This window comes from Lotus japonicus, chromosome 3, assembly GCF_012489685.1.
Source record: "Lotus japonicus ecotype B-129 chromosome 3, LjGifu_v1.2".
Lineage (NCBI taxonomy): Eukaryota > Viridiplantae > Streptophyta > Magnoliopsida > Fabales > Fabaceae > Lotus > Lotus japonicus.
In genome coordinates, this window is record NC_080043.1 from 41,289,963 (window position 1) to 41,360,074 (window position 70,112).

Consider the following 70,112-nt stretch of genomic DNA (forward strand, 5'->3'; position numbering starts at 1 on the left):
GAGGAATCAGATGTCCCTCTGACCAAAGGGAAGAAGGCTGGTCAAACCAAGAGAAAACATGATGAAACCAGCAAGCCGGATGATGGTGATGATGGTGATAATGAGGATGGTCCTCCATCTCCCAAGAAGAAGAAGAAGCAGGTCAGAATTGTGGTGAAGCCTACTCGGGTGGAACCAGCTGCTGAAGTGATCAGAAGGATTGAAACTCCTGTCAGAGTGACAAGATCATCAGCACAATCAAGTAAGTCTGTCGTTGCTTCTGATGATGATTTGAATTTATTTGATGCACTCCCCATCTCAGCCATGCTCAAACAATCTTCAAATCCACTCACTTCCATTCCTGAGTCCCAACCAGCTGCACAAACCATCTCTCCACCACATTCCCCAAGGTCTTCATTTTTCCAACCTTCTCCAACTGAAGCACCTCTCTGGAATTTGCTCCAGAACCAACCATCTAGGCCAGATGAACCAACCTCTCCCATTACCATCCAGTATAACCCATTAACTTCTGAACCCATAATCCCTGAGCAACCAGAGCCCAACCAAACAGAACCTGGACCCAAAACCTCTGATCACTCTGACCCAAGAGCATCAGAACGTCTGGCTCCCAGAGCCACTGATACAGACTCTTCCACAGCCTACACACCTGTATCCTTCCCAACTAATGTTGCTGACTCTTCTCCCTCCAACAACTCTGAATCCATTAGAAAATTCATGGAGGTTAGAAAAGAAAAGATGTCTACCTTAGAAGAGTATTATCTCACTTGTCCAAGCCCTAGGAGATATCCTGGCCCTAGACCTGAACGTCTAGTAGACCCAGATGAACCTATCTTGGCCAATCCTTTACATGAGGCAGACCCTTTGGCTCAACAAGCTCAACCTGCCCCTGACCAACAAGAGCCAGTTCAACCAGAACCCGAACCAGAACAATCTGTGTCTAACCACTCCTCAGTTAGATCACCCCATCCTCTGGTTGAAACTTCAGAACCTCACCTCGGAACCTCTGAACCAAATGCTCAAATGTTTAACATTGGCTCTCCACAAGGTGCCTCTGAAGCTCACAACAGCAATCACCCAGCCTCTCCTGAAACCAACCTCTCTATAATTCCTTACACTCACCTCCGACCCACATCTCCCTCTGAGTGCATCAATATTTTCCATCATGAAGCTTCATTGATGCTACGCAATGTGCAAGGTCAGACTGACCTAAGCGAGAATGCTGAATATGTGGCTGAAGAGTGGAACAGTCTGAGCACTTGGCTAGTGGCTCAAGTTCCAGTTATGATGCAGCTCCTGAATGCAGAGGGAAGTCAGAGGATCGAGGCTGCAAAGCAAAGGTATGCTAGAAGGGTGGCTCTTCATGAACAAGAACAGAGACAGAAGCTACTTGAAGCTATTGAAGAAGCCAAAAGAAAGAAAGAACAAGCAGAAGAAGCTGCACGTCAAGCAGCAGCTCAAGCTGAACAAGCCAGATTAGAGGCAGAACGACTTGAAGCTGAGGCTGAAGCTCTTAGATGCCAAGCACTTGCACCAGTAGTGTTTACTCCTGCTGCTTCTGCTTCCATTCCAGCTCCTCAAGCTGCTCAGAATGTTCCTTCCAGCTCTACTCAGTCAAGCTCGTCCAGACTCGACATCATGGAACAAAGACTTGATACTCATGAGTCTATGCTAATAGACATGAAGGAAATGATGATGGAACTTCTGCGTCGATCCGCTAAACCCTAGTCTTAGAATCTCTTCGTTCTTCTTCTTACCCTAGTTTTATTTCCTTTAAGTTTTTTTTTATGTTATTATTCTGTTATGTATTTTCGTTATTTATTTTTGCACATCATACATATATATATCTGACATTATGTTTGCAAAATTCTCTTTATTCATCACAAACTGCATTTACATCATACATATTTTTCCTTTCCCTAACAATCCTAGAATGGAGGATCCTTCCTCATTCTTCTGCACTCCTGGCGCTGCTCTGACCTTTCCTTCTCCAGCCGATCCAGTGAATACTGGATGTTGTTGAGATTGACAATCTGCTCATCTCTCTCCAGAATTTCTTCTGAAGTCTTGAGTTTCTTTTCTATATTTTCTTTCTCTTCCAGTAGCATTAGTTCAAGCTGGCTGAGTTCTTGCACTTCCTCCACGAAGGCAAGAAATTCCTGCAAGTCTTTCTTCAACTCTGGATGCAGGTCCTCCTCCAGCAGTGTCCGTGTTAGCTCTGAGATGGTTGTTGTACCCTCTGGATGCCTAATATTGAGGAACAAGTCCTCCTCAAAGGCCTTCTTTCTCAGCTCTTCTAGTGCGATCATGTATGATGCCATTTTTTTTTCTCTGTTATGATCCTGCTCGCTTTGTGAAGCTTACCCCATTCTCCATCGCATTATATAGGCTTCACTTTCTCTCTGAAAGTTAATGCTCCTGCGGTTTCTCGAGGTTAAGTTCTTGGTAACTGACCCTTATCTTTACTCCCTTGGCCGGTGGTAAACGTTCTTCTTTTGCATTAACTTCTTTCTCTCTTTCGCCTAACTCTACTTCTTGCATCGTTTTATTTATTTATTTATTTTTTTTTTCTTCAAACATAGACCTTCTCTAAGGGGGAGTACCTTGTACTTCAAGCTAAGTTTTTCACACCCTACACCTTTTGCTTATGACAAAAAGGGGGAGTACACCCAGTTTTTGATGTGTAAGATGTGTTAGTGTGATTTATTTTTTCTTTTGAAGAATTTAAGAGTTCCACCTTTATGACCATAGATGTGTCACTGGGCAAATACAAGGAATACATTTCACTTCTTCTGAAGTGATTTTAGTTTGACTCTGATACCCAAGACTCTGATACCTTGTCCGTTGACTCTGATTACTTATGCGTTCTGATTACTCTATTTTCATCTATGTCATAATATTTTTCACTCTGAACTCTTATATTATTTAGCTCAGAATCTAGACTTTACTAACGTTTTCATCAAGTATTAGATTCAGGGGGAGCTAAGCTCAGAATCAAGCAGTGACTTGAATTCAGAATGAGCAAGACAAACTATTCACATCAGGATAAGTTTTATTCTATATCCCTAAACTCTGAGTGAATTCAGTCTATTGTTTAAGAATTGTTCATCAAAAATCTTAGTTTTGTCATCATCAAAAAGGGGGAGATTGTAAGATCAAGTTTTGATCTAGTAGTACAACTCTATGTTTTGATGATTACAAGTTAACCTTTTTATATGAACAATTGTGGTACTCTAACGTGTTTTTCTGAGTGTGCCATTTACAGGCTCTGACTTCAATTCCATCTCACACAAATCAGAAGCACTGTGCATATAGAGTGGCCCAAGCAACGCTTTCGCAACATCTATGTTCAGTATGAACAGTAGAATTGCTTCAGAAGATCTGAAGTTATACAAGCTCTGATAAGGACTCAGTCACTAGAAGTTCTAAAGATCCAGAAAGTCTGATAACCAAGAAACACTGAAGGTTCAGATGTTCTGATGGTGTAGAAGACTCTGAAGATCCAGAAGCTGAATAGTGGAAACTCTGATGTCCAGAAGCTAGATACTCTGAAGACCATGTACTTCCCTCTGAGTTCAGAATCAGAAGATACAATGGTCCGAGGATCTGGGCTTTCCCTCTGACTCTGATCAACCGGCTTCACAAGTTCCAACATGAAGCTTTCTCCTGATCAGAAGTCTCCTAGGTTTAAAGGTCAAGTCGCTATCCAAGTACAAAAGCAACTGTACCTTCCTGACGACCTACCTAACAGTCTCAGACACAGCAGAAGCTGGATTTTCCAGAACTGCCCTCCAACGGTAGCATTTCCCATGCAACGTTCAACCCTAATCCTTGGAGTATAAAAAGAGGCTGAAGATTGAAAGAAGCGGCTAGAAGCATTCACATACGCGCAAGACAAATTTAAATTCTTCTAAGCTTTCTTTCATCTGAAATTCATTGTGTTTACTATAAGCTTTTTAGAAGCACTTTCTTTGTAAACAAGAACTTCATATACAGTTGTATAGTTTTCCTTTAGGAGATCAAGGTTGATCGGATCCTAGAGAAGACTAAGAGAGTGAATCTTAGTGTGAGCTAAGTCAGTGTAATTGTTAGTCACTTGTAGGTTTCAAGTGCAGTTGTAACTCTTACCTGATTAGTGGATTGCCTTCATTCTAAGAAGGAAGAAATCACCTTAACGGGTGGACTGGAGTAGCTTGAGTGATTTATCAAGTGAACCAGGATAAAATCCTTGTGTGCTTTTCTATCTCTTATCTTTAGCACTTAAGTTCTCGAAAGATTTGTCAAAATCTTTAAGGTGGAAGCTTTATCTTGAAAACGTTATTCAAACCCCCCCCCCCTTTCTACCGTTTTTCATACCTTCACATTTATGTGCTCGATTCCAATCAGATCCAAGAGAAACTCACTTAACTGTTGTTAAGAGAATTCTCAGATATCTAAAAGGTACCACTAACCTTGGCTTGATGTATAAGAAAACATCAGAGTATAAGATTTCAGGTTACTGTGATGCTGATTATGCTGGAGATAGAACTGAAAGAAAGAGTACTTCTGGAAATTGTCAATTTCTAGGAAGTAATTTAGTCTCATGGGCAAGCAAGAGGCAGTCTACTATTACACTATCCACTACAGAGGCAGAATATATCTCAGCAGCTATTTGCAGCACCTAGATGCTCTGAATGAAACATCAGTTAGAGGATTATCAAATCCTTGAGAGCAATATTCCAATTTACTGTGACAATACTGCTGCAATCTCACTCAGTAAGAATCCAATCTTACATTCAAGGGCAAAATACATTGAGGTAAAGTATCACTTTATTAGAGGTTATGTTCAGAACGGCGTACTTCTTCTGAAGTTTGTTGATACTGACCATCAATGGGCAGATATCTTTACAAAGCCCTTAGCAGAGGATAGATTTAATTTTACACTGAAAAATCTGAATATGGACTTTTGTCCAGTATGAAGATGGATCAGAACCTCTGACTATGGTGCTTCCTCATCAGAAGATGTCTAGTTCAGAAGGTAACTTTGTCAGATGCTAAGTACCCATTGGTGCTTACCCTGAGACAAGACAACAAACGTGTGTCAGTTTATTCTGATACCTCGTTTCTTGTGCCCCTTCGGACAATCTGTTGTAATGAGTGTAGATGTGTTTATTCTCCACCGTGTGTTTTGTGTTATAATCATATCTTTAATTTCTAGCCGTTGATTTTACTTCTGCTTTACAACCAACAACGGTTACTTTCTAAACCACTACGCGCACACGTTCTCCACCACTCTCTATTTTCGTTTCTCTCTCCTATTTGCAAAACCCTTATCTTCTTCGTTAAACTCTCTCTCTCTCGTTCATCCCTCTTCTACCCAAACCTTCAACCTTCTTTACAATGGCAAGATCAGAAAGGGCTGATTCCGCAGAAAGGGCTGATTCCGCTGATGGAAGAGTGTTCCCCAATCTGGTAGTAGGTCTCGTAACGGGTCAAGTTGGTCCAGTTCACCGTCCCAGTTCCGCAGAGGCCACTCAAGCGGAAAATCAAGAAACAAGGGATGTTATTCCTATAGCTCAACGAGGATGTGCAGTCACCTGTGTCTTTCCTCCAGAAGAACTTCAAGTTCTTGCTGAATGGCGTTTTGATCTCAACAACATTGCTGCAAATGGGGTTGATCTTCGTCCTGAAGTGCAGGCTCAAGGCTGGGAAAGGTACTTCCATAGACTACCCGGTCCAGTCTATGAGAAGCTGGTGAAGGAATTTTGGAAGCATGCTGATTGTGATGAGTATCAAGTGGTTTCCTATGTTCTTGGCAAGAGGATCATCATCACTGAGAAATCTATTGCCAGGCTTCTGGGTGCAGAAACCAGTAATGGTTACAGGTTTCAATTACAGGAATCAAAAGTCAAGACGAAGACCAAAGAAATGGTTAACAAGGCGCTATACTCTACCTGGAAACCAGGTAAAAATGATTGCAAGACAAAGGATCTTCACCCTGATCTGAGGATTTGGCACAAGATCTTACTGAACTATATCAATCAAAGGCCAAAGGGAAGTTCTCCAGACTACATCAACTTCACTCAGAAGGTGTTGCTGTACTTCATCAAGGAACACATCAAAGTCTGTCTTCCTTACTTTCTGTTCTCCTATCTCAAGGACTGCATCAGAAAATCAAGAACTATTGCCTCACCCAAGTCTGCTATCAAATATATTCCATTTGGAAGATTGCTATCTGATTTCTTCATTGAGAGCAAGTTGATTCAGGCTCTGACCAAGGCTGGATGCACTGAAGACCTGACAACTTTTGTTGGAGATGTCTTCACTCCTACATCAAATGAAGAGGATGGGCCTGATAGTTACAAAATTTGAAGCTGACCCTGCTACTTCAAAGTCTGATGTGAGGAAAAGAAGAGTCCCTCTGAAGGATTACCCTCTCTGGTCAAAGGCTGATGATCTAGAGGCCATCATGTACTATCTTGATGACCTGAAGAAGCAAGGTTATGAAATTGATGTGGATGAGTTCTTCAGAAGTCTACCAGAACCTCCGGACTTTGAGTCTCCCAAGAAGAAGAAGACCAAGAGGAAGCAAGAGGATACCTCTGAAACAAAGGATCCCTCTGATGGTGATGATGATGATGAACCACCACCTCAAAAGAAGACAAAGAAGGTCAGAATTGCAACCAGAGTCACTCATCTGGAACCAACTCTAGAGCCTACTCAAGCTGCAATTTCTACCAGAGTCACCAGATCTGCAACCAGAGCTTCAAGTAAGTTTGTTGTTCTTTCAGATGAAGATAATTTAAATTTGATTGATGCAATTCATGTTGTATCCAACCCTGATGCTACCACAACCTTACCTTCTCCTCTTCCTGAACCCATACCAGTTGATCAATCAACTTCTCACATCTCACCACCTAGGCCTTCATTCTTTCAACCTTCCATTGAGGAAGAACCCCTCTGCAAATTTCTCCAAACTCCCAAGTCCGTTAAACCAACCTCACCCATTATACTTCCATACAATCCACAAGCTTCTGAAACACAAGCTCTAGAGACACCAACCACTGAAAAGTCTCACTCTGAGCCTAAACCTTTGATCACTCTAATCAAGAACCCTCTGATAGAGAAATTCTCTCTCCTGCTCCTTCTGTATCCTTTCCTACCAATGTTGCCATTTCTTCTCCATCCAACAACTCTGAGACTACTTGAAAATTCTTTCAAGTTGCAAGTGAAAGGCTCTCAGAAATTCCTGAATATTACCAAACAGTTCCAAGCCCAAACCGCTATTCTGGACCCAGACCAGAACCTTTGGTTGCTCCTGATTTTCCAATCAAAGCGGTCCCTCTAACTTCAGTACCACCTCCTCTTCCTCTTTCTCCTCCACCTCAGAATGAAAAGTCTGTCTCAAACCACTCTCCAAATCCTGAGACTGAAACTTCTCATCCAAACCCTGAGACCAATACGTCTGCACCTCAAACTTTGCTAATTGGTTCTCCTCAGGCTGTCTCTGAAGCTACTAGTAGCAATCATCCTTCCTCACCTGAAACCAATCTCTCACTCGTTCCCTATACCCACCTTGGACCAAACACCCTGCTTGATTGCATCAACTTATTTAATCATGAAGCATCTATAAGGGTTCACAACGTGCATGGTCGCACTGACCTCAGTGAGAAACCAGACATGGTTGCTGGAGACTGGGATCGTCTATGCACTTGGATGCTTGACCAAGTTGCAGTGATGATGGGTTTCCTTACTTCTGTAAGGGATCAAAGAATTGAAGCTGCTAGTCAGCGTTTCAGAAGAAGAGAAGCACTAAATGAACAAAAGTTAAGAGACCAGCTCTATGCTGCTATTGAAGAAGCAAGCAAGAAGAAAGAACAAGAAGAAGCGGCAGCAAGGTTTGAAGCTGAACAACGTGAAGTTGCAAGGTTGGAAGCTCTGGAACAAGCTGCTAGACTACAAGCTGAAGCTGATGCTCTTAGAAATCAAGAACTTGTGAACATTCCAATTACTGATATAGCCTCCACCTCTGCTCAAGTTCCTCACTCTGAACAAGGCTCTGCAATTCCATCCTATGATTCAAATCAGCCAGAATCTTCCAGACTTGATAATATTGAAAGACGTCTTGAAACTCAAGAAGCTCTGGTCAAAGAAATGGCAGATATGCTTGCTGAGCTTCTCCGCAGAACTCCCAAGCCTTAGTTTAGGAACTCTCTTTCTTTTCATTTTATTTTACTTTTACTCTGATTTTACTATCTTAGTAATCTCTCTTTCTTTCTTTTAGGTTGTGTTTATCGTATGACATTTTGCATTATGTGTTTCCTGCCTTCATATGTTATTTGCTTATTTGTTTTATCTATGCTTTCTGCATTCTTAACACAACATATAATTGAAAATGATTTTTATCAATAATTCAAACTGGCATTACATCATTTAAAAAGGAGGATTTTTCCTCAATCTTCTACATTGCCTACACAGCTCTGTCCTATCTAGTTCCAGATGATGCTGCCTATGTTTAAAGTGGACCAAGCTCTGGCGCAGCTCCTGCCTCTCCGGACCCTCCGCCATAGTCTGCAGAGTCGCCTCTGCTGCTCTGATCTCTTCATAAAGGTCCAGCTCCTTCTGGAAGAGTTCTTGCATTTCCTCCACGAACCTGAGGAAACCTATGAGGATGTTGTCCATCTCCGGACTCAGACTCATCCCCAGCAGCTGATTGGTCAGCTGGTAGATGCTAGGATCCTCTGGATGCCTAACATTGATGAACAAGTCATCATCAAACGCTTTCTTCCTGAGCTCTTCTAAACAAGCTATGTATGAAGCCATTGCTACTTGAATTCTGAAGCAGATGAGTTGTGAAGATTGTTATGGATTTACCTGCCTTTTAAAAGCTGAGTTACGTCTCCAGATGTTAATGCTAAAGCAGTTTCTCGAGATATCTTCATTGAAAACCGATGCAAGCATTGAACCTTTTGGCCGGTGGTAAACGTTCTTTTCCTCTTTGGCCGGTGTTCTTCACTTCATTTAATTTTCTTCATCTGCATTAATTAACTATTTTCTTAAATAATTATATTATTATCCTTTTCTCCATTTTTTTAACTTAGACATTCCCTAAGGGGGAGTACCTTGTACTTCAAGCTAAGTTTTTCACACCCCATACTTTTTGCTTATGACAAAAACGGGGAGTACAACCAGTTTTTGATGTGTAAGCTGTGTTAGTGTGATTTCCTTTTCTTTTGGAGAATTTAAGAGTTCCACTCTTTATGACCATAGATCTATCAGTGGGCATTTGCAAGGAATACATTTTCACTTCTTCTGAAGTGATCGTATGCTAAATTGGTTGACTCTGATACTTTTACCTTGCTCTTGACTCTGAATATTTATGCGCTCTGATATTCACATATTATCTATGTCATAAATTCTCACTCTGAACTCTTTTATTATTTATCTCAGAATCTAGATATTACTAATGTTTTCATTAATTCTTAGATTCAGGGGGAGCTAAGCTCAAAATCAAGCTGTGACTTGGATTCAAAATGAGCAACATAAACCATTCACCTCAGGATAAGTTTATCTTTATTCTCTAAACTCTGAGTGAATTTAGTTTATTGTTTAAGAATTGTTCATCAAAATACTTGGTTTTGTCATCATCAAAAAGGGGGAGATTGTAAGATCAAGTTTTGATCAAGTAGTACAACTCTATGTTTTGATGATTACATGTTAACTATTGTGTATGAACAATTATGGTACTCTAACGTTGTTTTCTGAGTGTTTTAATGACAGGCTCTGACTCTGATCTAATTACACACAAATCAGAAGCACTATGCTCTAAGAGTAACCTACGCAACGCTTTCGCACTCACTGTGTTCAATCTGAACAGTAGAATAAGCTTCAGAAGATCTGAAGATAGTTAAAGCTCTGATATGGATTCAGATCACTTGAAGTTCTGAAGACCAGAAGCTCTAAAGATCCAGAAGCTCTGAAGGATCAGAAGCTCCGAAGGTCCAGAGGCTCTGAAGGTCCAGAGGCTCTAAAGGTCGAGAAACTCTGAAGGTCCAGAAGCTGAGAAGTGAAGACTCTGAAGTCCAAGAGTAAGCTGGCTCTGAAGACCAAGTACTTCTTCTCTAAGTCCAGAAGCAGAAGTTACAAAGGTCAGAGGATCCAAGCTTCCCTCTGACTTTGATCACCAAGCTTCACAAGTTCCAACATGAAGCGTTACTCTGATCAAAAGTCATCTAGGTTAAAGGTCAAGATAAAGCGTTATTCCTGACGACCTTACCAAACTTATTCAGCCACAGCAGAACCTCGAAATCCCAGATCTGCCCTCCAACGGTAGCATTCCATGCAAACGTCCAAACCCTAATCCTTGGAGTATATAAAGAGGCTGAAGATGAAAGATGCCGCCTAAGAAACTTTGTTCAAGCTCACGCAATATTCAAATATTCTCTTAGGAATCTTTCTTCAAACTGTACTTATTGTGTTTACTTAAGCTTTCTGAGAAGCAATTCTTTGTAAACCCAAACTTTCAAACAGTTGTTTGTTTTTCCTTAAGGAGACCAAGGTTGGTCAGATCCTTGAGAAGACTAAGAGAGTGAATCTTAGTGATAGCTAAGTCATTGTATTGTTAGTCACTTTGCAGGTTGCAAGTGCAGTTGTAACAAACTCTGATTAGTGGATTGTCTTCATTCTAAGAAGGAAGAAATCACCTTAACGGGCGGACTGGATTAGCTTGAGGGATTTATCAAGTGAACCAGGATAAAATCATTGTGTGCTTTCCTCAACTCTTATCTTAGCACTTTTATCTTCGGTGTTTGAAGAGATTTGTTAAAATCTCAAGTGGGAAAAGTTTTAGATTGAAAACGCTATTCAAACCCCCCTTCCCCCTTCTATCGTTTTTCATACCTTCACATAGTGTGAAATCTGAAAGATTACTGCCTAATAAAAACATAGTACATCAAAAGAAAACATGATCATTTTTCAGACGCAAAAAACATTGAAAGCCTCGTATACCACTGAGTCAAGTACATTGTTTGTGTATGTACAACTCTCGAGGTAATTTCTGTCGAAGAGACTAAGTACTTGAAGAAAAGGAACCAAGGAAGAATATCCCTAGCAAATGATATAAGATATCAACTATGTACAAACCAAAGAAATTAAATCCTCTATGAATAATTGATTATTTTGTGAAGCCAGAAAGAATTGAAGTTGAAATGCAAAGTCTATGCCAGCTAGAAGAAGTCAATAACGTTACTTTATTGGGAAAGCTTCGTGTCTCAAGCCATCATCAGTCACATCCACGGACACACAACAGAAAGCTTTACCAAAAGGTCAAGCTCATGAATTGCACTCCAACATAAGACCTTGCATGGTGAAGAAGAATCCTACGAGAGAAAGTCTCTCTCTTAGAGTAAACCTCATCTTCAATTAAAGCAATGATTTTTTGAATGTAAAAGTAAGAGTCGTTGAGACATGCGCCCTAAAGAGAAATATATTCAAAACCTAAAGAGAAATATATTCAAAGTATCCGTTAGGACTACCAACGATTATTTCATCTATCCCAAGCATATAATAGAACAACATTGGAAAAATCCGAGTAATCTTTAGCCATGGAAGTATAGTGAGAGAAGAGAGAGAAAGGAAGAACAACTGAAGCATGTGAAGAAAAAGAAGAAATCACGTAGAGCTTTAGACAAGAGAAGAATGCAGAAGTGCTAAGTGTACTAGAGCGTGAAGATACGTCATTATGCATAACAACATGAAGAAGACCAGCACAAGCAGAATTAGAGCACCAAGAGGTTATTGATCATCATGTGATATTTAAAACACCTCTAACAGAAGAGAAAGGCTCAACTAAAGTTTACTTCCCTACTAAATTTGATTAGCGTCAGCTAAGCCAAGTTAGGTTACTAGAATCGACTAGAACCATTGGACGACCCTACGTTATTTTTTCATGTAGCTAGCGTCTGCTTTAGGCTTTAAAGTTGATGCTTACGAAATGGCCATAATCTTATGATCATAACTTAGTGTCAGCTAAGACAACGCTAAATTTAAATGTAATTCACCGCGTAGAAAGGAGGGGCTCACTCTTTCTTTTTCGACTAATCGCAAACACTGATCATCTTTCACCCTTCTCTTCTTTGCGGTGCTTTCCCCCTCTTTTATCACCCTCCTTTGTCGTCCCACTATTCACACCTTCTTCGTCAAGCCTTGTCAAGCCTCGTCAAGGCTCGTCAATCTTTTGGTAGCAGGTGGTGATGATAATGTCCATTTTCTATATGTTGGATTAAATAATACATTATTTTAATGTCTAGAGTGTATTGATAAATAAGTTTATACAATACAATATTAACACCAAACAATAGATAAACTCATAATGTATTGTATAATTTTATACTATTAAGTCTAATACGACATACCAAACAAGCCCTCAAAGAAAAAAAACTTGAGTATCCAAGTAATTAAGTCATGTCCTAAATAATAAGTTTTTTAGTCAAATTTCTAAGATATGTTTTGACAACATTCTGTTGTTAAAAAAATTGATATATTCACACCATATTTTCTTTTTTATTTTATTTCAACTTAATTTATTTTCTTATACTACATCATCAACCTTATCTCATTTTTGTTCTTATCTCTCTTGAAGTGTGACTGAGTCAGCATACATAATTATTATTAAAAAACATTAATAATACGTATACCACCAATCAATACACTTTGAAACACCCATATTGGTTCCAATTATATTATATATCACATCTATATTAACTTATCTCTTTTCTGTAATCCAATATTTCTAGTGGTCTAAGATCATTTTTTTTACAAAGTCTAAGATCATTAGGGTAAAAAATATTGACATATGAACCCACTTTATCGCAATCGCAGCAACTTTACCCTGTCTCATAGGTAGTGCCCAAACATGGAGTAACTCATCTTTTTGTCAGTACAAAATGTCAAATAACCATGAAGTGCATACAATAATGAATAAACCGCACCCCTTTACCCTAGCCCCTGGTATTATTGATAACACACGAAAATTTTCATTCTTCTTCTTGTGATAATAATACAGTATATTTTCTCATTAAAGGACTTTATACATGAAGAATAACAAAACAAAAACAAAAGAAAGAAGTAGTAAGAAGTAGACAGAGAAACGGATTTAACTGAATTGAAAGGACTTGTACTAATTCCAATTGCCAGTTACAAAATCAGACTTAATTATAATAATAATTATCTCACTACAGAATCAGCCACAACCCCATTATTCTCCATATTCAAAGAAAAAGAAAATATAAAACACATAACCGCCAGAAAGAACACAAAATTGGGCAATTGGTGATTGATGTTGATTTAATTAATTAAAGTCGGTGCCACTCTCCATCAATGAAGTCATGGTGAACCCTCATGCAAGAGCAGTGGAATGGAAGGGTCTCATTGTAGGTGCTGAAGTGCACGGTGTATCCCTTGGCATGGTAGCCAAGGATCCTTCCGTTGACCCTCCCGTACCACCACCCATCGTCGTAAAATGCGTTAACGACCTGGTTCAGCTTGTACTCGCCACGGACATTGATACCTGGTGGCGCAGGGTGGAGGTTCGTCGGAAGGATTGCCTCCTTCAGAGGAATTTTGGTCTCCTCATCCTCGGTCAGCGTCTTGTACTCGACCCAATAGCGGCCGCCATCGAGAAGGGAGATGATGGTGGCCTCAAAGTACGAGTCGAAGAAGCCATCCTCATGGCCGATCACTTCGACTTTGTCGCCGATGTCGTAAGTCACCATTGTCTGTGGCGGAGGAGGAGGAGGAGGCACTTCCATCGACGATAACTTTTGAGAGAGGAAAAGAGAATTGCGGTTGTTTTGGTTTGTGATTTTGGACAAGGAGTGTGGTCATTTTATACTAGTTTCGTTAGGGTAGGGTGTGTATTATTTTTTTATGGTTTTTTTGGGATTGGGAGTAAAAAATGGTAGTATGTGTTTTTTTATTTGAAAATTAAAATGGTAGTAAATGTTACGTTGTGACCGTTTGGAATTTTCTATAATTGAATGATTTTGACCTTATCTTTTCGCTAACCAGTTGTGGCTGATGGTGCAGATGAAATAGCTGAAGGTGACTCCACTAGGAAGGTTCTAGAAGCTTCTAAGAAGACTATATCGCCGTTGAGCATTGTAAGCAATGCAACTCATTCAACACGAGAGCTCTTCTGGTTAGGAAAGGACTAGAGAAGAGTTCTTCGCTTAAGTTAAGTTAGGTAAATTGTTCTAATGGTAGAAATCCAACAATACAAATCTATTTCAAATGTATCAACCAGTTGCCTTTATGGTTGTTAATTAGCTTGAATTGCTGCAACTTGAGAGTTGGAGTCATTTTGGATATATATATTATTTGTCTCAACCATGGATTTGGTTTTATTATAATTAAATTCAGGTTTCATTTGAAAAAAAAAAAAGAGTTATGTGTACTTTCAGTTTATTCTTATAAAAAAGAAACATATCATGAAGCAAAAAAAAAATTGAATTTATAAAATGGGGAAAAGTATGTATTTAAGGTTGAATTTTTATGATCCAGAAATTGGTTTTGACTGTTCAATACGTGTAACCAGGTTATAAGACAAGCTCTGTTTTATTATTAATTTATTTTAAAGTCTGTTTCATTAATAAATAATATATTGTTTTTGAAACAATTTTTTTTTAATCAGGAATCTTCTTTTCTCTTTCAATGAGCACATTTTATTTTTTTATACATATGAAACAGTTGTTATCAATCAACCCTCATGTTTTCCGATGTACCCAAAAAAGAAATTGTTAGAAATCACATGGATAGGATCCCAAACATAGCAGATAGTAGATAGGAGAATTGGAAAATTGATTCCATTCATTCATATTGAAAAAGATTGTGAAATATGACAATGAGTTTCCTACTTATAGCATATCTGCCTAACTAACTATTTCAGTTCTAACAAACTACTAGCACTAACTATTAATTATTTACTATGTGATCCTTGTATTTCTAATACTATTAGAAATTGGGAGGCCTATACTCAACTACAAAAACTAGCTCAAAAGTTGAGGTTTGCACTACTCTTATAAATTAAAGGCTATCTATGCTCTATCTCTAGCAAATATGAGACTTCTAACAAAAATCAACCCTCACAATCCCATTCAACAAAAAAAACGAATCCTCTTAATAAGTGATTACGTACTACACTCCCTACGTCCTCTGTGATAACGACCTATTCAGACAATTAACTTACAAAAAAAATGTAATAAAATTGTTTTACATTTTAGTTTTAAAAAATGTTATTAAAACTTCCATATTTACCGCTTATTTAAAATTAATCATTTATTTTTATTTTATTCCACTAAAATAGGAAAATTCAAAAATTCTAGTTTAAAGATACAAGAGTGTCATTTATCTTTCCAATGTAAAAAAAAGCAAAACCGGTTGAATAAAGTATATATCAATGAAAAATTAATTCAAAAAAAAAATAATATAAAAAAATTATTCTTATAGGTAAAGTTTAATGATAAAATTAGAAAGAAATATGTCTATTTATTTAATATTAACTAATGGAAGAAATTTAAATATTGATTGACTAAGTAATTATTTAGTCAATTGAGTATACATAATAAGTAATTACTTTATAAAATGAATATATTAAATTAATTAGTATTAATAATTTAAATGATTAAATTTATGAGAAAGTAACTTTTTTTTGAAATCGAGAAAGTAACTTAATATAAGAAATTATTAAGTACTTATTGTTAAATTAATTAACTCAATATAGAATATATTAAGAAAGTAATTATTAATTAATGTTAATAATTACTAATAATTAATTTCTTTATAAACGTAATACTTATTTTCTTTATAAATATGTATTGATGGACTTGAGAAAGTAATTAGTGTTAATAATTAATAATTTAAAATTTTAAAAAAATTTATGATATTGTTTGATTGAATATTAATGCAAAATATTATTCAAAATTATTTTGATTTTATTTAATATGGAGTCCATCTCACGTGGTTTCATGAGAATATTTTTTTTGAAAATGTATTTTCATAAAATTCAAGATCAAGGGCTCAAATTTAACTAGTATTTTCTCTCATGCAGAGCATGGAAAATATTTTAAAAATATTTATTAGTGAAATATAAATTTATAATAAAGTATTCTCTTATTCACAAAAAATAATAAATTATTATTTTTGAATATAATTTATATCGTAAATATAATATAAATATAATTATATTGTAGATACTTAAGTATAGTTAAACTGATAATATAAATAAAAAATATTGTTATGTTTCAATTAGGAATTTTATTAATTTTCTTATAAATTTATTTTTTTAAAAATTCTCAAATACAAATATTACTACTAAGGGAATTCAATTCATTATTTTTTGGTTACATAGGAAAATAAGGAAATCTCATTCTGACACAAATAAGTGAAATTTACAATTTAATATGAGAAGAGTGAGAATAGTAACTACAGTAGCATTTGCGGCCGAATTGAATATACATAATGGAAAAAAAAACATTATTTGCTCTTTGTCTTGTGTATTCATTTTTTCATTCACTTTATAATAAATTTGTAGGAGCTGAGAGAAGAAATGAAAGTACTAAGAACAATGGATCACTAGAAGCCTATTGAAGCTATGGGAACATTCTACAAAGTACATATTATGGAACAACTTCAAAGTCAAAGATTAATTCAAAGAAGATATAAGGTTTGCCAAATAATATTGTCCTCTCTTCAATAACAGAATGCTCATAATTCTAAGCTCTGAAGTACACAAGCTTACAAGGAGAACCAAACCCCACATAGAAAGGTCTCCATTTAAATTTGTAAAAAAATGTTAACAAGTACTTATCAAAAGCAGCAAGGAACCTGCCCAAACAGAGACCTAACCCAAAAACCTAACCCACCCAAGGACCTAGAACATACATCAAACCACTGCTGCGAGGACGACAGGCAGAGAACAATTAAAAATATGGATATAAGCACCTAAAAACAAAGGAACAACTTCAAAGAGAACGAGAAGTAAACATGAGCCTGGACGAACCAACAAGATTTTTTTTAGGTAAGAAAAATTACAATAATAGAAGTACAAGGGGGGTACTTCAACCCATAATAAAGGGTACAAGATTTGAGAGGGAAAAGGAAAAGAAACAAAGGGGAAAAAGTATAAAAGCCTAAAGCTTAGTTACCAACACATAACCTATCTGGTAAAGAACAGAGCAAAACAAAGCCGATAGAGTTTCCAAAAGCAGCTTGGCGAGAAGGTTGCTCAAAAGAAAGATGCAGGTTGAGCTTCCAAAAGGTACGCATTCCAACGCTGTTATAGGAGAGAAATAAATATTGATGGGTGAACTTGCCAATCATACAATGAACATTGAAATCCTTTCAACCTTTCCTTTAGCCAAGACCACGATTTGAACTGAACCAAGTCCAGAATTGTGTCAAAAATTGGAATCTCCGCTTTGAAGAGTGTACACCTATCCAAATGGACCAAACGGTTGCAGTCCAAACAATCCACATCCCTTTCCTTTGATTTTGGTTCCAGCAAGATTGGGTATGTTGGAGAGAATGCATCTTTACCTCCCCTGGAATAACAGTCGAAATCTCAAACCAATTGTACAGAGCCATCCACAGGTGCCATGCGAATGGACAAGAGAGCAGAAGATGAGAGCTCGATTGCTCTGCTTGTGAACAAAGTGGACAAATGCACTCCTCCACGGATCTTAGCACCTGTCTCTTCAACAAATTCAGTCTTGTTTGGGGGTGCTGGTATATGCCACAGAATTTTAAAAGCTTCCAAGTCATTAGATGCCTGAGTCGTTCCAAGAAAGGATGAATAGCAGAGCAAACAGAAAACGAGCCATCCACACTTGCCAACCAAATCCAACCATCAGTCCCTGTTTCAAGTGGTTTAAATGAATGGAGAAGAGTAAAAAACGACTGCAAAGAAGTCAAATCAGTATCTCTAAGGTTCTCTTCTCCATCCAAACTCCCACGATCAAGCTCCCTCCGCTGACCACCTACCCATATGCGAAATCACTCCATTCTTTTTTGTTGACAGATGAAAAAGCCGTGGAAAGTTACCCTTTCAGGTCCAGCCATTTAGTCAGGTCTCTTTCCCGGAACAATACCTCATTACCACTCCTCAACCTCCTCCATAAATTTGACTCAAACCAAACACCACCTTCTTCCTGGAAACATATCTTCCTCAAGTCTTGCCAACATATGGAACCCTTGGATGGGTTACTTTGATTATATTTCATCATAATCACCTTTGCCCAAAGACTACCTCTCTCGTTAAGAAGACACCAACGCCACTTACTCAAGAAAGCTACATTGAATCTCCCCCAATCCTGCACCCCCAAACCACCTTCTTCCTTTGGTCGGCAAATCTTCTCCCAACTTACCCAAGCAATTTGCTATTCTCCCCACTCCATCCCCAAAGGAAGTTCATCATAGTTTGATGGCACCTCTTGATGACCCCTACTGGTTCTCTATAGAAAGATAAATAATAGAGAGGGATTGATGAGAGAACACTCTTGATCAAGCAAACTCTACCTCCGAAGGAAATGCATTTGTTCTTCCATAAAGATAAACGTTTTCTCACCCTTTTATCACATCATCCCAAAAAGAAATCCTCTGAGGGTTGCCACCCACCATCAAACCCAAAAATTTGAAAGGCGTGGAAGAGGTCCTACAGTGAAGAGAAGAAGCAAATCTTGAAAGATCACCATCCTCCACCTTTACTCCTATTAATTTGCTCTTGTGGAAGTTGACTTTAAGGCCTGACACCAACTCAAAGCACCGAAGAATGCACTTGAGAGTCTCCACATTTTGATAGGATGCTTCTCCTATAAATAATGTATCATCCGCGAATTGGACCATGGAAACCGTCACTCCATCTCCCCGACCAAAAGAGAACCCTCGAAATCTATCGAGTTCCACCGCCCTTCTAAGGAGACCATTCAAACCTTCCGCTATGATGAGAAAAAGAAAAGGTGCCATAGGATCCCCTTCACGGAGACCTCTACCCATCTTGAATTCCGAAGTCGGGCTACAATTGACTAAAATACAAACTAAATTGGATTCTAAGCAACCTCGGATCCAAACAATCCACTTGTGGCAAAAGTTCATTTTGTGAAGCATGTAGTAAAGGAATTCCAAACTCACCGATTCATAAGCCATCTCATAGTCAACATTGAACACAACTGTTGGTTTCTTCTTGAGTTTTGCTTCCGAAATTACCTCATTGACTATCAACACTATATAACATGTTCCTTCCCCCTAAGAAAGCAAACTTATTCTCAACTATCAACTTCGGGAGTACCAATTTGAGACGTTTGGCCAGAATCTTGGATACCACCTTATACATACACCCCACCAAAGAAATCGGGCGGAAGTCATTAAGTCCTGTGGGAGTCTCAATCTTAGGAATGAGAAATATAAAAGATGCATTGCTTCCTCTAGGCCAAGCGCCATGTCTGTAGAAGTCCTCCAAAAGCCTCTTGAAGTCATGTTGAAGAAAAGGCCAAAAGGTTTTAATAAATTAAAAGTTAAAACCATTTGGACCCGAGCTCTTATCTCCATCACAATCCCAAGTTCTCCTTTCTTCCTTCTGCAGACGATTGCTTTTTCTCCATAAGAAGATCTTGCTCTTCTACTAGAAGGTCTTCTGATCTTTTGTTGACAGTTCTTCTTTCTAATGTGTGTTGTCTTGTCTTCTTTTCAGCTCTGATCAGAATCATCTCATTGAAGAGTCGTACTTCCTGATTTCTCCTCTTGAGACGATCTTCAACTTTCTTCCTAAGCTCTTTATCATCGTAGAGTCAGACGATGATATCCCTTCTTGAGCTTTGTCTTTTCCTTGTATAGACGATCCTTGCAGATATGACTTTTCCTTAAAGGGATCTTCTGAGCAACAAACTAATTACTTAGACTGTCCTTGTTTATCCCAAATTTCAATTCATATGAAATCTAAGACAAACGAGTATATCATAAGTTCTTAGTCTTTTACTATGCTTGTTTGTCCTGAAATTCAATTGATCATATGTGAAGGTATGAAAAACGGTAGAAAGGGGGGGGGTTTGAATAACGTTTTCAAGATAAAGCTTCCACCTTAAAGATTTTGACAAATCTTTCGAGAATTTAAGTGCTAAAGATAAGAGATAGAAAAGCACACAAGGATTTTATCCTGGTTCACTTGATAAATCACTCAAGCTACTCCAGTCCACCCGTTAAGGTGATTTCTTCCTTCTTAGAATGTAGGCAATCCACTAATCAGGTAAGAGTTACAACTGCACTTGAAACCTACAAGTGACTAACAATTACACTGACTTAGCTCACACTAAGATTCACTCTCTTAGTCTTCTCTAGGATCCGATCAACCTTGATCTCCTAAAGGAACTAAACAAACTGTTTATCAAAGAATTGTTTACAAGAGATTTGCTTCTAAAAAGCTAATAGTAAACTCAATGAATTTCAGATGAAAGAAAGCTTAGAAGAATTTGAATTTGTCTTGCGCGTATGTGAATGCTTCTAGCCGCTTCTTTCAGTCTTCAGCCTCTTTTTATACTCCAAGGATTAGGGTTGAACGTTGCATGGGAAATGCTACCGTTGGAGGGCAGTTCTGGAAAATCCAGCTTCTGCTGTGTCTGAGACTGTTAGGTAGGTTGTCAGGAAGGTACAGTTGCTTTTGTACTTGGATAGTGACTTGACCTTTAAACCTAGGAGAATTCTGATCAGGGGAATGCTTCATGTTGGAACTTGTGAAGCCGGTTGATCAGAGTCAGAGGGAAAGCCCAGATCCTCTGACCATTGTATCTTCTGATTCTGAACTCAGAGGGAAGTACATGGTCTTTAGAGTATCTTGCTTCTGGACATCAGAGTTTCCACTATTCAGCTTCTGGATCTTCAGAGTCTTCTACACCATCAGAACATCTGAGCCTTCAGTGTTTCTTGGTTATCAGACTTTCTGGATCTTCAGAACTTCTAGTGACTGAGTCCACATCAGAGTTTGTATAACTTCAGAACTTCTGAAGCTTTTCCACTGTTCATACTGAACATGGTGAATGCGAAAGCGTTGCTTGGGACACTCTTTAAGCACAGTGCTTCTTATTTGTGTGAGATTGAATAGAGGGCAGAGCCTGTAAATAGCACACTCAGAAAAACACGTTAGAGTACCACAATTGTTCATATCAAAAGGTTAACTTGTAATCATCAAAACATAGAGTTGTACTACTAGATCAAAACATGATCTTACAATATGAAGTTCCAAGATGTAACAAGTAAGTCACAGTAGATTTGCTCATGAAAAGTAAACAACAAGTGTAACACCCCGATTTCGGCGGCGTCACTTTAGTAACCAAAAAGAAACTTAAAGCGGAAAAACGTGCATATTTTTTTTTCGATAATAAAATTAAAGACTAAAAGAAATAAAACTCTACAACAAAAGATAACATAACTACTATACGATAGATAATTACAGCCCCCGCTGTAAGTAACAAACCACGTCACGAGTATCCTCCAGTGACGGAAAGTAGTAGAAAGTAGCGCCCGTAGGCAAAAGGTACAATCCAAAAGAAAGGTCAAGTGTCCGCAACACTATCCCTAAAAAATGAGAATAAGGCAGCCCAAACGGCCTAAAACAAGACCCCCTAGTCCAACCAACTCTATGTGATTTCCGTAGAGAAATCACAAAAAAAGCTATCGGCAGGAAACTACCCTGTTCCCAAAAGAAACAATGTCGGTCAGAGCTAAGACTCTACTCCTACACTAATCCTATCTCGAGGAGCTCACACCAGCACTCAAAACTACATGCTAGCGTGATCGTCGTTCGAATCTGAATCCAGAACGACCAAGTCTATATACACCATCCTTAGCACTCCTTCCGTCAATTGTCCTAAGCTGTCGACACGATCCTCCATGATCCCCCCCGAGTACGTCGTTCGATGGCCAGCGGGGTCGACCACCCATGCGCCGGGGTCATCCTGATCTATCATCTCGTATCTAGTCCCCCCCGAAGGGTGAACCATCGTGAATCAGTCCGCCATGGACATCTGACAAAGGGCGTAGTCCACCAAAGCACACACAGAAGACGCGAGGGTCAACTCCAAAGAATTATGTAAATAATAATTCCAATAGATACAGATAAGATATAGCCACTTAGGCTTATAAGTTAAAGATAGCATCCTAGGGTTGTATACTTCACAATGAATATAAAAGACGATAATAACAATTAGCATGCATCAAATAGGATTAACAAGTATCAAACACACTCAGCAACTAAGTCAGTATGCGTGTTGCATGAAATGCAATGCTGGTTGACAAGATGCAGTTCCGGAACGGATGGGCATCAACGAGTCAGCCCTAGCACCAGCAACGGTGGGACCATTTCCGCTCGCGTGTCTCTTACACCACACAAAGTGTAGTCAGATCAGCAGTGAACCCGAAGGTCTGCCATTTCCGTCTGCTACTAAGAATCACCGCAGTGTTCTTATATGGAAATCCGGGTCTTATGACCATTTTGGAATCCACCGAGGTCCGGTATCACGCCGTGTATTAACCTCAAAATGTGTGCATGAATGCAAAGTGATTAGCCAAACAACGTCTCCGACCTCACTCGACACGTCGCCACGTGTTCTAACTAACTTATTGTCTCTAAAAAGAATACCCTAAGGTAAAAGTCGATTCTGCGACAAAATACAATTAATCATAAAAAGAGTGCAATCACTCACGATAACTCTTCGAGTCATCAATGCTCTCACGAAGTCTCACGCTTCAGTGAAGTCTTATACAATCACGAAGTCTCACGCTTCAGTGAAGTTTTATGCTTTCACGAGGTCTCACGCCTCAGTGAATTTACACACTTGCACGAAGTCTCACGCTTCAGTGAAGTTTCATGCTGTTCACGAGGTCTCACGCCTCAGTGAAGATCCATGCTTTTCACGAGGTCTCACGCCTCAGTGAAAGATTCACGCTTTCACAAGGTCTCACGCCTTAGTGAAGCTTATCGGCTCATCCCTTGGATGGCTAAACAAACTGCTCCAAGAGCGAAGGAGTATCAACATACTCAGAACTTACAGTTTTCCTAAAACTTGGACTCGACGACACTTCTCATTTTTCAAAGTTAAGATTCAATCCTAAGCTTGCATCCGAGATGGTTATCATTATTTAAAGGTTTAGAGGTTGTTTAATGTCTTATGAGTTTTCTTTGTAAAAATAGTTTCCATTTAGTCTTCTCGTATTTTCCTATGAGTTTCAAAGATCCCATAATCCCAAGTAATTCCCAGAGAATGTCTCGATCCACTAAACCATAACAAGGCCCGAACTCCGTTCGTCCCGTCAAACTTTCTCAAACTCTTATAAAAATTCGACATGACTTGCCTGTTATTCTCACTCCTCAGTACCACAGATATATGTGAAATGACATAGTTAAATCAGCACAGTCAACAAACATGTCACATATATCAACACATCCTAGAATAACCACGTAGCACTTAGCATATAAAGCAAATATCACACATCCTAGATTAACCATTTAGCACATAGCATGTGAATCAATCTCAAAAACAATTCAAGCGATAAATGATTATCAATTGTCAGCCGTAGCCTCAGAAAACATTTTTCCCAGTCAAACACAATCAAGTGCATAAATAGTAAATCAAGTCGAATTTGTCGACACCTAAAGCATTATCTAGTATTCAGTGAGTAGCCCTCACCTGTAGATTCTCCAGGGTTCTCTTCAAACGCTCCTTCACAATCAACGCCTTGTTCTTCGGGAAATTCCTCAAAAGAACCTTTAGAGCAAAAACCACAGAATTCCACCAAAATCTATCAGAAACTCAGCAATCAATACTCACTAAGGTTACACGAAGTAGCATATACTCCGAGGTACGATAATCTAGCGCCAAAGGACAAGTTTTCGAAAAAGAATTTTCTTCCTCCTCCTAGGGTAGCTCTCGGCCACACATGGTAATTGTGTGTGTCGATTTTTCTTCGATCAAACTTGGTTCCTAGGTTATTATCAGCCGTAACTAAGGTTAATCTAAACTCGGAAAAATTATCGGATCGAAAACTGTCGCAGGGGTATTTTGGTCAATATTTTTAGCTCAGAATTTCAAAATTGGAATTTCGAAAAGCAAATTGGATGAGGACGTCACCAACGATGTTTATGACGACTAATCTTACTAACGCTTAGCTCAGTCGAGGGTTTTAAGCCCAAAGGTTGGAACTTTAGCCAAAAATGGGTATTATGAGCAGAATTGAAACTCGGCGGCAATTCGGCGAGAATCGGCAAAATGTAATCCGCTAAACATGCTCAGGGGCACGCAGGGAATAAGTTTAGATAGAAAGATGAAGTTATTTGGATAGTTTTGTAAAAAGCTCAAAACTTAGAGCACAGAAAAGCATAGAGAAAAGCGGCAGAATTTACGATCAGAAATAAGGATTAGCATCAGTACCTTGAGGCCTACGCGTAGCAACGAACTGTGGAACGATCAAGCAAGAATCGGCGAAAAACTCTTCTCCTCCTTCTCCTCTTGTGGCCGCGGGTTTGGGTGGGTTTTTGGGTGAGATTTTTGTTTTCTTTTCATTCTTCAAGCTACACATATATATAGTGAATGAAATGGAAGATATTTATCAAAGATCGGATAAGGATGAGTAGATATTTATCAAAGATCGGATAAGGATGAATAGATATTTATCAAAGATCGGATAAGGATGAATAGATATTTTGTAAACCGGTACAGATTAGTTTAGATATCGGAGGATTTAACTCATAGAGTTAAGATAAAAAATATAAGAGCGATTCCGATTTTTCCTACTGATTCCAACGTATTTTAGACACGATATTCTTCCCGCTGAATCTTCTAATTCTTCAAAGAGATATCAGTACGATTTTTGGTTTTCGAGGCTTGTTTTTAATGTTTACCGGCTTAAAATGCACTTTATGGTTTTGACCTCGGATGCAGAAACTTCCTTCTGAAGAAAGATTTGGAACGTCGATTAGAGTGGGTGTCCGCGGATGAAATCTTTATTTGAAGCTCCGAATAGAAAAAGTCTTCATCAACCGTTCATTTTAGGTTTCTTGAACTATCAGGGTTTTAGTTTCGGCAAACCTCCGAGGATTGGAATCGGACGTTCGTACAACCTAGAGTTTCGTATTGAAATGCTTGTCTATAGACGAATAAGAGAAGTTCTAACATTTCTCTGAAGATTTTTGGAATTAGTTTCCATCGTGTCTTAAAGTGTAAATTAGCTATTTACTAGCGTTTTTGCCCTAGTTTTTAGCGAATATTGATCGTGCTATAACTTTTATCGACTTTGATGAAATCCTTAGACTTCTCCTGAACTTTCTCCTTCATAAATTTATTCCATTCGATAAACTCTTTGTTCAGGTTTTTCCTTCACGATACATCAAGCCTAATCGTAAATGTAAATCTCTTCCACTTATTCTAAGCTTAAAAACTTGGGTCTTACAACAAGGATTCATTAGATTATATTTAAAGACTCTTAAAAATTGTTATCATTCAAAATAAGATAGACGATGAAGGCGTTTGAACTTAACACTTTGTACTATATGGGTCCCCTTAGTGACGCGATAGCCCCCATTTTTTGTCTTCTTCTTTGGTTTTATAACTGCACTCATAGCCAGCATAAACGTTCGCATTTTGGTGGTTGTAGTTTCCTAATCCTCATTTCTAGCCCTTGTACCCCAATGTTATGCTTGCCACCGTTAAAAGTGTTTACCTGACGACCAAGCTTCCCCTTACTCAGAGAGGACATTTCAAGACCTTTTGAGCCTACTCCCTTCTAATTCTGATGGTATCTCCTCCTCCACTAGCCTCCGATCTCCCCACCCATTAATTTATTCAAGAGTATATTTTAATTTATTGAGGAAGATTTCATATTGCTTACTCTTTTATGATATAATGCAATATTATACTACATGATTATAATATTCAAAATTTATCAAAATATATTGCATGAATGCATATCTTATAACTCGTCACAACATTATTACATCTAAGGAAAAACAATAAATTAAGAAATAACTTGATCAGTATTAGTATTTAACTCATGTCCAAAAATCATAAATATTATATTTTTTTCTTCCATTATTTTTCACTCAATTTTTTTTTTATCTCTTTTATTTTTTCTTATCACATTTTTTATAAGAAAATGTTAGTTATTAGAAATGTTAGTAAATCAGTTCTTTAACGAGGTCTTAAACCCTGACCCCTTCACCATTTTTATCTCATAATCACCTACCTTATCTCTCACATTCTATCTCTTTTAAAGTGTGTGTGGAATAATTATCGTTAAAAAGAATAATATGTATACCATCAAATAATGCATTTAATTTCAGACATCCTATATATATTTATTTCATACTCTTTCTTTCATTCGTATGATATTATATATAATTATGTCTCATATTAGATATTATCTCTCTAATGGTCTATCCTACCAATCTTTAGAAAAAAAATTGACATATGAACCCAATTTTTGGCAGCTACTTTACCATGTACCCCATTGGTGGTGCTCAAACGTAGAGTAACTCATCTTTTTGTGAATACAAATGGTCATATAAGCATAACTGCATACAATGATGAATAACCGCACCCCTTTAACTTACCTCAGCCCCTGGTATTGATAACACCCTCACTAAACACACCAAGCTTTCAATCCAGTTCTTGTAATAAAAATTTTCTCACTGAAATTGAGTTATCTGTATAAGTGGATGATTTTTCCTTCCAACACGCGCAAAATCAAACATAAACCGAGAAAGGAAACCAAAAAAAAAAAAGAAATAACCAAGAAAATCAAAAGAAAGCAGAAAGTAAGAGACAGAGAGAAAGAAACTGAATTGAAATTAAAAGACTTGTATTTCCAATTGACAATGTTACAAAATCACAGACGTACTAACTTAATAATCGCAATTTCAAAAAAAAAAGAACATAATAATCTCACTATAGAAACAGAACAACCATAACCCCCATTATCCAAATTCCAAGATATTGAAAACCCATAATAGCAAGAATACATAATTGGGCAATTGATGATTGATCGATGAAATAATGAATTATAGTACTAATTAATGTTTTCACTAACTAATACTCCGTGCAATTAAATCAAACTTGAGCGAAAAGTATCCGTGCAATTAATACACAATATTTGGTAATTTAAAAAAAAAACTTGAATCCTGTCCTTTCCACATGAACCAACACATGCTTGGCTCATTAATCATTGGTTTATAAAAAAAAATGTCCGGTGGACTGGGCGAGACCATAGAGTCCCTCGCCTAGGGGCGCTGGCCTAAGGCAAGGAGTGCATCAAGGACTTGGACCTTTGTCCTAGAGGCCTAACCGACCCATTAGGATGATTTAGAGGCGCTAGGCTCAACTCCTCCAACTATAAATAGGGGAGGAGTACCAATTGTAAAGGACTCTTAGCTCATTGGAGAAATAACAAGCTCGAAATTCAGTTACTTTCTATCTCTAAGCGGTTACGCTCTCATTCTCTCTAGGAATCTCACATCATGTTCCTTGCACCTTAGGTACTATACCTCCTCTCAATGTTCATGATGGAACATTTGGCGCTGTCTGTGGGGAACGCTAGATTTTGATTCCCGGACTACGTGGATTGCAATTGAAATTGGAGAATTCCGATTCTCTGTGTGAATTTCTTAAGTTTTCAGTTTTTCACTTGAAGTTCTTCGGTTCACCAATCAGGATCGATGGAAACAAGTCGTCGACGACGCGACGAAGATCAGGAACGGCGGCGCGATTCGCCTCCACGCCTGCCTCTTACGCGAGCAAGTTCGCCGTGAAGAAACCGATCAGTTAACTCCTCCTCCACCGCCACCTCTACCTCCTTCTCCACCGACTTCACCGGAGCAGCAGAGATCACCAGCACACTCACCCGGAGCTTCGGGAGAGGAGAATGCGACACCTCAGGCACCGATTTCTGGCCAAGACTGGAGGCATTTGATCCGTAGTGTTGATGATATACGACAGCGGAACGATTACTTGCAAGAACAACTAGAGTATTATCGTTCCGAGCAGCAAGATGAAGGGGAACGCGAGGCGGAAGTCGTGGTTGAATTCGAACCGTTCTCAACGGCAGTAAGGGAGGTTGCCATTCCAGATAACATGAAGAATATTGTCCTTGAGACATACAGCGGGAAAGCTGATCCCAAATAGCACCTGCTATAATTTCAACACAAAAATGGTTATCAGTGCCGCTTCCGACGCTGTGAAGTGCAGGATGTTCCCAGCTACGTTCAAAGGCAAAGCCATGGCGTGGTTTACCACGCTACCCCGAGGATCCATCACTTATTTCCGTGACTTCTCATCAAAATTCCTCGTCCAGTTTTCCGCCAGTAAAACCAAGCAGGTGACAATTGAGGATCTCTACAATGTCCACCAATCTTAGGGCGAGACTCTGAAGCAGTATGTAAAACGATTCAGCGCAACATCAGTCAAAATTGAGGAGTCAGAGCCGCACGCCTGTGCGACGGCTTTCAAGAACGGGTTGTAGCCGGGGAAGCTGAACAGAAAGCTGAACCGCAAGCCGGCTCGGTCCATGGCGGAGATCCGGACGCGAGTAAACACCTACATCCTGGACTAGGAAGATGATGTTTTCAAGCGAAGGCGCGCGAAAAAGGAGAAAGACAGCGAACCAGGGGACGCTTCGCCGGAAGAAAAGCGGAATAAGGAGAGGGGAGAGGGCAGCAGAAAGCGGGACAGGAAGGTGAGGACAGGAGAAAAGGCTGTGAAGGAGCCGTTGTACCCCAAGAGGGAAAATTTTGAGCGCTGCAGACCACAGGATCGCTGTGAAGGAAGCTGATCCTCGCCGGCGAGAGGAGTCAGGTAGAGTCTTATTGCACATCTGACGGAGTTGATTCGGGAGGTCAAAGCAACTTACGCGGTTGAGGAAGGCGAGAAAGAGGCCGATCCGCCCCGAGTGACGTTGGATAAAACAAAATGGTGCGAGTACCACCGCTCGGCAGGCCACGACACGGGAGATTGCTTTACCTTGAAGAACGAGATTGAGAGGCTCATTCGAGCGGGACTATCGCAGATGAACGACCGTGGCGATTGGTGGAATGGAGAGCGGCGGCAAGGGAACCGGTATAAAGGGGGTCGTCAGCAGGATGACCGCAGGCGGGACGACCGCTGACGCACGCCAACCGCTGACAAGTAGGAAACACTGGCAACAAGGTAGAAGGGGGCGGAGGAAACCTTTAATAAAGACCTTGAGTCGCCAGTTGGGACAATAAACACAATCGCGGGTGGCTTTGGCGGGGGCGGGGATACAACGTCGGCGAGGCGAAGGCACGTGAGAGCAGTGACAGCAGTGCAACAGTACGAAACTCCATTCGGTTTCCAGCATCCAGATATTGTGATATCGTCGGCATATTTCGAAGGAATCAGGACACACAAAGACGATCCTGTGGTTGTGATGATAAGTATCAACAGTTTTAACGTGCGGCAGGTTCTTTTGGACCAAGGGAGCTCCGCTGACATCATCTGCGGGGATGCTTTTGATCAATTAGGATTGACGGACAAAGATCTGATGCCCTATACAGGAACGTTGGTAGGCTTCTCGGATGAGCAAGTTTGGGTGCGCGGATATGCAGATCGGGACACAGTCTTTGGTATCGACGATAATGCCAAGCTACTCCGTGTAAGTTATCTTGTATTGCAGGTTGTGGCATCCTACAACGTCATCATTGGAAGGAACACACTCAATCGCCTCTGCGCAGTAATTTCGACGGCACACATGGCGGTGAAATATCCGCTGATAAGCGGAAAAGTGGGAAAGATTGTAGTTGATCAAAGGAGGGCGAGAGAATGTTACAACAATTGTCTCAGCCTGTATGGAAAGAAAGGAGCTGGTGAGGGACACATGTGCATGAGGTTGAGGTCATCCAAGGTAATCAGGGCAGGCCGGGGGGATCGAAGCAGGAGGTTGACAGGAAGATAGCAAGATCAAGGAGCAATGCAGGACAGGTCGAGGTAGATGGCAGAACGGGTAAGGATGGACAGTTCACGAACGCTCATGCAGAGGAGCGTTGGGCAAATGTGATCGCAGACTTAGAAGCATATAAATTTAGCAGGGGGGGTGTTGGCGATCGAGCCCAGGCTTACGGTTAATCAGGAGAGACGCTTGGAGAAGCTGGTAGAGGACAACTTTGACCTATTCAGCTGGAGCTCAAAAGACCCAGAATTTTGGGAACTGCCGATGTTCAGGAAACCGAATCTCTTGAGTTCAAAGCGAGACGAGGAGAAGGGAAAGGGAATTGCGATTCAAGGAATGGGCCAGCGGATCGTCCAGCAGGGCAGGGGCGAGAAAAGAGATGATAAGGCGCGCGAGTGGTCTAAGGACAGAAAGAAGGCGAGGAGAGGGAAACGAGTGAGTCGTCGCCCGGGTAAAGCAAAAAGAGAGTCAAAATATTGGAAGCATGTGGGTTCGGTAGTTTTTAAGCTAGGGACGTCCAAGTACGACAGGAAGAAGGGCAAAATGGGAGAAGTTCCTCACCACCACGAGGCGGGCATGGAAGGAAGCCAGCCCAGAAGTAATGATGAATGGCTAGCGAGCACGTCTGGCTCGAAAGAGGTGGTGATGGGGATGATACTTTGACCCGAGGGGCGGGGAGCGGAAGCCTGTGGAAAGCGGAGCCGAGGACGCGGCAAAGGAACCATGAACGGGAACACAGCAACAAAACCAAAAATTAGGATAAAAAATAAAGATGCACTCTTTTTCTCCGCCACTGGTGTTTTTTAATGAGGCATCCCTCCCATGTAAAATTTTTACAAATCAAATACAAAAAGGATATTCTCAAGTAATACTCCTAGCTGGACTACAATATGACGGTCGCTCGGTCGAAAAAATTCCCCGAAGGTGGCGATCCCAACACGACCTTGATGTATAGGGATCACTTCGGGAAAGTCAGACGCGAACCGCTGCTACCTGGATAGCAACTCAACTAACATGTCACGTTCGCCCGGTGGGAAAAATTCCCTGAAGGTGGAAATCCCAACACGACCTTGATGTTTGGGGATTGCTCCGGAAAGTCTGGCGCAAATCGCTGACCTCTCGTTGGCGATGTGTGCGGGAAAGCTCCTTGTCCAAGGGCAAGCAGTTTATCCCCAAAAGTCTCCCCGAAATGTGGGCAAACGAGACCTCCCCGAAATATGGGCGAGAACAAAAACTAGGCATAAGTCTGGGTAAACCTATATGGCCATTGGGTCCCTAGCACCGTAAGCCCTCGCCGGGATAAAACCGGCGAGGCCGCACCTGCTCTTACGGGAAATATTGGTGCGAGGAGAAAGCCTCAGCTCAAGGCTGAGCTAAAGTCCTAGTTTCACTAGCACACATTCAAAATCGCTACACGAGCACAAAATGCAAAGCTCGAAGGGCACGAGGGCGCGAACGAGGAAAGAAATAAACAAACGAAATCGCAGCAAATTTTCATTAAATAACGTCGGACGATATTGATTACCAAAAAAAAAAAACAAAAAAAGGAAGGTAAGAAAAATCAATACAAAATATTCACACTACACTAACGTTTTCTGCCTCTCCTGCATTTTCAGCAGCAGCGAAATATGCAGCATTGAACCCTGGGGGATCGTCCGGGCCGACCAATCCCTGGGGGGTGACCTTCTTGAAAGCTCCCGTCCCGCTGAGGTCAATCCCCTCGTAAAGATATTGGACTTGAGCTTTGGCGAGGAAGAAGCCGCGACCATGCTATTCCACGGCATCAGCAGCAGCCCTGGTCGCCAGCCGTGTCCGAAGAGTTCTGACCTCAGAATCCGCACGGTATTCCGTGTCCGCGACAACTTTGGCTTTTGTTTCTAATTCAGATTTCACCTCGGCGAGAGATTCATTTGTCGACCCTAATTCACTTTGAAGGAACGCGATCTCTTTGTCTTTGACGAGGCAGGCGGCCTTGCCCGTGGCAATCGCCTCAGCCTTGGCCTTCAATTCCTGCTGCAAATCGTCCCACTCACCCTCTAGCTCCTCCATCCTCTCTTCACAAGCTGACAAGTCCTCCTCGTGACGGCTCATCTCGATACCCAAGTTGTTCAGTTTAGTCATTTGGGCTGCAACTTGGGTCAGCAACTTGTCACGCTCGCCATGCGCTTCGAGTGTGGCACGGCGGTAACCCTCAGCCCTCTGGCAGAGCTCTTCAACTTCAACAGTTGTGGCTGAATCCTGCGACAACCTGGCGAAAAGACACCCCGCACGCAAAAGGCACGAGATGGCTTCTCGCGCCACCCCATCAAGGTCAGGAGTTTCAGTTCCTCTCATGTTGTCAAGGAAGGGGTCGATTAGCATAAAGTCAACAGGGGAGAGCTGTTGATGTGGGACAAAGCATGTCTGCTCATCACCAATCGGCTGGCTAGTGGCAGGGGAAGAATGGCGAAGCAGTGGGAATTTGGTCTTCATTGCCGTCACTCATGGTGGGAACGGGAGAGACCCTAGGTGGACTTGCCTCAGCTTGGGGACATGAACGGACAAAGGAGAGGGTTGTTTGAGGAGCACCCGAGGGAACGTCTTCAGAAGCATTTTGATCGGCGATGATTCCTTCAAGAAGGGGCGAGTACCCTGCATCGCCCATGGGGTCTGGCTTTTCCCCACCCACCAGATCTTGGCAAGGGGCAGATGTTTCGCCAGCCCTAGGTAACTTGGTTTTCCTCTTTTTCTTCTTTGACTTTTGAGGTGAGGGGGTCGCGACCCTCGTTTCTTCATTTGTGCTAAGGGCGATCCTTTTGGATTTTTGGGGTTTTCTAGTTGGGGAAGGTTGGACCGCATCGCCGGTGGACGCCGGAGCCGGCTCGTCAATCTCCGGTGGAAGGATGGGGTCAGGAATTGAATCGCCAGGCTTCGGGGTAGTGACGTTTGGGGCTACCACGACCGTTTCAGAAGGGGCAGCACCAGATTTCCTGGTCCGTTTCTTTTGAGGGGAAGCGGCGACCTCGGCATCAGCATCCGCGATAGCTCGTTTCCTCTTGACCCCGTTGGTATTGAAAACGGTGAAGGTGCAAAAAACACTAGAAATTGGGGGTTTGAATAGAGTTTTTAAACAAAAGTTTCCCATTTAGTAGTTTTGACAAACTTAAGGATAAGAACTAGGTGCTGAAAAATATGAAGTAGAGCACGCAAGTATTTTATCCCGGTTCACTTGAGATAAAAGCTCAAGCTAATGCAGTCCACCCGTGAAGGTGATTTCTTCCTTCTTCTGATGAAGGCAATCCACTAAAATCAATGAATGTTACAACTGCACTTGCAACCTGCTAAGTGACTAACAGTACACTGATTTTCTCACTAGTATACTCTCAAGAAGCTGATCTACCGATCCTCTCAAGACTAGCTAAACACTGAACCAAACTTGATTCAGTCCTCTCAAGATCCGACCAAACTTGGTCTCTTAAGGAACTTTACAAAGTGTTTGTAAAAGGTTTTGGGTTTACAAGAAATGCTTCTGAAAAGCTAATGGTAAACTCAGATGTTTAAGAACAGTGAAGAAATATTGCTAAGAGATCGGTTAGAATGAATTCAAGAATATCAGCAAAGTTTCTTAGCTTCTTTCTTCTATCTTCAGCCCTTATATACTCCAAGGCATATGGTGTAGCCGTTGCTAGGGTTTTGCCCGTTGGAGTGACAATCTTGTAATATCAGACTGCTAGGCTGAACGAGGTAGGTGGCGGACAGGCTGTGACTGTACGATGTGTACTATGACAACGACCTGTCCTTTCACCAGCTGACTTATGATCTGGAGTGCTTCAGATGGACGTTGGTGAAGCTTCTGATCAGAGTCAGACGGAAGCTTGGATCCTCTGGCCTTGCAACTTCTGCTTCTGAACAAGTTCCTCAGAACTTCTGAACGTCAGAGCTAGAATAGCTTGGGTCTTCAGAGCCATCTTCTTGCAGGTCTTCAGAACTTGAGTCTTCTACTTCAGGACCGTTCCTTTTGGAACATCTAGTCTTCAGAACTTCTGACTCCGGTTCTTCAGTACCTATTGAGAGCTTCTACCTTCAGAATTTCTGAAGGATTTGCCACTGTTCTGAACGAACATGATAAGCTTTAGAACTCTTTTTTTGGTTACCCTTGGGTCTTCTTCTTCTGATGGAATCGGCTTGGGTCAGAATCAGAACTGTTTGTCACAACTCATAAAGACAAACGTTAGAGTACCATAATTGTTCATCCTCAAAAACCTTAATTGTAATCATCAAAATATAGAGCTGCAACCACTGATCAAATCTTGATCTTACAAACGGGAGGAAACTCAAGTGAGTCAGCAGCTAGGGCGCGACCTCGGTGAAGTTCATTCCTCCTAGAAATGAGCGGAGGGTGTTCTCGCGAGCGGCTTCAAGCAACTGAGAACACTCAAGGATGGGGAGCCCAGCAAAAAAGCCAAGGATCGCTTTATCTTCATCACTCAGCAAAGTATCAGATGGTTGCGGGACATCGCGAGGACTCTTGGTCCAATAGAAAGGAAACAAAGCGGTCCCGTCCTGGAGGGTGAAAGCTTCAGGGTAGGTAGGATGTACGAGTATGCGGAAGTACCGGCGCCCGGGCCCCTTCTTGATGTTGCTCTTGTAAGGGTAAAGGCGCTGCCGGCCCATACGGGATTTCAGAGAGACCCACCCAGGAGTCGGGGTCTTCAAGGATTTTGGCTCCACGCCGTAGAAGTAGAAAAAATGGGAGACTTTGGCTTCAAGACCAACGGCGTCGCAGAGAATCTCAAAGCACCGGATGAAGACCCAAGCGTTCAAATGAAGTTGGCTTGGGGCTACATTGATTTCCCTCATAACCTGGCAGGTGAAAGGGGATAAGGGTAGTTTGATCCCCAGGTCGAGGAAGAGGTACTCGTAAACAAAAAAATAAATGGGGTTGCTTCACGCCTTGTTCGATCTTGCGGTGCTGCCAGGGGCGGCGGATTTCCAAGCCCCGACCGGTGATGAGGACATCTTCAAGGGATTTCTCGTGGCAGAGTCCGCCGGCCTGGCGGACCGTCTCGGCGATAGACTTGTCAGTGGACTGCTTAGAGATTTGGTAGATGGCCTCCTGAGTGGGGTCTTGAGTTATGGACTGGGGTAGGGTGGAGAGAATTTTGTGCCAGAAAGTGTTCTTTTCATCTTCAGTAAAAGGAAGCCCCCGGAGGGGGGAGGGTTAACGGGAGAAGGAGATACGGGAGCGGCGCTGCGAGATCGAGAGGATCCTTTGGTTCGACGTTGGGGAGTTATTTTTCTAAAAGGAAGAGAATGTTAGTTTCTCAATTTCAGCAGATTGCATGAATTCTAGAGGTGGTGATTGAGTACGGGAAGGAGATTTTAAAAGTTGGTGTAAGTAGTGGTTGGGGAATCGTGCCTCATCATGGCAAAAGTGGAATGATCACTCAAGGGAGTGCGACGCGAATATCGGGACACGAAGGCAGCGCATTAAATGAAAAGTTACGACGGTTGGAGCTTATTGGTTTAAATTCAAATTGTCAGGATTTACCACGATTCGAAGGGATGTTTCAAAGGAAGTGGTTGAGATTCCCTGGATTTGCTGACCTTTATGTCACTTCATGACGCAACGCGTGGCGCAGGCTCGGCACATGTCAAAAGTTACGATTCTGGGCACGTGCGCAACTATGGCAGAGCGAGCAAATCCAGCATCACCGCCGCACGCTCACTTGTGGACTCAAGCCGCCAAGGGAACGTGACGAGGCGTTCAAAATTTTATATTTTTAGGCTTTAGGTTACCGAGCCATGTTGGCGCTCTTTACTTTCGTGCCTATATTTGGCATTAGTTAGTTTCTTATGTCCATCGCCTTGTCTCTTTTGTTTAAAGACACACTTAGCTCTCATGCTTCGAGCTCGGTGTCTTGTGGACTTGTGGACTGGGCGAGACCCTAGGGTCCCTCGCCCAGGGGCGCTGGCCTAAGGCAAGGAGTGCATCAAGGACTTGGGCCTTTGTCCCAGAGGCCCAACCGGCCCATTAGGATGATTTAGAAGCGCTAGGCTCAACTCCCCCAACTATAAATAGGGGAGGAGTACCAATTGTAAAGGACTCTTAGCTCATTGGAGAAATAACAAGCTCGAAATTCAGTTACTTTCTTTCTCTAAGCGGTTACGCTCTCATTCCCTCTAGGAATCTCACATCACATTCCTTGCACCTTAGGCATTATACCTCCTCTCAATGTTCATGATGGAACACTTGGCTCATTAATTATTTTCCTTTTGTCTCATTTTTTCTTATAGGTTTGGTGACCTGCACATAAGTTTTGTTAAGATTCTCTACTTTAATCAATATATCAAGATTATTTGAAAGTTAATGAAAAAATCGGATCTCAAAATGAGTTCAAACTGATTATCTAAATTATGATTTATGAATATTTTATTTGGTATAAATATTCGGTACCTGATCATCTTTTAAATGTTATCAGATTCATGATTTAGTCACAGTTAAGGCTTCTTATCCCTCTCTCAGAGTGTATATGGAGAACAAACCTGACAGTTCTTCCCACACACTCAGTCTGCATTGTCAACTGAGTTATCCTCGTCGGTATGATTTATAAATATGAAACTCAAACTTGTTTACTTTTTCAACTTTAAATATAAATATAATACGATTTCATAATTTTTTTTTCATATCTCGTGGAAATACCACATTTGACTATATCTCTGTAAATTAATTATCATAAATAACTTATCTAGTACAACAACCATTAGTCTCCCCGCCTCATTGCGCATTGCTGCACCAAACCCCGCTCCACTCGTCGTCGTGAACATTGCATCAAAGTTTGCCTTCACCCGGACTGAGACAGAGTCCTGTGTAGGTGAGGGGAGTGTTGCGAATCATCTGTTACAACAACCATAGAAGCTGCCAAACTCAAAGTTTGGTTAAGGGACATAAAATAGTTTGAGAAGAGGTGGCAGTTCTATCCTATCCATATGGCCTAAACCGTGGAGGATATGACCAATATTACCCACTCGTCACTCAACTTCAGCAGCTCGAAGAGCCAATATGAAAAATCACCATAATTTTTTCCTCGAACACGGATGGAAAGAGGGGAAGTAAACTACACCAATTTGGGCATACGAACAGCCAAGGAGAGCATGATCAATGGTTCCTTCACACTCTTCGCAAACCTGGAAAAGGTAATCCTGCACCGACACTTGATAACTTCTTTCACTAAAAGCACACATTTGCAGGCCCTCCAAAGCATATCATGGCCCCTAGATGCAACACCAACTCCCCCATATAGTGTTCCAAAAGGAGGATGGGCAGGTGCGGAGCCAGGAATTTCAGAGAGGGGTGACTAAGATCTAAAGAAATATAATTTGTAAGAAAATTTCAATTTTTATCAAATAATAAATGTGCCAAAAAAGACATAAGTATTTTGGTGAGAACAAAAAGTTAGTTTGAGTGCAAGAAATATTTTATATAAGCATAAAAAATATATAATTAGTTTGAATACAAGGTGGACAACAACCGAATAAATCTCACTTAAAAGTACACTGAACAAGCAATAAAGAAGACAAAACATTAGAAGAAAATTACGAATATTATCAATTCAGATACATGATCCAAACACCGTAATTTCACCCAAATCAAAATACTTTTGCTATATCACCCTTTTGCCAATCAGAATACTTTCGCTATATCAGTTTCCTCTTGTAAAAAAAAAGTGATTATTAGGAATTTGTTAATGTGCTAGAAAATAAAGGAAAAATGGTTATCTGAAATCAAATTCCTAATGGTGTAAGTAATCAGGGGAGGGGGGGACACGTTATGGTGGTGAGAGTGCCAGGTGGCTCAAGGACTAGTGATTCAATTTCAAAAGCTGAAAAATTGAAAAAGTTGAGAAAAACTATCACATGATAAGTTATGTTTTGTTTGGATGGGTCACGCTTGTGTTAGAGTTTGAAGTTTGTTCATTCTCCTTCTATGCTCTTCTCTTTCTCTCCTCATTTCAATTTCAATTTCAATTTCAATCTCAAGTCAAGTAAGTGTTTGGGGGCATTGGAACTGAATCAGAAGATGATGATCACCATGCAATCAACGCCCGGAAGCTATGGGTATTTGGAGAAATCTCTAGTGATAGAGAATTGAGAGAGAGACTCTGCCTTCGCCAACATGCTCCCTCCAAGGATGGTGTCTCACAAAGCCACAGAAACTTCACACCAGCTCCAAACAAAAGTAGTCACTCTTCTCATCTCAAGGTGCAAGAGTTGTGCTCTCTGGCCTCTCACCTCTGCTACTACTACTGCTACTCTGCTCCAATAATTTTTTTTGTTGAGAAATTTCAAAAAGTCAGGGGTGACTAAGCAGGGGAAAGTCACCCCTGTGCCTCCGCCACTGAGGATGGGTGAACCAACAAAGAGTATGATGAAGCCAAAGAGGAAGCATGCCTATATGAAATAAAATATTAATAGAGCAGACAGAATATTGGCCACGCCTTGTGCCCCTCCACATAGAGTATCAACAGGCCCGCAGACAGATAGGGTATCGGCAGGATTGAGAGAGCCACGACCTCATCAAACATCATCCTCACCAATTGGGCATCCCAAAGTGTTAGAATTATGCAAAATAAGATCATCTACAACATAAATATGAGCTTTAGAAGCTGTAGGAGGTCCTGGAAGCAATTTTCCCACTCACCCTCCCAATATCCCTCCACCAACTTGACCCTCTGGCAAATCACCCCTCTTCCGCCACACACCTGCTCCCCCATATTTTTCCTTTAGTACCTTTTCCCACAAACTTCCACCCTTACTCTACAACCTCCACCTCCATTTTCCCAAGATGGCTCTATTAAATTTGATAATGTCTCTCGCCTCCAATTCACCCTTTTCCTTTGATTTACACTCTACATCCCATTTCACCCATGATATTTTCCTCCTCTCCTCATATCCCCCATAAAATGTTCCTTTGCAGACTTGTTATTTTGTTAGCCACAATAGTAGGAAACTAGGAATTAAAAAAAAAAAACAAATAATAGAGAGGAATAGAGGAAAATACCGAGTTTAGATGACAAAGGTGGCCGCCAAAAGACAGGTGCTTCATCATCCAAGGGGTTACTCTTTTTTGCACCTTCCGAATCACTGGCTCCCACGTAGCTAACCTTCAAGGATTTGCACATGCTTCAATTCCCAAATAGACAAATGGAACCTTCATAACTCAATAATTCAGAATTTCCACAAAACCTCTTACCACCTCCTCATTTACTACAATCTCAACTAATTTTCTTTTAAAAAAATTTCTTTTAACTCAGAGACCAACTCAAACCATCTCAGAATGCTCTACATGGTAGAGATGTTTTCCAAGCATATTTAACCTATCAAAAGGGGGTGTCATCAACAAACTGAATGTGGGAGATTTTAAAGTTTTCTTTTGCCACATTGAAACCCATGAACTTCTTCTGTCTAACTGCTTCCCTCATCAACTCACTAAGCACTTCTGCCACTATTAGAAACAGAAAATGAGCTATTGGATCGCCTTGCCTTCAACTTTTTTCCATTTTAAACTCATTCATTGGACTCCTAATGACTATGATAGAAATTGCTCCCGATTATACACAAAATCTAACCCATATAGTCCACTTAGAGCTAGAACCCATTCTACCCAACATATAGTACAAAAAGTCCCATGACACTAAATCATATGCTTTATCAAAATTGATTTTAACTAAACAACACGAATTTTAACTTCTCTTTGCCTCGTCTAATTCTTTACTTCTATTACTACTCCATCAAGCAAATCGATCCCCCCACCCCCAAACGCAGACTGGTTTTCCTCTATTATTGAATTGATGACTCTTTTTAATCTAGCCACTAACACCTTTGTTATAATCTTGTATAAGCATCCCGCTAAGGAGATGAGTCTATAGTCATTTAGTCCTAGAGGTGCTTCAGATTAATAAAGAATGAATTACACCCTTTGGGCAACACTCCATATTTGCATCGAATTCATTAAGCATTCTCTCTATATCCGGTTGGAGGATTTTCCATTATGATTTTATGAACTTAAAATAAAACCCATGTGGTCCAGAACTCTTACAATCCCACACACATCATTGTTGCAATTGTATATCTCTCTTCAATTTATTCTATGGTTCAAGCTAGATATGTCTGATTGTTTTTGTTTTGAACGAAGCTAGATATGTTTGATAGATCTTTAGGGAAATAAATTATGTTTATTAAAAAAATACAAACAAAATTATAAAGATTTTTAGGTTAATAGAAAATTAAATTTATTCTTCTAACTTTAATTTCTGCATTAAAACTCACGAAACAAATTTTAATTAATTGACTTTTAACATTTTCAAAATACAATTAATGAAATATTGCTACCACTCTTTTTGTTTTTTTCTCTTGCTTTTAATGAAATGAGAACAAACTATATATGAAAGATGCACCATGATGACTATGAAAAGTCGCATGCATCTGTTCAATAAATTTTCATATCCACGCCACTATAGAAAGACATTGCTAGCTAAAGGTTTTTATTTATAATCCATGGCTAGCTAAAGGTGATTCTAGTTTCTTCATTGAGTAAGTTTCAATTTTTTTTTAAAGTTCCAAACTATAATTACTGTGATAACTGCTCATTTATGATGACAGTCAAAAGAAATTAATTTGATAATTAATTAATTCTTAGATAAATATGTAAGAGTAATCAAAATATAAAGAATAATTAATGCATTCTTATCAACTTTTGGTTACAAATGAATTCTTATCAACTTTTTTTTTTGAAATGCATTCTTATCAACTTATCACAACATTTTTTATTTTTCGGCTTCAATATGTTTTTTCCCTAGAAATATAGTCAATAATCGTTTCTGGTTTTTTGCAGGGTATTTGTATGATTTTTGTGTACGGAGTATCAATTAGGGATTAACAAGAGAAAATGGGTTTCGGACAAAACAAAAGAGCTTTCTCTTGGGAATTTCCATTTCAATTAAACTACACCCCTTTACACCAGTCAGTCCCTGGTATTGTTAACAGGCTCAGTCAAGAAAAAAAATACAATCTCCAATATTTCCCCCTCCCGAAACACATGAAAAACTCAATTGCAATGATACATATTTTTCTCACAAATCATAAACGATTATTCCCCTTCCGCCTTATGAAGGGAGTAGATAAAGAGATTAGCAAAACTTAATTAACCCAACTGATCTTCACAAATTAATTAAACAAAAATGAAGAAATAAAACACAAAATAACAAAAATTAAGCAAAAAGAAATCGACAGATCGAGATTATTGTAACTGAATTGAAAGGACATCTTCCATTATCAATCACCAATTGAAAATTCATACAATAATATATATTTCCATTAGTCTCGCACACAGATCTCTTATTAGCCTTATCAATAAAAAAACAGTCTTATTAATTATTGTAAATCCACAAACTCTAGAAGCTATCCAACTACGGATCACTTCGGTACCACAACCCATTAATAAGTTCCTGATGAACCCTAACGAGGGAAGAGTCGTACTCAGCAGCCTTGCCGGTGGATTCGAAGTACACCAGGTAGACGGACCTGTCCATGTCTTTTGCGGCGACCGCCCCAATCCACCACCCTTCATTGATGAACACGTCCACATGTTGGGTCAGCTTGAACTCGATTGCTTCGCGGACAGGAGGTGGTCTCGGGCGGAGGTCCTGCGGCCTTAGATACTCCTTCAGAGGAATCTTAGTTTCCTCATCCTCTACGAGGTTCTTGTATATAACCTCATAGCGGCCATCGTCGAGGACAGTGAGAATGGTGGCCTCGTAATATGAACCGATGAAACCTGGCTCGTAACCCATCACCTCAACTCTATTACCGGGGGTGTAGACACGAGGAGGAGTACTCATTTCTACAACTTCTCAACGAGAGAATTGAAGTTGCTTTGGGGTGTGACTCTTTGGACAAGCAGTGTGTCCTTTTTATACTAGCTTTGGTGCATGTATCTTGATGTTTAATGTTTTTTTTTTTGGTTTTTTTTACAATACTAATTATCGAAGAGTTAGAGCACTTTTTGAAAATTTTACAAATTTAGTGTAAAATTAATGTACGACTCCTTGATTTTTTTTTTTTTCAAATTTCAACTAATTACAAATAAAGAACATGCGTAAAAATACATTAATATAAATATATAATTGTTAATTTAGTAAAAACAATTAATGAAAATTATAATATAAAATTTAAATAGGTACTAATAAATATTTAATTAATTTTTAATTTATTGATTAATAAAAAATTGAGAAAATATGTAATAGAAAATTAGTTAAAATATGTATTCTAAAACTTGAATTAATTTTTTTCCTTATATCTACAAGCCTATATATTTAAAACGTTAATAAAATAAAATAATTAAGAAATATAATAAATTAGAATGTTTTATTAATTTATTATATTTAAATTAATAAAATATATGATTTTTTATTTAGTAAAAAAGCTGTTTAGTAATAAGTCAAAGTAATATTTAATTAAGTTTTCCGATGAGAAAAAAAATAATATTAAATTAAAAATTTGTATTAATACAAATTTTTGTGACATATATTCTCAATTAACTATTAATGTTCAATATTATTATAAATAATTTTATTATTTATTATTTATAATTTACTATTATTATTTTATTTAAATTGAGTTACAAATTAACAACTATATATTTTTTTTTCGAAAGCATAAAATGTATTGATATAAACGGGAGGAGATAAACAAGATATGCATCCTCCTCAAAGGGTTCAAAAAACAAGAGGAGTCAACAAAGCCTAAAAAAGCCCACACCCAACAAAAGAAACCCCAAGATAAATAGCCCCAAAGCCTCCAAAAAAATATCTGCCCACTAAAAACCCGCCAGGCAAACACAAGGCCGAAAAAAATCAGCGAAAGTCCACAAAACCAACCCAACGATAACAAATCAAGCAGAAAAAAGCCATCAAAATCACCCTCAACAACCCTCTGCAAAACCTACAACAGCCTTCTCGCCAAGATTTGAGCTGCGATCTCACCTTCGGCAATGACATCAGGGCAATCGAACGACAAGCCAAGGCGCTTTCCCATCAGAACAACACTTCTCACACGGGTCATAACGCTGTAGGGATTTGACAACTCCTCTGATAGGACCATCAACTCCTTGCTAGTTGCCACCACGTCACCGCTGTCCGGAGTCTCCGAAGTGAAGCTCGGCGTCGCCTGAACCTTCTTCACGCATCCCTTTGTGCTGGTCTTCTTAGGCCTGCCTCTAGGTCTGGGTAATATCACAGCTTCAAAGGTTGGAGAGGGATGGGAAGAAGGCAGAGATAGCCTTGGTTCAGGTTCCTCACAGCAAGAAGACCCGTGACAAAATGCATCCCTGTTCTCCACCACCCCAAGGACGCCACTCACAGTACTCCCACCACGCTGGACTGCCATAGCTACTGAAGAAGCACGAAAACCTGGATCAATATCAGGGAAGAGGCAGGTTGGTGAAGAAACCTCCTCTGCAACAGCTACTGTAGAAGCACGAAAACAGGGATCGATTTAAGGGAAGAGGCAGGCAGCAAGAAAACAATCCCCTAGACAAACCCCCCTAACAATCCCCAAGTCCATATCCACTTCTCCAAAGCACAACCCTCTATCTCTAACTGGAACAGGACCCCATGAAGGTGGAGCACGAACAACATGAGAAACAGAGGGATTGTGCTCTGCTCTGGGAAACCTTGCTGGAGCCACTGACAACGGCATCCCTCCCACTCGAAGCCCATTGAGTGCATCGATTGCAGAATAGGCTTGCATGCATATGGGAGAGAGAATGGACGAAGCCAAACCGAAACCGCCTCCCAAGCTTACGAGATCGTTGAACAAAGAACCTAGAGATGGATCCAAACAGGGAAAAGAGGCCCGGATATGATGATAGCTTATTGATGTATTTTTACGTATATTCTTTATTTGTAACTAATTAATTTTTTTTATATTTAATTAAGTTTTCCGATGAGAAAAAAGAATATTAAATTAAAAATTTGTATTAATACAAATTTTTGTGACATATATTCTCAATTAACTATTAATGTTCAATATTCACTACAAAAAAAGTTAATTTTAGTGGCATGCAGTTTGTGGCGGTCTTACTTAGACCGCCACTATTTCCAATTTTTTTGAATAATTTTAATTTAAATTTATTAGGCTTTTGAATGAGAAATGTTTTCAACGCTGCTACCACGCGATTTTCATCTTCACCATTCGCGGTTCTTCTCCTTCTCTGAATCTCCACCTGTGGTCCCTTCATCCATCGATGCCTTCTCCTTCATCCATCGATGGCTTCCCTCTCAGTTCCATCGAGCGAGGCGGTGGCGGCGGCGGCGACGGTGTGCAAGGAGTTCGAAGAGGAAGTTAGGGTTTTCTCAAAATCAGATACCCTAGTTCAATCGTCGTTCGTATTTTGTTTCTTCACTCTCTGTTTCTTTGTTTGCTATGCTAATTAACATATTAGGGTTTTGTTGTTGTTTCTAGATTAATATGTTATCACGTTTCATATCACTGTTAAATTTCGGTTACTATTTAGTTGAATCAATCTGAAGAACACTTTCTTAATCGATAGTTTTCCTTGAATTGTGTAGGAATTGATTTGTTCCTTATTTTGCCTCTGCTACTGACTGAATTTATCAATTGTCACGGTCTATGCAATGTTTGAATTGTGAGTTGATGAAGCACTGAACTTGATGAAGCCATGATTTTTAAGCTATTTGGCAGGTTAATTCTTTTTGTATAACATGATTATTTTAGTTGAAGCATTTTTGTGGAATTCTGCAGTGACAATTTGATGGAAGATCAAAGCTCTGGATCCTTCTTGTAAGTTTAGTATATATCAATTGGTTTTGGTGGCAAACTTTCATGTGAGAAGATCCTTAATAATGCAAATATTTGTATATTATCTACTAGATTCTCCTTCAAGAGTTGAATGCCAACAAGGGAAGAAATTGTTATAATATATAGGAAATTTGCAGTGGGGTGTTCTTTTAGAGAAAACTATAATTAAGCTTGTAGTGGATAGTTATCTCAAATTGGTTATTCTGGTGTTTTTGATAGATGATTTCTTGTCTTTCAGAGTTTTGGGCAGCATGGAAGGGAGTTGATTACCTCAGAACTTGCTTTAAGGATTTTATCTATTCTAAGTGAAGAACAGTTTCTACCCAGCATGGATCAATCTTCATTAAACAGTATGCTTGACATGCTTGTCATAAAGGTAAGTAGAAATTCCTGCCATAATTAAGTATGTGATAATCATGAAATCCATTGTGGAACTGAGCTATGATTTACAAGATGCTAATAAAATATACCAAGTATGGAGGGTGGTGTTATGTGCAAGTAAGCATTGAACTCTAATTCACTTCTGGACAAATTGAATGTTGTATTCTATCCTTTGGGACTTTTGAGTACTTGTTGTGACTTGTGAGTGCCAAGTCTGCAATGCTACCTGTAAGTTCTAACCACTATTGCTATGTGAGGATCATTCAACATTTTTTTCCATGTCCTATGTGCTTCTGCATCAGACAACAATAGTTGCTTTCACAGACTGGCATAATAGTGCTTGTTTGATTCTATCTTTCTATGTAATAACTAGTTATGAATTCTCATATCTTTCTCTGCCAGTTGAATCTACTTTATCCTTCTCTTATGTCTCTTTATTTTGTCCTGTGCAGCACTACCTGCACAATCTCTCTTTCAATTCCTTTATTTCATGGTGAGCTTAAATAACTACTATGCCTTACAATATACTTTCCATATGATGCATACTCTGGTTTGTGATAGTGTAACATCTTGGAAGTTTCCTGAATATGTGTGGAGGAAAACTTAGTTATTTATTTTGACTTTTTGAGCATTTCAAGTTCAATTAAAATTTTTATTTTATTTTATATTTGTAATTAAAGATGAATTGAAAGTGATTGGCAATTGCTTCCTACTGGAACATAAAGTACTCTACAGTTTGATACTTTCAAGGTGCTTTACTCTTAATCCTTTTGGAATGTTTACACAGCTCTATCTCAAATATAAGGCTGATCGTCTATCTATTTTGCATTTTTGAATGTTTATCTATTTTCCTGTGTAGGTGTCTCCTTGTCCTGACCTCATTCTAGAAAATCCTGGTAATTTGAACCTGTTTTTCTTCCTATTTCAGTTTTTAACTCAATGATTTTGCCTTTCATTTTAATCAATATTAACTGATCATAACTTTCTTATAAAGGTGAAAGCTTTGTGGCCAGCCATCAGCAATATTGAGTTTGTGATCCAGTTAGTATAATGAATATTTATTAAAACAAGGATGATTGATAAAACTACAAGGGATGTGGAATGAGGTTCAAAGCCTTTCCTCTAGCCAAGATAACACTACTCTGATACCTATTGTCATTTTATGATTTTATCTTTTTTTTTTTTCTGTAGTCTCTGCCTCTGATTCAAGTTCTTATTCATAGGTGTGTGTTTGTGTCTATAATATCTATATGTTGTTTTTTCATATTTGTGGCTTAGATCTGAATTAAACTCCCGGATATCCTCTTTTGGTACTATTTGGTTCAATGATATGCAGATTCTGTTTATACTCTTAGTTAACCTTTTTAACAGAACTGCTTTTTTTTCCTAGTTGTTCTAGTGATTTAAGACTTCTATTAGATGTTATATTGGACAGGAGCTACCCTGTTGACCATCAAGGGAACCAGTTAACTCAGTTTCAGCAGCTACCTAAATGAAGCAGAAGTTGCAGCAGCTGAATAACAGAAAGCAACTAATTTGTTTGATACCATTCTCAGGTAATGCAGGTTGCTTTTAGAAAATTGCAGTGCATTATACCCCATTGTAGAAAGATATTTTGAATGGTGTGTCAGCTAGTTTTATCTGAGATATTGATTGAGAAAAATTGTAATTACAATTATTTTGCCTAGTTTGTATGAAAACTACTAGATTTTTGGTTGGTTGCTGGGGGTAGATTATGGTTGGAGAGAGTGTAAGGTGCTGCCTCGAAGATAAATGCACTGTTTATAACTAGTTATAGTCAAAGAGAATATAGGATGAAAAGGAAAGTACTTGAGAAAACCAGAAGAAAGACTAAAAAGAGGGGGTATAGTAAGATATATAGTAATTTCCTGTTGATGTATACCACAAAGAAAGTGATTGAGGAAATGAGATATAGAAAGTAGGACCTATTTGCCTTAGCTGTGGTACAGGGTCTTTGTTATGGGTATGCAACTAGTACTTAGAAAATTTGGTCCTAGAGAAAGAGAATTGAAGGAAAGAAATAGAAGAGATAGTGTCTGAAATTAATAATGTTGTGATTTAGTAGAGAACTTAATTGTCATATCCCTGCATTCCTTTGATCGTAATATGATTTAGAGAGAATTTAATTGTTGAAGCAAACAAGAACAAGAATTTCAGCCCATAGTATGTGTTTTGTTAAAAGACTTAATAGCTCTTTTGGTCCCTCACTTATCACAATTTTGGTCCCTCCAGAAAAAAATTAGCAAAATTAGTCCTTACATTTACACACTTTTGCCGTTTTAGCCCCAAAAAGGATCATTTTTGCAAAACATTAAGCAATGTGGAGGACTAAAAGTGCTAATTTTATTATTGGGGACAAAAAGTGCAAAATCGTGATAAGTGAGGGACCAAAGCCTTGTTAAAACAGTTTGTGGCGACTTTTGTGGCGGTCTTAAACCGCCAGGAATTGTTGTGGCATGAAAAACCAGCGGTCGGGTAGAAACCGCCACAAATACGGTTGTGGCATCCGAGAAGGTGGCGGGCACGTTGACCACCACGTAAGCGTTTAGTGGCGGTCATAAACCGCCACAAACAGCAAAAAAGACCGCCACTAAAAAATACTTTTTTTTAGTGATTATTATAAATAATTTTATTATTTATTATTTATAATTTATAATTTACTATTATTATTTTATTTAAATTGTTTTACTAAATTAACAACTATATATTTTTATTGATGTGTATTTTTACGTATATTCTTTATTTGTAACTAATTAATTTTTTTTTTTAAATTCAACGAGTATCTTGGAATGACGACATCTAGATTGGCCATTTTTATGTAAAGCTTTAAAAAATATTCTCCCATCAAAGTCGTACATAACACTGACAATTTACATAAATTTGTAATATTGTGCACTAATTTCATAATTATCCAACAATATTACACTAAATATAATAGTGTAAAAAAGTCTTTTTTAGTTTTTTTCTTTCACTGGGATTGGGAGTCAAAAGTATATATGTTCTAATTGAATAAATAAAATATAGAAATTTAACTCACTTATCTTCAATGTAATTAGATGATGAGTTATTTAATTTAACCCAAACTTTCTCATGGGTCATCTAGAGAACCTTTAAAATGAAATATCTCCAATTGTCCATCCATATTTTCTATGGCGTCTCTCATGTAAAAATTTGGCCATAAATTAATAATTAAACTTCTTTACTTTAGTCATTAAAGAATAATATTAAATAATAATATTCCAGCGATTAGGTTAGTTTTTTAAATTTTCAAATGTTTATATTTTGATAATTTATTGTTTTACAAAAGTACCCGTACAGTTAATGCACAAATAATGCACAATATTTTTTGAGACCCACAGAAAGAAATAGTATCGCACACAATGTCCGCAAAGGAGTACTCAAGTGGTGAGACTATAGGATTGATTTTTAAAGGTGAAATTTATCATTCTGATGTAAAAAAATAATTAAGAAAAATTATGGAAAATTTGTATCTTATAATTTGCTTGTGTAGGAGGACATGACATGTTGTAAATGTTTTTGATTTTCTATAATTGAATGCTCTATAATTAATTAATAGAAAATGTTTGCTTTACTAAAACAGGGTGCATGGGAATGCGAGATGGTGATGGCCAGCAAAGTTTAACCTTGCTAGAGAAGAACCTGAAGAATGGGAATGCACCTTTCGATCCAGGAGAGCAAGAACGCTTGGAGCTAGAAACTCAGAAGCCTTAACGCCTTTGAGTTTAGTAGCTAACTAGCATTAGTTTTCCATGACTAGTCAAGACTTCAAAATGATTGCGTGGAACATCTGTGGTGGTGTTGGAGCACGTGGCCAACGATGGGGGAAGGATTTGATACGCTCCTTTTGCCCTTCGATTTTTGCTTTATTTGAGACTCATTGTGCTTTTGATGGGGTGCAATCCTTCTAGGCGCGCATGGGTTATGAGTTGTGTTGTAAGGCTCTTGCTATTGGACATAGTGGAGGGATCTGGATCCTTGCACCTGTAGTCCGTGATTTCAGAGTTCAGCTGGTGGATTGCCACCCCTAAGTGGTAACCTTTGAAGTTCGACATGGCACTGACAGGTGGGCTGCTTCGGCAGTTTATGTGAATCCAAACCAACAACGTAGGGAGGCTCTCTGGGATCACCTTAACTCCCTCCGCCAGCTCATTACAATCCCCTGAATGGCAACAGTGGATTATAATGAAATATGCTCTCCGATAGAGGTATTAGGGGGTGAATTTAGCGAAGTGTGGCCGGCATCGATGCTAGGTATGATTGAAACCTGTGATTTTACTGACCTTGGAGTTGTCGGTTCAAGGTATACATGGGAGCAAAGGGTGAATGCGCAGCGGACGATAGCAAAGCGATTGGATTGAGCCTTGGGCGATGTTGCTAGGCGCCACCACTTCCCTGAAGCATATGTGGAACACCTCTCTCGGGTGTATTCTGATCACTGCCCCGTTCTGATCACATGTGATGTGGAGACCGAGGATCGCCGACTAAGACCTTTCCGTTTCTAAGCAGCATGGGCAACACACCCTTCCTTTGAAGTTGTGGTGCGTGACACTTGGGTGAAGCCGCCCCCGTCCTTAGTGGAGAAGTTGTGCATGATGAAGGAGGCCTCCCTCAAATTCAGCAAAGAGATGTTTGGTACATTCATAAGAGGAAAAGAAGGGTGAAGCAACGCTTGAAGGGGATGCAAAGAGAGTTTTACTGGTGAATGACCCATTCTTCCATCAGACTTTGGAGATCGTTGGTTCAGGAGTATGAGCACTTCCTTATGCAAGAGGAGATGATGTGGTTCCAAAAGTCCCGAGAGAATTGGGTGAGGTTCGGGGACAGGAACACAAGATTCTTCCCCACACAAACAGTGGTTTAGAGGAAAAGAAATAAGATCCATGGCCTTTTCATTGGGGAATGAAGGTATGAAAAATGATAGAAATGGGGGTTTGAATAGCGTTTTCAAATAAAACTTTTTCCACTTGAGATTTTAACAAATCTCACAAACAAAGAATGCAAAGTGCTGAGATAAGAGTTGAGGAAAGCACACAAGGATTTTATCCTGGTTCACTTGATAAATCCCTCAAGCTAATCCAGTCCACCCGTTAAGGTGATTTCTTCCTTCTTAGAATGAAGGCAATCCACTATTCAGAGTTTGTTACAACTGCACTAGCAACCTGCTCAGTGACTAACAATACAGTGAACTAGTAAACACTAAGATTCACTCTCTTAGTCTTCTCAAGGATCTGACCAACCTTGGTCCCTTAAGGAAAAACAAACTAACTGTTTGAATGTTTGGGTTTACAATAAAATGCTTCTCAGAAAGCTAAGGTAAACACAATAAGATCGGTTTGAAGAAAGATTGTTAAGAGAATAAAAATATTTCTTGAGCTTGAACAAAGTTTCTTTGGCGGCATCTTTCATCTTCAGCCTCTTTATATACTCCAAGGATTAGGGTTGTATCGGTTGCATGGGTTGCTACCGTTGGAGGGCAAATCTGTAACTTCCAGATTCTGTTGTGGCTTAATATCTTAGGTAAGGTCGTCAGGATAGTACAATTGCTTTTGTACTTGGACAATGACGTGACCTTTATCCTAGTTGACTTCTGATCAGAGCGATGCTTCATGTTAGAACTTATGAAGCTTGGTGATCAGAGTCAAAGGGAAGCTTGGATCCTCTGGTGTTCGTACCTTCTGCTACTGGACCTCAGAGTAGAGAGTACTTGGTCTTCAGAGCCAGCTTATTCTTGAACTTCAGAGTCTTCACTTCTCAGCTTCTGAACCTTCAGAACTTCTGATCCTTCAGAGCCTCTAGACAATCAAAGCTTCTAGATCTTCAGAACTTCTGGTCTTCAGAACTTTAAGTGATCTGAATCCATATCAGAGCTTGTAAAACTTCAGATCTTCTGAAGCATATACTATTGTTCAAAAGAACATAGTGAGTGCGAAAGCGTTGCATAGGTAACTCTTTGGGCATAATGCTACTGATAAGTGTGAGTATTGACCAGAGTTAGAGTCTGTCACATAAACACTCAGAAAACAACGTTAGAGTACCATAATTGTTCATATACAATAGTTAACATGTAATCATCAAAATATAGAGTTGTACTACATGATTAAATCTTGATCTTACAGGGAGAACACGTGGTGCTCAGATCTGGAGGTGCTTAAGGAAGAAGTCCAACAGTTTTACACTAACCTTTTTTTGTGGAAGTGCAGGTGAGCAGGAATTATTTTTTGCAGAATCAAACCCCTACGATTTATGAGGAAGATAGATCTGATCTTGTTCGGCCAGTGTCCTTTGATGAGGTGCGCCAGCAAATCATGGCCATGTAGTCCTTCAAGGCCCCCTGAGCTAATGGTTTCCATGCATTCTTTTTCAAGCAGTATTGGATTATCTTGGGTCCTGATCTCCATCATATCGTAGCGGAGGCGTTCCGCGCAGGAAGAGTCGACCCTAGCCATCTTGAGACCCTTATTGTACTCATCCCAAAGGTTGATGACCATCTCCGTTTCAAGGACCTAAGGCCCATTAGCCTGTGTAACGTGGCTTACAAGATAATAACAAAAGTCTTGGTGAACATGTTTCGACTGTTGCTTTCAGATCTTGTGGGCCTCCTTTAGAATAGCTTTATTCCGGGTAGAGGGAATAAGGATAACATCATACATTCCCAGGAAGTTATGCACACGCTCGACACGCATAAAAAGGGAAGTGGACTTGTAGCCATCAAGGTGGACTTGTAGAAAGCTTATGATAGGGTAAGCTGGGACTTTCTCCACTCAACCCTCCATGACTTTGGGTTTCCTCCTCCAATCGTTGAACTTATCATGTGGGGTTCTCATGATGCTAGTATTTCTATTCTTTGGAATGGATCAAAGCTACTGACATTCTCCCCTCAACGTGGGCTTCGACAAGGTGACCCTCTTTCTCCTTACCTCTTTGTGCTTTGTATGGAGCGCCTTGCAATATAGATCCGGCGACTAGTGGATGAGGGTTCTTGGAAGCCGGTGAGAATAACTAAGGAGGGGATTGGCATCCCCCACCTCTTCTTTGCGGATGATGTCATACTCTTTTGCGAAGCCAAGAAGGATCAAATACAGTTGATTGTACCAACTCTGAATGACTTTTGTTCTGTATCTGGAATTAAAGTAAACCTAGAGAAATCAAGAATGTTTTGGTCCAAGAATGTAGACCTGAATGTCCAGCAAGAGCTATCAGACATTATGGGCATCAGTAGAGCTAGCATTTTGGGAAACTACCCCGGGTTACCACTAGGTCTGATTTAGCACAAATCATAGACAAGGTGAATTGTGGATTGGCGTCTTCGAAGTACAAGCTTCTAAATAGAGCGGGTAGGCTAAACCTAGCCAAATCAGTTCTTTCTTCACTTACTGTGTATGCTATGAAAGCCATATAACTCACAGAATCTGTTTGTGATTAATTGAAAAGAGGGTTCGTGGATGGGTACATTTGGGCGGAGGGTGGCTAATCATGGGGATGGAATCTTCTTCCTTGGAGAGATATCACCCAACTCAAGGATGTTGGGGGGGGAGGGCTTGGCATTCGGATCTCACGCCTAAATAATGTGGATAAGCTGGGTAAGTTGGTGGATAGCCTTGTCAATAATCAGAATAAGGTTTGGGTTAAAGCCTTGTCTCAGAAATATCTCCAAAAAGATTATGTTTTGGTGGAGAGCTTCAAGCAAGGTGACTCATACATTTGGAGAGGAATTGTGCAAGCCAAGAATAGCACTGCACATGGCTACAGGCCGTTCTTAGGAAAGGCAACTCCTCATTCTGGTCTGATAATTGGTTGGAAACTGGTAAACTTTGCTTCCGGGTACCTTTTGTGAATATATCAGATACGACCCTCACTATGTCGGACCTTTGGTGTCATGGTGCATGTTCTTTCAATGGCTTGTACACTATTTTGCCTCAGGATATAGTGGCTGAGGTTAGTAAAGTTAGGATCCCATCCTCTGGTACCAGACCTGATAGAATTTGATGCAAGGGCACCAACGATGGTTGCTACTCAACCCTCTCTGCCTACGAGTTTCTTACTGGACAAGATGGAGCCGATCATCACCTTGATGGAAGCATATTTGGAGAGCAGAGGGCCAGAGAAAATTCGCTACTTTCTGTGTCTAATTGCAAAAGGAGCACTGCCAACCAACTCCAAGCGGGGGTATAACCATATGAGTTCATTAGCGGCGTGTCCAAGGTGTGGCGCAGATGAGAATGATCTTCACCACCTGTTCAGAGGTTGTGCTCGTTCAAGGAAGCTTTGGACGCACTTTGTTGCATTGCTGCCACCGCTTTCGGACTCGACCTAGTTCCAGACATGGTTCAGAAGAGAAATTTTGCAGCCAGGGCACACTTTGGCAATGGCGGTGTTATGGTGGGCTTGGCGCTGGCCATGAAGCTCAGTCTCACCCATGGTTGGGACCTTGGATACAAGGATGTGTTATGCTACACTGATTGTTCAAACGTGGTCTATGTTCTGCAAGAAAATACTGACCTACAGAATTACTAGGCTAGGGGTGATATTCTGCAGGTATTGATCATTCACATTCCTCGTGAGAAGAACATGACTGCAGATAGTTTGGCTCGCCAGGCAGCTAGAGATGGAGTGTCATCATGCATTAGGAGGCTTCCTCCTTCAAGCTTGTTTCCTTCCCTTCTGATTGATGTTGTGGTGTAGCTGTCTTCTTTCTGTTTTTTTAATTTTTTTTTTGAGAAAATGAAAGTAACTTAATATAAGAAATTATTAAGTACTTATTGTTAAATTAAGTAACTTAAGTGTCACAAAAAAATTAAGTAACTTAATACTACTATAATAAATTACGAAAGTAATTATTAATTAATGTTAATAATTACTAATAATTAATTGCTTTATAAATGTAATACTTATTTTCTTAATAAATATGTATTGATGGACTTGAGAACGTAATTAGTGTTAATAATTATAATTTAAAAAAATTAAAAAAATTTATGACATTGTTTTGCTTAAATATTAATGTAAAAAATTATTCAATATTTTTTTGATTTTATCTAATATGGAGTCCATCCCACATGACTTCATGAGAAAAAAAAATTGAAAATGCAATTTGATGAAATTCAAGATAAAGGCCTCAAATTTAACTAGTATTTTATCTCATACAGTGCATGGAAAATATTTTTAATATTTATTAGTGAAATATAAATTTATAATAAAGTATTATTTTATTCACAAAAAGTAATAAAGTATTATTTTGAATATAATTTATATTGTAAATTTAATATTAATATAATTATATAGTAGATACTTAAATATAATTAAACTGATAATATAAATAAAAAATATTGTTAAGTTTTAATTAGGAATTTTATTAATTTTCTTAGAAATTGATTATTTAGTAAATTCTCAAAAGCAAAAATATTACTACTTAAAATGTTTAAAGTATTTAAATAATTTTGACTTAAGGGAATTCAATTCATTCTTTTTTGGTTACATAGGAATATAATGAAATCTCATTCTGACACAAATATGTGAAATTGACGATTTAATATGAGAAGAGTGAGAATATTAACTACGGTAGCATTTGCCTATAAAAAAAAATTTAACTATTATAGCATTTGTAGCCGAATTGAACATAATCTAATGCGAAAAAAAACATTATTTGCAGCTCCTTTAATTTTATGACAAATTTGTAGGAGCTGAGAGAAAAGAAATGAAAGTACTTAGAACAAAGATCACAAGAAACCTATTGAAGCTATGCGAACATTCTACAAATTAAAAGACATGTTATGGAACAACTTCATAGTCAAAGATCGATGAATCTCCAAAGAAAATATAAGGTTTGCCAAACAATATTGTCCTCTCTACAATAACAAAGTGCTCATAATTCGAAGCTCAGAAGTACACAGGTTTACAAGGATTAGACGCAAGTTAAAAGCAACGAAGATCAAGAGAAGTTGGAACTACACAAGTCTACAAAGTTAAATGCGGAGAAGAGCCATTCCAAGAAGAAATCACAAGAAACTAATGGATCATAGTACATTTAGTTCTTACTGTCAAATCTGAAAGATCATCGCCTGATAAAAACATATAGTACATCAAAAGAAGACATGATGATCATTATTCAGAAGGGAAAAAACATTGAAAGCCTCGTATACCACTAAGTCAAGTACATTGTCTGTGTATGTACAATTCTACTTGAAGAAAAGGAACCAAGGAAGAATATCCCTAGCAAATGATATCAGATATCAACTATGTACAAACCAAAGAAATCCTCTCTGAATAGTTGATTATAGATCGTGAAGACAGAAAGAATGGAAGTTGCAATGGAAAGTCTATGTCGTCTAAAAGAAGTCAATAACGTTACTTTATTGGGAAAGCTTCGTGTCTCAAGCCGTCATAAGTCACATCCACGGACAAACAACAGAAAGCTTTACCAAATGGTCAAGCTCATGAATTGCACTCGAGCAAAATACCATGCATGGTGAAGAAGAATCCTACAAGAGAAAGTCTAAGAGTAAACCTCATCTTCAATTAAAGGAAGAAGTTGTTGAATGTGAAAGTAAGAGTCGTTGAGACATGTGCCCTAAAGAGAAATATATTCAAAAGTAGCTGTTAGAACTACCAACGATTATTTTTCCTATCTTAGGCATATAATAGACCAACACTTGAAAAAGTTTTCGTTAGTCTCGCTGGTTTTCCCACTCTTTTCTCCAAGTCATCTGTTGTTCTTTTTGCAACTTACTGTTGTTATCAACTGCTGTAGTTTGCTTCTAGTGGGCTAGGCGCGAGAAAGCTTGGTTCTGTTTTATTTCTTCCCTGTTCCTGTTCTGCTTTCTGTTCTTTTTCTGTTTATTGTTCTCTTTGTACATGGGCTTGAAATACCCCTGGTATTTCCTAAAAATATATTAAGTTTTGCTGATAAAAAAAATCCGAGTAGTCTTTGGGTAAAGGCCATGGAAGTATAGTGAGAGAAGAGAGAGCAAGGAAGAACAGCTGAAGCATGTGAAGAAAAAGAAGAAATCACGTAGAGCTTTAGGCAAGAGAAACATGTAGAAGTGCTGAGTGTACTAGAGAGTTAAGATACGTCATTATATGCATAACAACCTGAAGAAGACCAGCACAAGCAGAATTAGAGCACCAAGAGGTTATTAATCATCATGTGATATTCAAAACACCTCTGACAGAAGATAAAGGCTCAACCAAAGTTTACTTCTCTACTAAAGTCGACTAGGACCATTTGGGCCGACCCTAGGTTATTTTTTCATGTAGCTAGTGTCAACTTTAGGCTTTAAAGTTGATGCTGACGAAATGGCCAGAATCTTATGATCCCAACTTAGTGTCAGCTAAGATGACGACGCTAAATTTAAATGTAATTCACCGCGTAGAAAGGAGGGCCTCACTCTTTCTTTTTCTCCTAAGCGCAAACAATAATCATCTTTCACCCTTCTCTTCTTTGCGGTGCTTTCCCCCTCTGTTATCATCCTCCTTTGTCGTCCCACTGTTCACACCTTCTCTGTCAAGTCTTGTCAAGGCTTGTCAATCTTTTGGTGGCCGGTGGTGATGACAATGTCCATTATCTAAATGTTGGATTAAATAATCCATTATTTTAATGTATAAGAGTGTATTAATGGATATGTCTATACAATACAAATATACAATAATAGCACCAAACAATAGATAAACTCATAATGTATTGTATAATTTTATACTATCAAGTCTAATACGACATGTCAAACAAGCCCTCAAAGGAAAAACATGAGTAGCCAAGTAATTAAGTTATGTCCTAAACAATAACTTTTTTAGTCAAATTTCTAAGATATGTTTTGAAACATTCTGTTGTTAAAAAAATTGATATATTCACACTATAATTTCCTTTTTATTTTATTTCAACTTAATTTCTTTTCTTTTATTAGATCACCAAACTTATCTCATTTTTGTTCTTATCTCTCTTGAGATGTGACTGAGTCAGCATACATAATTATTATTAAAAAAACATTAATAATACGTATACCACCAATTAAGGTATACACTTTGAACTTTCAAAAAAAAAAAGGTATACACTTTGAAACACCCTTATTAGTTCACATTATAATATATATCACATCTATATTAACTTATCTCTTCTCTCTAATCCAATCTTTCTAGTGGTCTAAGTCTCTAAGATCAATTTTTTTGGACAAAGTCTACGATCATTAGGGTAAACAATATTGATATATGAACCACTTTATCGCAATCACAGCTACTTTATCCTGTCTCATAGGTGGTGCCCAAACATGGAGTAACTCATCTTTTTGTCAATACCAAAATGTCAAATAACCATGAAGTGCATCGAATAATGAATAAACCGCACGCCTTTACCCTAGCCCCTGGTATTATTGATAACACACGAAAATTCTCATTCCTGTTCTTGTGATAATAATACAGCATATTTTTCTCTCTAAAAATTAAGGACTTTAAACATGAAGAATAACAAAACAAAAACAAAAGAATGCAACAGTAAGAAGGAGAAAAGAGAAACAGATTTAACTGAATTGAAAGGACTTGTACTAATTTCAATTGCCAGTTACAAAATCAGACTTAATAATAATAATAATAATCTCACTACAGAAACAGCCATAACCCCATTATTCTCCAAATTCAAAGAAAAAGAAAATAAAAAACACATAACCGCTAGAAAGAACACAAAATTGGGCAATTGGTGATTGATGTTGATTTAATTAATTAAACTCGGTGCCACTCTCCATCAATGAAGTCATGGTGAACCCTCATGCAAGAGCAGTGGAACGGAAGGGTCTCATTGTAGGTGCTGAAGTGCACGGTGTATCCCTTGGCGTGGTAGCCAAGGATCTTTCCGTTGACCCTCCCGTACCACCACCCGTCGTTGTAAAATACGTTAACCATCTGGTCCAGCTTGTACTCGCCACGGACATTGACACGTGGTGGCGCCGGGCGGAGGTTTGTCGGAAGGATTGCCTCCTTTAGAGGAATTCCAGTCTCGTCATCCTCGACAAGCGTCTCGTACTCGACCCAATAGCGGCCGCCATCTAGAAGGGAGACAACGGTGGCCTCGAAGTACGAGTCGAAGAAGCCGTCCTCATGGCCTATCACTTCGACTTGGTCACCGATGTTGTAAATCACCGGTGGAGGAGGCACTTCCATCTGCGGAGGAGGAGGAGGCACTTCCATCGACAACAACTTTTGAGAGAGGAAAAGAGAATTGCGGTTGGTTTGGTTTGTGAGTTTTGGACAAGAGTGTGGTCAATTTATACTAGTTTCGTTAGGGCAGGGTGAGTTTTTTTTTTTTTCTGGTTTTTTTAGGATTGGGAGTCAAAAATGGTAGTATGTGTTTTTTTATTTAAAAATTAAAATTGTAGTAAATGTTATTTTGTGACCGTTTGGAATTTTCTATAGTTGAATGATTTTGACCTTATCTTTTCGCTATCCAGTTGTGGCTGATGGTGCAGATGAAATAGCCGAAGGTGACTCGTCTGGGAAGGTTCTAGAAGCTTCTAAAAAGACTATCGTCGTTGAGCATTGTAAGCAATGCAACTCATTCAAGACGAGAGCTCTATTGGTGAAGAAAGGACTAGAAAAATCCTCTAATCCAACAATGCAAATCTGTATGTATCAACCAGTTGTCTTTATGGTTGTTAATTAGCTTGAATTGCTGCAACTTGAGAGTTGAGAGGATCATTTTGGATATATATGTTTACTGTCTCTGCAACCATGGATTTGGTTTTATTATAATTTTTGAAAGATTTGCACTTTATATATTAATAAATAAATTAAGATCTACACTGAGAGCATTTTAAACAGCTAAAGGTGGAGAATCCCACCAAAGCTTATCAGGGAAAGTACTTGCCAAAGCAGCCATTTCACGGGCTGGGACATTTATTTTCCTATATACTCACATGGACAAAACTAATACTATGAAAATTTGCTGACAACTCTAACCAGTCCTCTATAATTGGCAAAAGTAAGGGGTTGCATATCCTTGAATGCATAGCTTTAATCACATGCAACAGCCGAGTCTATAGCTCCAGAACCACGTGGTCCATTTCCAAGCTTTGCAACACCGTCAAGCTCCATCTCAATCCCAAATCTTCTGCCATGGAAACAGATTCATAAAGCTTTGAACGTGGTTTTATTATAATTAGATTCAGGTTTCATTTGAAAAAAAAAGAGTTAAATATGTGTATACTTTCAGTTTATTAATTCTTATAAAAAAGAAACAGATCATGAAGAAAAAAATTGTGATTTTATCAAACGGGAAAAAGTACGTATTTTAATTATCCAGAATTTTTTTTTAAAGTCTGTTTCATTATTAAATAATATATTTTAATTTATTATTTTTTTTCCGAGAAACAATATGTTTTAATCAAGAATCTTCTTTTTTTCTTCTTTCAATTAGCAAATTTTATTTTTTTATACATATGAAACACTTGCTATCAATCAACCCTCTCAATAATTGATTACCTACTACTCCCTCCGACGTCCCCTATTTATCGACCTATTTAGACAATCAGCTTATAAAAAATGTAATAAAATTGTTTTAAATTTTTGTTTAATTTTTTTGTATTCAAACTATTTAAAGTTTATCGGTATGGCACGGTGTGTTTTTTTTAATGATTTTTTTGGGATTGGGAGTAAAAAATGGTAGTATGTGGTTAATTTAATTTTTAAAATAAAAGTAGAAGTAAATGTAAGGTTGTGACCGTTTGGAATTTTCTATAATTGAATGATTTTGTTCTTATCTTTTCGCTAATAATTTGAAAGCTGCATTTTTTGCATTATGATTAATTAATTGAATAAAATTGTAATCCCCCACAAAAAAATAATAAGAACCTAGTATGTATAATACGATTTTAAATTAACTTAAAACTAATGTATAATACGATTTTATACGTTTGTTTCTATATATATAATTTTTGCTATCAGAGAAAAAAATTGAAAAAAAAAACAAACTTGTATTTTATATTCAAAAATCACATAATGTTCAAAAAAATTTTAATTTAGATATTAATATTTATATTTTTGATAAATCATATTTATACCCAATTCATAAATCATAATTTAATGTTTCAAAAATATTAATATTTTTTATTACAAGATATTAATATTAAAATATTAATTGGGTATAAATTTTAGTATTAATGTTAATATATAATAACAATCAAGAGGGTATAAACTTTATTTAGCTAAGCATTTATTAAGCTATAATTTCTAATAAACTAGTTCTATATAAAAAAACATTAGGTACTTATTTTCGTAATTTAATTTATTAAAAATTTATTGTTTTCAAATTTTTATCTAATAAATTAATTTACAAAGATAAATACCGTTTTGGTAAATCTAGTGAGGCAGGGGTGTGATCCGTGTGGGTCTGGAATTTTTTATTATTTTTTTTTTTTGTCAATGGGATTTTGGGAGTCAAAAGGTGTAGTATTTTTTTTTTGGTAAGTAGGAAAATTAAACAACAAAACTACAATTTTACTTGGACTGCCAACAAGAGGGGCAGAACCGCCTGAGGAGGGGACTCCAACTCAGTTACAGGACACTGTAATCTGGCTCCAAGACCTGCCAGACAATCCACTGGAGCATTGTCTTCCCGAGACACATGACATATAGAAATCTCCTAATTGCGCGAGAGAAGAAGCTGAATATCCATCAAAGTGCTACCATAGAGATGAAAATCGAGTTTATTCATACCAAGCGCATTCACCAACTCAAGACAATCCACGCCACAAATTGCCTTCTTCTAATTCTTACGCCAGAGAAAACGCAAGCCTAACAACAATGCTTGTGTTTCCGGAAACAAAGGATCGCATCCCTGAGCACCAGCATAGAAACCTCCTAACCAAATACCATCGGAGTCCCGAATGAGACCTCCCATTCCCATTCGATGCTGGCCCTCATGATAAGCATCGTCCACCATCAAAGAGACATACCCTGGCTTAAGAGCTTTCCATCTCATGCGAGCACGCGGGATCTGGTCCATCAGCAGCTCAATTCCTAACCACTGAGTGTGCTCCTCTAAATCACGCCTAACTGCATCACACACAAACTAAATAGTCTAGCTTTTATCCCCCAAAACCTTCTCATTACGCCACCGCCATAGCCTCCACACCACCGCAAAAAACAGAGAAACATGGGACCCTTGCAGCTGCCCTTGGACCCAAGACTGAATGGTAGGCGCGAGAAACCCTGGCCATGCTAACACGTTAAAGCGAATCCACACCTCCCTTGCATGCGGGCAATCACGCATGCAATGTAAAGAATCCTCCATCCCATGTGAGCATCGAACACAGCTAGAGGAATTGGCAAGGTGACAGCGAAACCGAAGAGCATTTACTTGAATAGCATCATGAAGCACAATCCAAATGAACACTCGAATTTTTTCCAGAACACGTAGCTTCCACACCTTACTCCAACTATGCACCAGATGCGGACCCAACTCTGGTTTGTGCAGCCATTTATATGCTGAAGCCGCTGAGTATATCCCGGAGGTTCATGGCTGCCAACACCAAACATCACTTAACCGCGAGTCCAAGACCGAAGGGATATCCATAAGAGCAGCTTGAAAATCGTCGGGGATAGTAGTATAGACAGCTGAAAGATCCCAGCTACCACCCTTAACCAAGTCCTTCAACTGATATGCCGATTCAGAAATATCAATGAAAGGAGTAACCTTGCCCAAGATCCCTCGCGAACACCATTCCTGGAACCATAACGATGTCGAGCCATCACCCAGCTTGAAAGATAACCCATCCTTCAATTGATCTCTCGCTTTCAACAACCCTCTCCAAAATGAAGATGATGTAGAATCCGTCCCAACACTCATGATTGAAGCACTCCTCAAATATTTATGAGATACAACCTGAACCCATAACTTATTGGGGTTATGAAGCAGTGACCAAATAGATTTTCCCAGGACTGCAGTATTTGTTGTAGCTGCCTCCCTAACACCAAGCCCGCCATCCTTACGCTCCTTAGTAATTGTATCCCAATTAACAAGATGCCACCCTCTATCAGAAGAGCGAGAGGACCAAACAAAATTCCTCGCCGCTTGATTAATCAACTGAGTTGTTTTCCGGGGTAGCCAAACCGTTTGCGTCACATACGTAGGAATTGCTATTACCACCAATTTAGCCAAAAGGAGTAGTATGTGCTAATCGTTTTCAATTAATTTTCTATTTTTTTTATAGGCAAATGTTAGTTGTGAGAAATGTTCGTAAATTAATATCTCCTCCATATTCAAACCGGTACCCTTCACCGTTCACCGCACCAACTCTTATGTCCCTTCCTCTTACCATTTGAGATATCCTATAATGGATTGATTTTGAGCTTATCATTTCCCTAATGATTTAATTGCTGTATTTTTTTGCATTGTCATTGATAATTACCTCACTATCTCACACTCCACAAAAAATAATTATTAGTATTTGTGGTAGTTTTTTTTTAAAGGGTATTCGTGGTAGTTAAACTCTAGTTTTTACACTTAAAATCTTACGAGTTTACGATCCAAGGTAATCAAAAAGCATCACATCGTATGTAAAATCTCCTCATGAAGAGAAGAAAAATGTTGATTTCTCCTACCCCTAGAGTGCATTAAGGCTAGACAATATTTTCAATATGTGATGCTTGATTTTAAGTCTGGGATCTTTTCAAATCTGTGTTCACTCAAGCTTAACAACTACTTTATGAGGGTGGTTTCCTGTATCTGCGTTGGAGGGATGTAAGAAATTGAAGACTTTAAAATGAATAAAAGGATCATAGATGAGGGAGCTGTCAATGATGTTCTGGAAAACTGTTCTAGTTTGTAGAGGTTTACCATGGTAGAGTCAACCGGGTTCAAAAAACTCAAGATTCGTAACCTAAGTCTCAATTTTTCGGTGCTTCGATGGTTGGTTGTGAATGAGATAGACGTTTTTATTGAGAATCTTTAGGATATGGTGCTCTATTCTTTTCTTTGCCCACCCAAGGGTCTGAAAATTTATGTTGTGGATTTCAAAATATTCCATTCGGCCTGCAACCCAATTTCTCAAGAAATTCAAGCTAAATACTTTGGGGAAAGTGTTATGAAAATCCAAGACATTCTTAAAAATTGTAGTGACCTTTTTGTAAGTACTTTTTTGGTATTAAATTATGGCTACCATTGGAATCAAGATTTTAAATTGCGATTGCCCTCATGTTGTGGAATTGTATGCAAGAGGGGTCAATGCGGTTGTGATTGTTGTTACGAAACTCTTAAGGGATTCAAAATCTCTCTACCTTGCAACCGTAATTGCTATATATTGTGAACCTTAATTTAAAACCATATTTGAAATAATGTGATTGATGAAAATAATTGCAGTCACAAATGGGGTAATATCTAAAATTTTGATACATTACAATCACAATTGTGACTACACACTAAGATTTAAATGAAATTTTTTATAGATAGACTTATATAGTTGAAAAAATAATGAATCATTTATTTTCGGGATAAAATTGTAATGTTTTTTATGACCTAGGTTTTCTCATTTATATAAAATATGTTGTGGTGCTGACAATGACAACCTCTTTATTGGATCAAGCGCTTATCATTATGCCAAAATGAAAGGAGCTGCGATGTTAAGCGCCATGGGGTAGGATGTAGAGCCCATCGAATCCTAAGGATGATACTAGATTAATAAATCCGACAATCTCTCCCAGTGTTAGCGGGGGGATTCGAACCCATGACTTTGCTCTGAGACCACTTATTGGATTAAGGACTTACCACTATGCCAATAGCAATTGTTGTTAGTGAGAGCACAACTTTATTTCCTTATAGCACAGAGTTCTAAAGGGACTGCGATGTTATGTGCCATGGGGTGGGATGTTATGCCCACCGAATTCTAAGGGTGATGCTAAATTAATAAATCCAACACTCTTTTATGTAGGATTATGTAGGAATCTAAAACCATCAACATTTTTCGCAATCTGTTAACAATGTCAATTGATTTGGATTTGAACAACAAAAGAGAAACTTTAGCACTTTCATTCGTATTGAGATCATGCATCTCTCTGGAATCTCTTGATATTACTATATTGGTATGTGAGTGATAACTCTATTGCATTCATACAACTTCTATTTAGTTATTTATTCATTAAGCTAAACATTAAATGATGAAATTCATTTAGGCAGAAAATATTGGGGTTTCATAGGTGGAAAATAGTTTAGATTTGAGTGGTGATGTGCTCTACCATTTCTCAAGTCAATGTTCTGGGAGAGATGAAAAATGTACAGTTATGTTAATCACAAGTTAAAATTTGTTATTATAAGGGAATTTTCAAGAAGAGAACTAGAAGTGAAACTTGTTGAGCATTTGATTGCAAGAGCCACTATGATATAAGAGGAGACAACAACCTGTTTGATAACAAATTTTAAAAACTGTTTTGTATTGCCAAAACAAAAAATTTGAAAAACTTGTTTATTTTCAAAAATTATTTTTTACATATAAAAATAAAAATAAATTATATTTTGAAATAATTATTTAATCAAAAGATATTCATTCTCATATTAATTAATTAATAATTAAACTTCTTTCCATAAATCGTTAAAGAATAATATTCAAGCGACTAGATTAGTTTTTAAAAATTTCAAATGTTTATATTTTGATAATTTAATTAATTTTTTTTACAAAAGTATCGTGCAATTAATGCACAATTAATGCACAACGTTTTTTCTTCCACAGAGATTCATAGGGCCCGTTTGGTGGACATGATAAACAGACATGATAGGATAGTAGTAATTCTATCCTACTGCAATATGTTGTTTGTTGCGCCAACAGAATAGGATAACACTATCATGTCTCTTATCTTATCTCGTCTATCATGTGTAAAAGTTATCATGAGAGAGAGTTATGATATAAATTATCCTAACATGATAGCTATCAGTTTATGAATATTATGAATGTTTTATTTCAAAGGAAAATTTGATACATTTTTCATTGTTTATGTCATATCCTATCAATATCTTGTCCACCTCAAATGCAAGATAGGATAAGAGTCTATCATGCTCTTAACATATCTTATCCTTATCCAATCATGTACCCTATTTTGCTTTTATCCTATCCTGACCACTAAATGAGCCCATAGAGTAAACACAATTTCTTAGAAATTTGAACCCTTTCCACATGCTTTATACCTAGTGGTAGTTAATCGAAATTTCAATTCCCTATCATTTCCTTTTATCTCAATTTATTCTTACTGGTGACCTGAACATAAGTTTGAATTTAATATATACGTATATATACATATACATATATATAGGTGTATCTCATGAGAAAAATGAGTTTATGTGAGAATATGAAAATAAATGACGACTGTTAGATCTGATTATGAACGGTCAAGATTAAAAAAAATTAATTGTCATGTGGTCACTTAAAAAAGTCATGTGACTTTTTTTTCATGTTTAAATCTGAACCAGTCACGATGAGATCTGACGGTCATGATTTATTTTCATGTTCTTACATAAAAACATCATTCCCATGAAGCCCCATAGAAGCTCTGCTAGGGTTCTTATGTCACTGAGTCTCCCTAGCAGCAGTGGTTGATTTGAACGGTGATGGCGTGGTGGCAGGTCCAGCCCACTCGATGGCTAGCTCTGGCTTTTCTATTCCCTAGTTCTGCTCTTGATTATGTTTCTCTCAGCCTCCGACATTGTCCTTGTTCCCGTTTTCTATCTTCTCTAACTCTGTTTCTTCTCTAGTTTTTGATGCCCCATTCTCGTTTCTCTTCCTCTCCTCCATCTCAGGTTTCATTCCTTGTTTGTCAAGGACTGTAGCGATCTCTTTCTAGTGATGGCCTTGGCCTGGCGGGTGTTCTTAGTGAAAATGATGATTCGTCTGGTGATAGTGACAGAGCGAGCTGCAATGAGGGTGGAAGAGGATCCTCTAAACTATCGTTCACCCTCTTTGTTGATGAGATACCTGGGCTCTTCACCCAAATTAGAAGTCTAGTGAGCATCTTTTTGCAGAAGCAAAGGAGGAATGGGGAGGTCTTTCATTTTGGCTTCGTCATGCATCCCTCTATGGAGCTGGCGTCCCTTGCTGTTAAGTTGTTCAATTGCTTTGTGGCTCCAGGAAAAGTTGGGGAACAGGCTTTTATGATGCTCCTCAAACCGTTCTTATGGCTTGGAGTGGGAGAGATCAGAGATGTGCTTTTCCTTCTAAGGGTGAAAAGATCATGATTTTTGGGCTTTCACGAGCTCGTCGTGCTGGAGTTGTTCGCCTTCGCTTCCCTTCCTAGAGATTGTCATCGTTACATTGTTGTCTTGCATTTTGTCAAAAACAACCTGATGTCGAAGCAAATGCCTTGACATCTGATTTCGTGAAGCTAGGACATCAGTCCTTTGCTTGGAACGTGATTGTGGGACCTTGAAGATCTTATGAAGATATGTTTTTATAAGTTACTTGAGGTTCAAGTAGCTGTACCAGAAGGGTTTTAATTGTGGGTTGTTATTTGTTGAAACAATCTTTGATAAAAGATTTGTTTTTATCTTTACTTGGGAAAAACGCAACAAGATCTTTGGAGATTTAGTTTTGAATTGTTGTTGCTGCAATATGTTTCTCCAGCCCAAGTAAACCCTAGAGCCTATGCTGCCGCTGCTGAAGTATATAAAAGGATGAAGACCTAAAGCATGAAGACCACCGAAGTTAATAGAGAAAGATCAAGTGTTTTAGGGTTGTTCATGTAAGATCAAGTTTTGATCTAGTAGTACAACTCTATGTTTTGATGATTACAAGCTAATTATTAAGTACGAACAATTATGGTACTCTAACGTTGTTTAGTGAGTGTTCAAATGACAGGCCAAGACTCTGGTTCTATTTCACATGATTCAGAAGCACAATGTTCAAAGAGTAACCTCTGCAACGCTTTCGCACGTACTATGTTCAATCTGAACAGTAGATCAAGCTTCAGAAGATCTGAAGATCATAAAGCTCTGATATGGATTCAGCTCACTAGAAGCTCTGAAGGATCAGACGCTCTGAAGGATCAGACGCTCTGAAGGATCAGAAGCTGAGTAGTGAAGATTCTGAAGTCCAAGAGTAAGCTGGCTCTGAAGACCATGTACTTCTCCTCTGAGTCCAGAAGTAGAAGGTACAAAGGTCAGAGGATCCAAGCTTCCCTCTCACTCTGATCGTCAAGCTTCACAAGTTCCAAGATGAAGCATTACTCTGATCAGAAGTCAACAAGGATAAAAGTCATGTCGCTATTCAAAGTACAAAAGCAATTGTACCATTCCTGACGACCTTACCTAATTGATTCAACCACAGCAGAACCTGGAAATTCCAGATCTGCCCTCCAACGGTAGCATCTCCATGCAACGTTCAAACCCTAATCCTTGGAGTATATAAAGAGGCTGAAGATTGAAATATGCCACCTAAGTGTGTTTACTATTAGCTTTCCAAGAAGCATTTATTTGTAAACCCAAAAACATTCAAACGATTGTTTGATTTACCTTTAGGAGATCAAGGTTGATCGGATCCTAGAGAAGACTAAGAGAGTGAATCTTAGTGATTGCTAAGTCAGTGTATTGTTAGTCACTTTGCAGGTAGCAAATGCAGTTGTAACAAAACTCTGATTAGTGGATTGCCTTCATTCTAAGAAGGAAGAAATCACTCTTAACGAGTGGACTGGATTAGCTTGAGGGATTAGCTTGACGATGGTGCCGTTAGTTAAAAACAAAGAGAATGAGACTTAACACGATTGCACGCGAGGGAGATTTTGTGGATCGGTGGATCCTCGTGATTTGGTTGACTGTGGGCACCGTGAGAATTGTGAATTGTGGATCATTGCGTATCCATGTGATTGTACATATGCGGATGTATGTGATTAGCCAAGGAGTTTTGGTGGGTTGTGTGATGTGAGGAAACGTTAGTCTAACTGCGAGTAGGTTACTAACCCAATTAGTGCTATTAATACAAGAGAAGTTATGACATGTGGTTATGTTCATATGATGAAAGTTTATATGAGATGTGATTATGTTTATGCATGATTTGTTGTGGAACCTGACCCTTGCACTACTTGTTTATGTGTTTATTTGGGGGGGGGGGTAGATGGTCGTGAAGATAACGACGACGACTCATTCTTGGGAGTTGATACTACGTGACGAGTCACTACCGGATGACGACTACACTCCTGATGAAGTGGAAGAAGATAAAGAGGAAGGGGCCAAGGATATGGTTGGGTTGAGAGACATCCATTTTTCTTTTGGGTTAAGAGTACCGAGTTTTGAAAGCATTGAACCATTACTTTATTTTAGTTGGGATATTTTAACTTGATGTAATTTACTTTGAAGTTTTCTTTCGGATATTTATTTCATACTCTTTTCAATGATTAATAAAGATTGAGGTTTACGTTGATGATTATTTCCGCAAGTTCGAAATGGTTAAGTTTTAAGAATTTTGTAAAATTGAACTTTGTCACTAATTGAAGATTAATTAATTAAACGACGAAAATTCACGACGTTTTGGTTACTGTGTGACACTCGAGAAATCGGGGCGTTACATTGTGGTATCAGAGCTCCGGTTGGGAAACCAGAGTACTAAGGGTTTTGGGCTTACGAGTTTCCAAACTCGTTGTGTTTTGTTTTTGATAAAGGTGTTTTCAAAGCTTCGCGGTGAGATTTGGGTAGACTTGTTTGCTAAGATGTTTGCTTGGCTGTGAGATTGTCTGTGATTAGTATCATTGCCGTGATACTTGAGATTAAGTGTTTGACTCTATGTTGGGTTTTAAGATGATGATTAGCTTATAAACGGTTGATCAATTGGTTTTGGATTTGGAGCCTAGTGCCCTAGTATGAGCGTGATATCTAGGTCTATCTGAAGATGTTTGCTAGATATCTAAGGGTTGTCGCTTACCAAAGATTGAGATTGGAATGGACGCTCCAAGTGGGACACGCCTGACCACATCGAGACTTTGTGTCAGACTTGATCAATTAAATAATATTTGGTATTATTTCATTTTGTGAATGGTTTGTGATTTATGTGTGTGATGTGATTTGGTGTGCTGAAGGCTCATTATTGAGTCATAGAGGCGGGGGAGAACACTGACCGAGTCAATGTCTTCCTTACGTGTTTGTGGTGTTTTGTGTGATTGTGTTGCACTCTCGATTATCCTCACTTAGCAAAGATGGTGGATGGAACCATTGGCTAAGAAAGGATGGTGGATGGAACCATTGGCGATCGAGATGGTGGATGGAACCATCAAGGTCGATGAGATGGTGGATGGAACCATCAATGTCGATGAGATGGTGGATGGAACCATCGGTGAAGCAGGAATGGTGGATGGAACCATTGGTCAGACCGAGATGGTGGATAGAACCATCAGGAAAGACGAGATTGGTGGATGGAACCAACGATCGTATATGGTGGACGGAACCATAGATCGGACAAACCAGATGGTAGATGGAACCGTCGAATGGACTAGGTGGTTGATGGAACTACCGAACGAGTGAATTGGTGGATGGAACCTTTGAGCTCGGTGTCCGGAAATTTTGTTTTCCCGTGTCTGAGTTGTTGATGTTGCATCTGGATCACCTGGACGGGACGCCGACCAGCGTGTACTGGCATGAGCATAACACCTGTTTGACTTACACTTTTGTTGTTTTAGTGTGACTGCAATGAGGCAGTCTGGGTCGTGTTCTTACAGAAGAATTTCGTAAGGTTCTACGACGAGTGTCTAGGTCATAGACAGTGTAATGTGAGTAACTCGAACATCCTTACCAATTATTTTTCTAATTGACATCTTTTGGATATCGAGCCTGATCAACTTGATATTGGAAAATGGTGATCGGAATGATAGTTGGTGTTGGACGATGAAAGGAATGTTAAGGAGAGACAGATTCCCTTTGT

General features: G+C 38.8%; 2 protein-coding genes across 2 annotated transcripts; both read right to left on the bottom strand.

Annotated features, from left to right (window-relative positions):
• Positions 1 to 41,417: 41,417 nt before the first annotated feature.
• LOC130744155 (protein AGENET DOMAIN (AGD)-CONTAINING P1-like) lies at positions 41,418 to 41,849 on the bottom strand. Its single transcript, XM_057596345.1, has one exon. The coding sequence runs from the start codon at positions 41,847 to 41,849 to the stop codon at positions 41,418 to 41,420; it is 432 nt and encodes a 143-aa protein (XP_057452328.1).
• A 16,105-nt stretch (positions 41,850 to 57,954) lies between these two features.
• Positions 57,955 to 58,419, bottom strand: LOC130744156 (protein AGENET DOMAIN (AGD)-CONTAINING P1-like). Its single transcript, XM_057596346.1, has one exon. It carries the CDS (start codon positions 58,417 to 58,419, stop codon positions 57,955 to 57,957), a length of 465 nt encoding a protein of 154 aa, XP_057452329.1.
• Positions 58,420 to 70,112: the final 11,693 nt, after the last annotated feature.

Coding starts and splice junctions, on each gene's coding strand:
- LOC130744155 (XM_057596345.1), bottom strand. CDS start 41,849: ATGAGTACTCCTCCTCGTGTCTACACCCCCGGTAATAGAGTTGAGGTG.
- LOC130744156 (XM_057596346.1), bottom strand. CDS start 58,419: ATGGAAGTGCCTCCTCCTCCTCCGCAGATGGAAGTGCCTCCTCCACCG.